The sequence below is a fragment of the Podarcis bocagei genome (genome assembly GCF_964188305.1).
Source record: "Podarcis bocagei genome assembly, chromosome: 5".
NCBI lineage: Eukaryota > Metazoa > Chordata > Lepidosauria > Squamata > Lacertidae > Podarcis > Podarcis bocagei.
The window spans coordinates 10,551,691-10,623,779 of record NC_138129.1 but is presented as its reverse complement, the minus strand read 5'-3'; the positions used below and the strand labels follow the sequence as shown (position 1 = coordinate 10,623,779).

Genomic DNA, 72,089 nt, shown 5'->3' with positions numbered 1-72,089 from the left:
TGGAGGTGACTCACGAAAGGTCTCTATTTCATTCAGATTGAAAGCACAGAACCTTGAGTGAGGTCACTTGGTTGGGGGGAAACTGAATCACATGTGGGGAAATTCAGCTCAGACAATAGTGAGTGGAGCATGAAGAGATGGGCAAAGCATTCCTAGTGGGTGTGGAAGGAGAATCATATATAATTTTAGAGTTGGAAGAGACCATGAGGGTCATCTAGTCCAGCCCCCTGCTTTGCAGGAATCTTTTGCCCAGCCTGGGGACGCGGGTGGCGCTGTGGGTTAAACCACAGAGCTTAGGACTTGCCGATCAGAAGGTTGGCGGTTCAAATCCCCACAACGGGGTGAGCTCCTGTTGCTCGGTCCCTGCTCCTGCCAACCTAGCAGTTTGAAGGCACGTCAAAGTGCAAGTAGATAAATAGATACCACTCCGGCGGGAAGGTAAACAGCATTTCCGTGCACTGCTCTGGTTCGCCAGAAGCGGCTTAGTCATGCTGGCCACATGACCCGGAAGCTGTACGCCAGCTCCCTCGGCCAATAAAGCGAGATGAGCGCCGCAACCCCAGAGTTGGCCACGACTGGACCTAATGGTCAGGAGTCCCCTTTTTGCCCAGCTTGAGGCTAGACCCCTGAGATTAAGAGTCTCATGCTTTACTGACTGAGCTATTCCACCTCTTCACTGGCCTGCACTAGGCAGGGAGAAGACTGGGCGGTGAGTGGGTTTTCAATCTTTTTATTTTTCAGTCATTTTATTTTTTTATACTAATGAGAGGGGGGAAATGCCAGCTCTGATGCTGGCATACCTTCTTTTCTTTCTGAGGACACGTCGGGGAAGTGAGTGGAGCTTTGAATCTAGTGCAGGGGTAGGCAACCTAAGGCCCGGGGGCTGGATGTGGCTCAATCGCCTTCTTAATCCGGCCCACAGACCGTCTGGGAATCAGCATGTTTTTTCATGAGTAGAATGTTTCCTTTTATTTAAAATGCATCTCTGGGTTATTGGTGGGGCATAGGAATTCGTTCATTTTCGCCCTTCAAATATAGTCCAGCCCACCACATGGTCTGAGGGACAGTGGACCGGCCCACGGCTGAAAAACATGGCTGAGCCCTGATCTAGTGTATCCAAGGCCTTTCCCCACAACAGATCCAATCCATGGAACACTGCCAGCAGTGCTGCACCCATGGCAGAGCATGTGCCTGTGGACCTCCCTCTGTGCTTGCAGAAGAGGAGATCCACACCATGCAATGGCCATGTATCTGCCCTCTCCAGGAGCTTGGGATTACTCACATAATCATGGTGCATGAGAAGCAATGGTCATGAGGCTAATGGATGCAGTTAAAAAAAAAACCACTCTTTGTAATCTGCTAGTAATAATAATAAGTTTTTATTTATACCCCACCCTTCCTGGTTCAAAAACCGGGCTCAGGGCAGCTAACAACAAATTTAAAACACTTAGTTATAAAAGCAGCATAAAATACAGTATAAAAACATGAATAACAATAAAATTCAAAGTTCAAAAATCAATTTAGGGGAAATCCATCTAATAAATATTGGACAATCCCCAGGGCTAGCTGGCTGAATTAGTCCTACTTGGGCCAGCGAGGAGGCCAGGGGAGAATTAGCTGTGGGGTCTCAGAGCAGGTAATCTTCATAAAAGGGGAGGGGGAAGGAAGAGAAGGGAAATAAAAGATCAGGCTGAATTCAAATTAAAAGCCAGATGGAATAGCTCTGTCTTAGAGGCCCGATGGAAGGAGGTTAAATCCTGAAGGGCCCTAGTCTTGTGGGACAGAGCATTCCACCAGGTTGGAGCCATCAATGAAAAGGCCCTGGTGGAGGATATCTGACTTCCTTAGGGCCCGGAACCTCTAAACTATGGTTAATCATGGACCTTAAGGTCCTCTGCTGCAGCAAAATGTGAGATTCCCAGAAACCATACTCTGGAGGAGTGGTTTTCAGCTAGTGTGCCATGGCACCCTGGGGTGCCGAGGGCAACACTGTCCTCTGGCCTTCTTTCCTTCCTTCCCTCCTCTGATTCCCTCTCACATCTCTGCCTCCCAAAGGCTTGCACAGCTGTTTGTTGCAGCAGCCCTGGCTATAAGCTCTGCAGGTGAAGGGTGCCTCTGGGAGGCAACTCTCCTTGGGGTGGGGGTGGGGAGCAGCTTAGAGACCCAGGGTGGCAGTAGCAGCTGCCCGGAGGACTCCCAAGGAGAGGGGAAAGGAGAGGAGGCTGAGGGAACACTCCACAAGGGAAGGTGTTTTGAAAAGGGGTAAGGGGCTGCTAGCTCAGCAGGCAAGGGGTGACATAACTGGGCTCCTAAGCCCCACAGGGGTGCAGCAGAAAGATTGTAGTTGGTTAAGGGAGCTATGGACTCAAAAAGTTTGAAAACCTCTGGGTGCTTACATGAAACTATTAATAAAACACAAAGCACTTATATCTGGTAACAGCAAGGTTATAGCAACCTTTACCATTAAAAGAAACCTTCAGGTTTTCAATCTATTTAGTTCTATATTTGAATTTTTAATTAATTGATTAATTAACTAATATTTCGCCTTTCCCCCATTATGGAAGTCAAGACGGCATTGCAGGGGGTTGGACTAGATGGCCCTTCAAACTCTACAATTCTATGATCCTATGATTCGTGCAGGTTCCCAGGAGGTCTCCTGCCCCGTGAAAGGTTACTACATCATGCACCATATTGCACCATAAGTCCTGAACTGCCATGAGCCGACTCTGTTCTTCTACCAGCTACAATTCTAGCTCTGCATGTAATCTTGGGCAAATCCAGCGGGTTCTAATGTCGGCAGCCTCCATATTCTCTCAGTAAATTGTCACGTGAAGTTTGGAAATCATTTTGGCAGTGGTAACAGCGTTACAAGGCCTGGCAATTGCCCCTGTTGCTCCTTATCCACCGACAGCCCAGGTACAAAAGGCGTGGCTCAAGATCCCCACACACCCAAAGTGTTGGAAAACCTCCTCTTTGCACAGGTTCCCCCTCCCCAATTCTAAGTAGTCAGCAGTGGAAGAATCTGCTTGGGCTCCTGGGGCGGCATGTGGGCAGAGGGAGCTGCCCATAGGGCTGGGGCAGGTCGTGGGGCCTCCGGAGTCTGCCTGCCTCCTCCCACTCAGACGCCCTACAGCTGGGGGGGGGGGAGGCAGCGGGCAGACCGTTTGGGCAGCGTGGAGCTTGTGTGTGCCCAAGCCACCGTGTGTCTCCCAGGAGAGACATGTGGCTCGGGTGCGCTGCAGGTCCCACAGTGAGTGCCACCCTGCATTTTGTCACCCCCTGTCAGTGGTGACACCCGGGGTGGCCTGCACCCACTACACCTTCCTTCCTCTGCCCCTGATTGTAGTAGCAAGTTGAGCGGCTTAAAAAGGGTCATCGTTGGAGCAAGCCTCCAGTGGAAACATGCCTAAGGCTTCAGAGGAATCGCTATCCATTCTCGTGATCTCAGCTAGGCATGCACAATGGGAGGTGGCAGTGTGCATCTGTCATCAGCTTGACCTTAACTACAATGTCATTGTGCATGGTGCAAGCCATATCTTCTCCACCCATTCCAAACACACACACAGAGAGAGAGGTTTATACCTCCTGACTAGTGTCCACCTTACTCTGTAAGGGTCGGAATGCGAACACTCCTGGAAAACGTTGCTTGCCCTGTCGAACATCTCTCTCAACTACCCTCATCCCACCAGAAGTGCTTTCATAATAGGGGTGGTAGTAACAAAGGATTGGCTGGACCGGAACTGAGTGCCATTGTGGAATAAAGGAACTGGAGGAAATGGTGGATTGGGCCTATCAGTTTTAAATCTGCCTTTGAATTTCGGGTGTGTGATGAGTTTTGTTTTTGTTGTATCTATGTTTCTGTTCATTTTGTGGTTTTACATATTTATTTTGTAGTTTTAAAAAAGTTTCTTCCTCATATACCTTAAGCTGCCCAGAGAAACTTTTCTTATAAATGGTGTCGGTAAAGGAACTCTGCATGACTCCCCTGACATATTTTACTAGCCTTGCTGGAAATCCTCTGACTTCCCTCCCGATTCATGCAATGTTTTGCCAATGCGGGGAATCCCCAAACTCATTTTGGATCTTGCTTTAGGCAACTTTGCAGCAGGCACCATAAACTGACTCATTCATTTTGCCCCAACCCAGGGCGTATCTGTGCATTAGACCACAACTTCTTGTTTCTTCTTCCGTGTATGTGAGATCAGTTGTTTTCAGGCCTCTGGCAGGATTCCTAATGCGCACAAGTATTAAAGTGAAGAAAAAACTGCTTTTTGTGTTTACCCACAAAACATTTTAAGCCGATACGGACATCTAATTTCATGTCTTTTCTCAGTCCCATAATCTGTCTCAGACCCTCCAAGTATCCCTGCTTTCCAGGGACAGTCCCAGATTTACAGAAGCTGTCCCGATTTTTAATTTGATCCCAAAATGTCCCACTTTTCCTTAGGATGGCCCTATTTTCATTGGAGAAATGTTGGAGGGTATGGAGTTATGCAACCCCCAAGCCAAGGGGATAAGTAACTTTACAACCTTTAGAAGACATCTGAAGGCAACGCTGTATAGGGAAGCTTTTTAATGTTTAATGTTTTATTATGTTTTTATATATGTTGGAAGCTGCCCATAGTGACTGGGGCAACCCAGCCAAATGGGCGGGGTATAAATAATAAAATTGTTGTTGTTGTTGAATAGGACGCCCCTATTTTCATCAGATAAATGTTTGAGAGTATGTGTGTGTTTCCAGACTTGGGTGTTCCCAAGGTATTTTCTGTTGATCCCGGAGTATGCAATTGAAACGCCACACAGGGGTTTGAAACTTAATTGGTTTATTAACAACGGACTCAGCTACATTAGTAAAGAAACAGCTGTTTGAATGCACTATAAACATGCAACACCAGATGGCACCAGAGAGCAGGAAATTTTAAAATGCGGTTATCCATAGGGATTTCTTTCTTTTGTCACAACAATCTAATTTTTGACTTATTTATAGCGGGGGGTTTTCCTGTGTCTAGGTCCACCCAAGGTTATATACAGTTCTCTAGCAGGGCTCCTACTACAAGCCTGCCCCTCTCCCTTCAGTATACATGACAAAAGCCCAAGCTATTTCCCACAAACATGCCACTTTGTGCCTGTGGCTTGAGAATGAATGGAACGAGCTCTCCGGCATTTTTGAAAGAGTTCAAGAGTCACATGAGGAGATGCTATGTTCTATGGACAACATGTAGGTGATAAACAAATTATTTATGTGAATCCCCTTATTTCACTTTTTACCTGAGGTTGGGGAACAGATTGCCATTACAGTCGTACCTTGGAAGTTGAACGGAATACATTCCAGAAGTCCGTTCGACTTCTAAAACGTTCGAAAACCAAAGTATGGCTTCTGATTGGCTGCAGGAAGCCCCTGCAGCCAATTGGAAGCTGCTGAAGCCCCGTCGGATGCTCAGGTTCTGAAAGAACATTCACAAACCGGAACAATCACTTCTGGGTTTGTGGCGTTCGGGAGCCAAAATGTCCGAGTTCCAGAGCGTTCAAGATCCAAAGTATAACTGTATTTTCATGTCTTGGTTGATCTGGCTGGCTACTTTTGGAATTGAAATGCAGGAACAGATAGACCTTGTTCTATCCAACTGAGCAAATTTCAAGAGCTATCACCATTCTTTTGGAACTCTGAAAGGGGGAAAGCTTGAGTCCAGAGTCCAATTTAAAGTGATGGAGCTGCCCCTTGCATGTCCCTCTCTGAGCTACTCCTAAGGGTCAGGGTCAAGGTCCATTCCAGAATGGCATGGAATCTGGAATGGGCATGGGCTGCATCTGGAGGACGAAACATGCAGGAGTTAAGGACTTCCTACCCTTTACATGCATAGAAGTACCTTCTTTTCACATAAGGGGATTTCTGAATTCCACCCAGCGTCAGTCACTAAGTTGGTCTGAAAGGCGGGATATAAAACAGAGTGGGTTATTATGAGATTCCTTCTAGGACCCAACCAGAACTGTATTGCCAGGCCATCGCATCTCTAATACTAGCCTGGATAGGTCAGGAAAAGGAAATATAATGGGACAGGGTGAGCAAGGCAGCTCTTGTGGGGTGACCTTTCCTCCACCCCTTTTTTTCTTTACAATGCAATCAAAGCTGAAAAGTATGCTTTTGAAGGATTTGCAGTTTCCGAAGAAACATATCCCTCTGCGACAGCTGCTGTGCAATGCTGCTGTTTCTCAAGGGTATGAGATCTGGTTTGACAAAATGTCCATCTCTCCCAGAGATGCAAAATGAGCCCCTTGGAATGCCAACAGATGTTTGTGCCTGGCAAGTGAAACATTATATACCCTTATCTTGGGAAGAAAATGTTGTGTCCATTTGGCAGTGTAATGTGTGTTGTTGTTTTTTAAAGGAATATTTTTTTTCCACTCCTTGGCACTGGGGACAAAATTTATGTCTAATGTTTTGAAAGGGCCTCCTGGGGAGGGGGGGAGGGAGGAAGGAAGGAAGGAAGAATGGTAGACACCCACCTTTGATCTCTCTTCCCAATGCTCCCCTTCCCCATAGACCTCAAGGGGCAGGTCCATGCCATACATTTAAAATGTTCCCAATACCCATTTCAAGCACATGAGCATTGGATGAACTTTAAATGTAAGGTGTGTATATGGTTGGTGCATTTGTGCTTGCAGTCAGTTTCATTTCATTTTCATTTATTAAATTTATTCCTCCTCTTCTTCTTCTTCTGTGATGACTTGTAGCCGAGTAAGATTGTCTTCCATAAATACAGTTTTAACAGTGACTGTGGAGCCCAATTCTAGATACACTTCCTTCCACAGTGGGGACATGGGTTTCCGGGTGGGAGTTGATCATGGTGAGGGTTTCCTTCCTCTTAGCACGTTTCTTCTTTTCATCCTGAGTTCAAGCGTCTTCAAAGCCCATGACACCTTTGGTAAAGGCTGTTCTCCAATTGGAGCACTCGCAGGCCAGTGTTTCCCCATTGTCGGTGTTTATGCTACATTTTTAAATATTTGCCTTGAGAAAGTCTTTAAACCTCTTTTGTTGACCACCAGCATTACGCTTCCCATTTTTAAGTTTGGAATAAAGTAGTTGCTTTGGAAGATGATAATCAGGCATCCGCACAACATGACCAGTCCAATGAAGTTGATGTTGAATAATCATTGCTTCAACACTGGTGATCTTATTATTATCCACTTGTCACCCAAAGGTCTACAAGCAATTTACAGCAAAAAAAGAGAGATACGTATTACCATGGGGGGGGGGGGGAATTGGTGTGTATGTGTTATACAATACACTGTGCTCTGGTCCATGGGGTCATGAAGAGTTGGACATGACTAAATGACTAAACAACAACAATATTTTATATAACCAGTGCTTTTTCCTGGGGGTACTCAAGAGTCCGCAGTACCGGCACCTTTCCCCCCTAAAAGAAAAGCACTGGTTAAAAGTGTAGCACTTACTGTAACAACTTTATGGTGAATACTGGCCCCTCTTTTTCTAGAAGAGCACTGCATAGAACATAACACCCTTTTAAAAAATACTCAAATAATAAACAAAGCAATTCTCAGACCCACTCATTAACAAATCCAAAACCTCACCTCCCCCCCTAGTCCAAAAATCATTCACATCAAAACATCAATTTCCCCGTTTAACCTCACCACCCAGAAGTCTGGGGTCAAGTCCATTTATTACAAACCAGTGGTGGGTTGGATAGTTTCTCATCTAACTTTTGTGGTCACTGGTTATGTTCCAGTCGTGCGCCTTTAACTCAGTGGCAGGCAACAATCTTTAACCCAAGGATGGAGGCTCTTAGAGTAGATTATAATCTATCTTGCAAAAGCCAGATGTTTCGGTGCACTTCCATGCACACAGATGTTTCTACAGCCAGCCATGCAAGAGGGTATTATCAGTTCAAGGACATGTACCAGCCAGGGAAAAGCACTTTGACAGGAGCAATGCCCCGGAACAATGCTCGATCCAATGATCTCCACAAGGAGCTCAAGGTGGCAATGTGTTTCTTTACCTCCTCGTTTTATTCTCACAACAACCTTGTGAGATAGGATAGGCTGAGAGGCAACAACTGACTCCAAGTGACCTTCATGCCTCAGTGGGGATTTGAACCCTGGACTCCCAGGTCCTAGTCCAGCACTCGAACCACTACACCACACTGGACCTCAATAACAAATAGGAAAAAAGAAAGAAGCTGAGGGACTAGAGAGGGCATACACAACCCTTGTATACTTAAAGGCACAGGCAACCCAACTCCTACAACGAAGAGTGAAAGTCTAATTTTCATTTGCCAAGTGAGTCAGCCCTGCAATTGGTCACGTCAGGTTGATAGACCAAAATGCATTGAGCACAATCTCTCACAAGCAATTGAAATGGAAAGAGTATATATAAAAAAAGTCATGAAGGTTCAAAGACATTTGGCAGAAAAGCTTTGCACGTCAATAATTGTTCTCTCCCCATTCAACCAATCAACCAACCAACAAGTCTGTTTTGTTTTTCACTGATATTGTTCCTGGGAAGAATTGGAGGAAAGTGTTTAGCTGGCAGTGGGAAGTGTATTTGGCTTTTGTATGCAAACGTTCTTTGTCAGACACTTTGGTAATATCTGTGACGTAAATATTTTGGCCGTCTTGCAATTTACAAGGCTCAGTGGACCTTTTTTTCCTCATTTCGTGGCCAGTCTCTTGCCGGTGGAGTTGCACAGATAGTTTTAAACCTAGGGTCAGCAAACTTTTTCAGCCAGGGGACCGGTCCACTGTCCCTCAGACCTTGTGGGGGGCCAGACTATATGGGGGAGGGGGAATGAACGAATTCCTATGCCCCACAAATAACCCAGAGATGCATTTTAAATAAAACCACACATTCTACTCATGTAAAAACACACAGATTCCCACACCGTCCGTGAGCCGGATTTAGAAGGTGATTGGGCCGGATCAGGCCCCCGGGTCTTAGTTTGCCTACCCATGGTTTAGGTGTTGCTTGAAAGGCAGACGTTGTGGTTTTTAAAGGAAGGAGATATCAGAGTATTTGCACGGCCTCCAGCTATGGCTTTTGAGCATTTCCTTTTTGTACTCTACATACTGTTTCTTGGTGTGCTCTCCATACTAGACATGAGCTCCAACTATATATTATGCTGGTGAATTATTGAAATTCTCTCTTTGAACAATTCTTAAGATTCTTTATCAAAGGGCTTGTTCATAGGTTGGCATTGGTCAGTGATCACTGCATTTGTGCTGGTTTCCCAGCCTGCTGGGCTCAAAAAATGCCTGGATTTTCATATGTACGCCGGACCTGCACAGAGACTTCTGAATTCTAGCACTCGGCAGTGACATCATCATCGAGCGCCAGAGCATGGAGGTCCTAGACCCGTAACATATGCAAAATACATCAGGACTCCATTTTCTCTGTTCTGCTTCTTGTATGCTAAATACCAGAGGCAGAAGGGAAGGCCAAAAAGGTCCAATTCACAGGGTGGAGAGCATAGATTTCTGAGATAGCTCTAGTGGTTTTTTGCATGTAGGCTAAAGGGAAGGAGGTTTCTGCTAAAATAGGTAATGACCCTAATATATACCAGAATGTGAAATAATATAGAAACAGGAAGACAAACACACCCTACTTACTCATTCTGCTTACTTTCATCCACCCCCATCGTTCAGCCCGGACACTGAGGTCCAGCTCCAAGGGCCTTCTGGCAGTTCCCTCACCACGAGAAGTGAGGTTACAGGGAGCCAGGCAGAGGGCCTTCCCGGTAGTGGCACCCACCCTGTGGAATGCCCTACCATCAGATGCCAAGGAGATAAGTAACTATACAACCTTTAGAATAGGGAATTTTTTACATGCTTAATGTTTTTATGTATGCTAGAAGCCTCCAAGAGTGCCTGGTGCAACCCAGTCAGATGCTTCTGCCGTTATCCTAATCCACTCCACAGTAGCATTACTTGAACATAACACAAACCATGGTTTCTGCGAACTATGGAACACAAACCATGGAGCTTCCAAATGTACTGAAATATACTTGAGTGTGGATTTCATGCTCTTTATTCAGCTCATAGTAGTGAGGAATGCCAGTTCCCCCCAAATGTCTGCTTTATATACATTATTTACACAATGGGCCCCACGTCATTGGCTAATTCCAGGATTCTCCTGTAGGCCAATCAGGTTGCGGATTCACTTCCACCTGGAGCTGGATTGGGTGGCTCCTGCGGACCAATCAGACTGCTGCATTTTGGATCCTATTGTTCTAGGACCAGACTGCTGCATTTTGGATCCTATTCAACTCAATGCATAACATGTACATACCAACTATGGTTGAAGGCTGGTTGTCTGTTTCCATTTCCCATTTCCTTGGTGCTGTAGATTCTAGACTCAATACCTTCCAGAGGCAGTGCACCTGCCTTAAATTTCAGACAATAAAACTTGGTACAGGCCACTGACAACCCCGATTTCCAATTCTGGTTAGCTTGTTGTTGTTGTTTAGTCGTTTAGTCATGTCCGACTCTTCGTGACCCCATGGACCAGAGCACACCAGGCACTCCTGTCTTCCACTGCCTCCCGCAGTTTGGTCAGACTCATGCTGGTAGCTTCGACAACACTGTCCAACCATCTTGTCCTCTGTTGTCCCCTTCTCCTTGTGCCCTCCATCATTCCCAACATCAGGATCTTTTCCAGGGAGTCTTCTCTTCTCACGAGGTGGCCAAAGTATTGGAGCCTCAGTTTCAGGATCTGTCCTTCCAGTGAGCACTCAGGGCTGATTTCCTTCAGAATGGAGAGGTTGGATCTTCTTGCAGTCCATGGGACTCTCAAGAGTCTCCTCCAACACCATAATTCAAAAGCATCAATTCTTCCGCGACCAGCCTTCTTATGGTCCAGCTCTTACTTCCTTACATCACTACTGGGAAAACCGTAACTTTAACTATACGGACCTTTGTTGGCAAGGTGATGTCTCTGCCAGTGTGGTGTAGTGGTTAAGAGCGGTAGTCACGTAATCTGGGAAACCGGGTTCGCGTCCCCGCTCCTCCACATGCAGCTGCTGGGTGACCTTGGGCCAGTCACACTTCTGTGAAGTCTCTCAGCCCCACTCACCTCACAGAGTGTTTGTTGTGGGGGAGGAAGGGAAAGGAGAATGTTAGCCGCTTTGAGACTCCTGAAGGGGAGTGAAAGGCGGGATATCAAATCCAAACTCTTCTTCTTCTTCTTCTTCTTTTAAAGCAATGACAAACCTAGACAGCATCTGGCTAGCTACATCTTTCAATTCACACATTGCCCCAAACCCTAGTTAAGTTTTCTTAGCCATGCATGCAACAGAAGTCCCCTTTCTCCTCATGCCCTTTCCCATCCCAGATGTGCTCTGGGTTTAGCGGGTGTGCAATGGGGGAGGAGAGGCGAGGAGCTCCATTGCGGAAGCAGCAGTCCTTGCACTAACAATGGGACGAGTGACTTAGCACTGCTTTGGATACAAGCCCATTGTTTGGAATTGCTACAGTATCTGAGCTGAGCCAGTGTGCAGCCCACTTCATCAGAAGTGTATCTATTTTCTATCTGATAACTGTTGGAAAGCATGCAAATGTTTCCACAAAAGCTGATGCTTTGTTTACACAAAGATGGTGAATCATTATCTCTTTAATTTGCTTTGTCCTGGGAGGAGAGCCAGAAACCACCATCCAGATAAAGGCTTTCCTTTGTTCATGTTTTCAAATACATAAGAAGCTTCCTTTGCAAATGGTGGGGTCCAAACAGCACTGGCTTGCCTGTTCATACTGGGCTCAGTTCAAGGTGTTGACTTCTACATATAATGTCCTAAATGGCTTAGGGAACCAAAACCTTAAAGGACAACCTCTGCTGGTCTGGACCTTGAGATTTGCAACAGAGGTCTTTTTCATGGTTCCACCAATGGGGGTAACCCATGGTTGCAGTGTCATAGGATGGGCGATTTCAGTGGTGGTGGCGCCCTGGTTATGGATCTTGCCCACCCTACTTTGGAGGTGCAGGTCTCTCTGGTTAGTAGTCTTTTGGTGTCAGCTTAAGATGTATATTTTCAACCTGGTGTTTTTCTGTCTATTCTGTCTGCATTTTCCTGTCTATTCCTAAATTGCTGGAGTGGCGGTATACATAGGAACCAACTCCTAGGGGCCGAAAGTCTTTGCCCCCCCCCCCAATAAAATATTTTATGGGGCCGGTCCCCCAATGTTTTATTCAAGCTGGCACCCCTGGTGGTATATATTTTGAAGTGAATGTTGTTTGTTTTAATCTCTAACCCAATTGTGCTGTTTGGTATGACTTTCTGTTTGAATTTGTTATTTTGCACACCACTCTGGGATCTCATAGCTGAGCTGGCTTAGCAACAAGCATTGTGTATATTTTAATGAACTGAATAGAGTGAGATATAATATTGTGAGTCATGGGAGCATGGAAAGTGTGTATGAACTTCACAGTGCTTAGCTTATTGTTGCTGTTTTTTGGTTCCTATTTTGTTAATATTGTTTTATAGATGATAAATGCTGTAATGATTTGTCAGTAACAACTTTTTCTGCAGCTGCTGCTTTAATAATAGTGCTTTACAGATGATTTTACTGAAGGTTTGTTTATTATTTTACACGATTTATGCTGTACTTGCAATGCTCTGTTATGTTGTTGTTGTTATTTATTGTTCGTAATCTGCTTTGGGATTCATTTGAACAAAAAGTAGCATAGAAATATAACAAATTTAAAAGAAAAATCAAATCAACCAGCCATGTGGTTCAGAAAAGCATGGAAATGACACAAGGCTTTGTGTTGGCCCTGGCCCACTTAAAAGGGGGTGGTATTAAAATCACACTTCAACTCTCGGCTGGGGAAAAAGATCCCTGAATAATTCCGACTTAGGTCACTATTTATCCCCCATATAGAACTGATGCACCCCAAAATTCCCACTATCCCACCATGTAACACTGAGCTTTCAGCCACTTTTTAAAAGTTGTGGGCTGGTATTTCCTTCAGAAGTTCTAGAGCAGAGGTTAAGACCTTACGTTGCTCCAGATGTTGCTAAGACTCCATCATCTCTGACCATTGGCCATGCTGACTGGGGCTGATGGGACTTCTGGAGGGGCACAGATTCTTTGTTCTAGAACAGGCTTCCTCAACCAGATGTTTTGAGACTACAATTCCCATCATCCCTGACCACTGGTCTGCTAGCTAGGGATCATGGGAGTTGTAGGCCAAAAACATATGGAGGGCCGAGGTTGAGGAAGCCTGTTCTAGAAGGACCAAAATGGACGCCCACTTTTAGTCTGGTTGTCTTGGGAACTGATCTGGCAACAGGAACTAATGCAACCCACCCATGTCATTTGTTGCAATCTGCTAGGTGTTTAGAATCTCCTACTCCTCCTTTGGCTTGCAGTCCCAAGCAGGAAGTGAAAACATGAGCTTGATAGTGTCCCTGGTGAGCTATTACGACACAATCAGTATGGGCTGTGTTCTGCCTTGCAGGCCTCGAGTTATGCAGAACTCGGTGCAACTCTTGTCAATGGACTGGTTGGCTCTGTCAGGCTCCAGAAGCCAGACTAATTTGTTTGGTCAGCTCACATCTCATAGCATGTTAGAATCAATGTTTTATAAACAGTTCCAGTTCGGTGAATGTGACGTGAAATGAGCTCTGCATCCTTTCCCATTGTATGCTGCCAAAATAAATCTATTGATTACGGATTGGAAACAAAATAAAGAGCAGGGCTGGGGGGGGGGGTTATCATCTGACTCCTCTCGCCCAGTACATTTTTAAAAGTGCATCATTCATGCTTGGAGACAACAAATGGTCTCCGATTCTTTTAGTGATGGTTGAGAACATTTGCTGGTGATTCAATTTGCAGTTTTTATCCTTTTTCTTTCTATTTGGGTGGCAACTAACTTAGGATTTGTTTTATTGTTCTGTGTTGCCTTGAAGCCATTTCCAGTGGAAGACATGATATAGATTCCATCATTGCTGGTTTTATGTTTCTCTAGTTTTTATTATTATTTTATTATTATTTAATGACGTTATATACCGCCCTATAGGGACGCGGGGGAGATGTGGGTTAAACCGCAGAGCCTAGGACTTGCCAATCAGAAGGTCGGCGGTTCGATTCCCCGCGACGGGGTGAGCTCCCATTGCTTGGTCCCTGCTCCTGCCAACCTAGCAGTTCGAAAGCACATCAAAGTGCAAATAGATAAATAGGGACCACTCCGGCGGGAAGGTAAACGGCATTTCCGTGTGCTGCTCTGGTCAAGCGGCCTAGTCATGTTGGCCACATGACCCGGAAGCTGTACGCCGGCTCCCTCAGCCAATAAAGCGAGATGAGCGCTGCAACCCCAGAGTCAGTCACGATTGGACCTAATGGTCAGGGGTCCCTTTACCTCTACTCATACTGCCCTATACCTGGAGGCATAGTTACCAGGTAGGAAGCATCTGGTTCGCCATTGTGAGAACAGGATGCTGGGCCTGATCCACTTGGCTCTTGTGTTATTATGATAATAATGCTTAGCCATAAGCATACTTAGAATCATAGAATCATAGAATCATAGAGTTGGAAGAGACCACAAGGGCCATCGAGTCCAACCCCCTGCCAAGCAGGAAACACCATCAAAGCACTCCTGACATATGGTTGTCAAGCCTCTGCTTAAAGACCTCCAAAGTAGGAGACTCCACCACACTCCTTGGCAGCAAATTCCACTGTCGAACAGCTCTTACTGTCAGGAAGTTCTTCCTAATGTTTAGGTGGAATCTTCTTTCTTGTAGTTTGGATCCATTGCTCCGTGTCCGCTTCTCTGGAGCAGCAGAAAACAACCTTTCTCCCTCCTCTATGTGACATCCTTTTATATATTTGAACATGGCTATCATATCACCCCTTAACCTCCTCTTCTCCAGGCTAAACATGCCCAGCTCCCTTAGCTGTTCCTCATAAGGCATCATTTCCAGGCCTTTGACCATTTTGGTTGCTCTCCTCTGGACACGTTCCAGTTTGTCAGTGTCCTTCTTGAACTGTGGTGCCCAGAACTGGACACAGTACTCCAGGTGAGGTCTGACCAGAGCAGAATACAGTGGCACTATTACTTCCCTTGATCTAGATGCTATACTCCTATTGATGCAGCCCAGAATTGCATTAGCTTTTTTAGCTGCCGCGTCACACTGTTGGCTCATGTCAAGTTTGTGGTCAACCAAGACTCCTAGATCCTTTTCACATGTACTGCTCTCAAGCCAGGTGTCACCCATCTTGTATTTGTGCCTCTCATTTTTTTTTGCCCAAGTGCAATACTTTACATTTCTCCCTGTTAAAGTTCATCTTGTTTGTTTTGGCCCAGTTCTCTAATCTGTCAAGGTTGTTTTGAAGTGTGATCCTGTCCTCTGGGGTGTTAGCCACCCCTCCCAGTTTGGTGTCATCTGCAAATTTGATCAGGATGCCCTTGAGTCCATCATCCAAGTTGTTGATAAAGATGTTGAATAAGACCGGGCCCAAGACAGAACCCTGTGGCACCCCACTAGTCACTCTTCTCCAGGATGAAGAGGAACCATTGATGAGCACCCTTTGGGTTCGGTCAGTCAGCCAGTTACAAATCCACTGAGTGGTAGCATAGTCAAGACCACATTTTACCAGCTTCTTTACAAGAATATCATGGGGCACCTTGTCGAATGCCTTGCTGAAATCAAGGTAGGCTACATCAACTGCGTTCCCTTCATTTACCAGGCTTGTAATTCTGTCAAAAAACGAGATCAGGTTAGTCTGACATGACTTATTTTTCAGAAATCCATGCTGACTATTGGTGATCACAGCATTCCTTTCTAGGTGCTCACAGACTGTTTGCTTAATGATCTGCTCCAGAATCTTCCCTGGTATTGATGTCAGACTGACTGGGCGATAATTATTTGGGTCCTCTCTCCCCCCCTTTTTTTACTTAACATTTGCAGAGTGATTTTTCTTCTTCTGATGCCTTGATAACTACAAACATTTTTTCAATGAGGCTATATATACAGCTCCCTGGCAGAGCTATTATTGCAAGCCTGTAACAGGTTTCCCTCTCCTGAAAGGTAGAGAGGTAGAAGGAATCTGGAGTCTGAGCTCCACTTCAGAGGAGAGTGCACTGCTAATTCAGTTTAAATTTTGCTTCCACCACAAACCCAGACAATGGCTTATATATCATCCTTCCCCATCACAAGTCCCTCTAGATGTTATGGATGCAGCTTCCATTATCCCTAGCTGGGGCTGATGGGAGTTACAGCTCAAAACATCTGGAGGTAAAGGCAAAGGTAAAGGACCCCTGGATGGTTAAGTCCAGACAAAGGCGACTATGGGGTTGCAGCGCTCATCTCGCTTTCACAGTGAGGGAGCCAGCTTTCCGGGTCATGTGGCCAGCATGACTAAACCACTTCTGGCACAACAGAACACTGTGACAGAAACCAGAGCACACGGAAACACTACTGCAGCAGTACCTATTTATCTAATTGCAGTGGTGTGCTTTTGAACTGCTAGGTTGGCAGGAGCTGGGACAGAGCAACGGGAAGGTCACCCCATCTCAGGGAATTGAACTGCTGACCTTCTGATTGGCAAGCCCAAGAGGCTCAGTGGTTTAGACCACAGCGCCACCTGCGTCCCACATCTGGACGCTGTCAGGTTTGTTGGGGAACGCTGATATGGAAGATGATCACACTATTCAGTTTGTGACCCATGCTACACTACAGGGCTGGAGAACGGTTGGATACAGCTCCTGCCATCTCTTACCAATGGCCAATGGGAGTTGGAGTCCAACAATATTCAGAAGCCCAGCAGTTCCTCAGCTGTCAAGAGTGAGCCAGCAGTAAATCACACCAATCAAGTTGGAGTCAGCTCTTTATTTGCAACAACAGGATCTGCACAGGGTGTGTCAGACCTACTGAGCACAACAACTCATATCCAGAAGTCTTGCCATCATGAAGCACTTGCTGAGGCTGAAGGTCCCCACCTCCCCACAAATAACACCAGTCTTGAAAGACCTACACTGGCTCCCAGTACGTTTCCAAGCACAATTCAAAGTGTTGGTGCTGACCTTTAAAGCCCTAAATGGCCTCAGCCCAGTATACCTGAAGGAGCGTCTCCACCTCCATCGTTCTGCCCGGACACTGAGGTCCAGCGCCGAGGGCCTTCTGGTGGTTCCCTCACTGTGAGAAGCCAAGTTACCGGGAACCAGGCAGAGGGCCTTCTCGGTAGTGGCGCCCGCCCTGTGGAACGCCCTCCCACCAGATGCCAAAGAGAAAAACAACTACCAGATTTTTAGAAAACATCTAAAGGCAGCCCTGTTTAGGGAAGCTTTTAATGTTTAATAGGTTATTGTATTTTAGTGTTTTGTTGGAAGCCGCCCAGAGTGGCTGGGGGGACCCAGCCAGATGGGCGGGGTATAAATAATAAATTATTATTATTACTATTACTATTATTATTATTATTATTATTATTATTATTATTATTATTATTAAACTGCCTATGTCCACTCCCCTCCAGGGTTCCCCCCCCCCAAGCAATCAGAGGCTGTGCCTGTGCAATGCTGATCTCTTCTCCACCCTTTCCATGCCTCCTCTGGTTCTGGGAGACAAGCGGGAAGGGAAGCTTGTCACAGCAGGAGGGGGAGATACCTGCGACTCTTTACCAGCCTGACTCATCTCTGCTTCTTGGCCTCTCTCCACCCAATTTCATGCCTCTGATTCTGGACTTTTCTGCCACAGACTCTCCCAGCTCACTTAGCCCTGATACCTCCTCAGCTTCCAGCATCTCATCCCCCCACTCCAACCAGTCGATAACACAATCTCTGATTTAGCGTTATGTGCAGTCCCAGTGCATGAGTCACTTTGGCCAACATTCAATGCACTTAGGCCAACATTCTCCAGCCTATAGTCCTACTGAAGCCAAGGAGCTGTTCTTTGATTTAAGAAATGCCAGAACTAATTGACAGCACTGAAACTGGCTCTGAGGTCATAACACTTTGCTCTTCCACTGGGTCCTGTTGAAGCTTGCCTATTTTCTTCCAAGACTGTCAGAATCTTGTCCATCATCTTCAGGAAAGACTTTTTGAAACAAGATCATGCCTTTCTGCACCAACTCTTCCCCTTGGCATTTTTATAGTGATTTACGAAGTTTCAGGGGAGGTGCACTGGAAGAGAGCCCCTGCACCCCCATCAAAGCCTTTCTAGTCCCAGTTCGATGACCTAGAAATATCCTCAAAAATGTTCCTTTGCCGCAATCCCTGTAGAATTACCCTAGGAAACCAGATACTGCAAATTAATTTGCACAATTAATGAGGCGTGTGTTGCTGCTGATAAAGAATCAATTACTAGCAAGCATCTGGGTGGTGAACCTCCTTCTCCAAAGTAACCCATAAGAGCGAACAAACCTTTCGGCTCTTTTCATTTCACTTCTCTAAACAAGATTTGGTTCTGCTTTTAGCTCTCCTGAGAGTCGTGGATATAAATTTATCTTCGTGGTTTTCATTACAAAGGCCGGATACTTATCTAAGATTGATGGCTATTAATAGAATAGTTACAAGGATGAAAGTTAAGTATTTCTGAGTCTAGCACTGTTCAGGTAACAACACCATTCAGTAAGGCTCAAAGTGTCATTAATTTCAGACTATTTAAACTCTACAGTTACTTTTTTGCCCAGCCACACTAATTGTTATGAAAATAAATGGTTTCCTGTAAGCCCAGCCTGGATACCAGCTACCACTTAGCTAGAGTTCATTCAACACCTTTGCAATATCTGCAGCACATATATTGCTCTGGAGTGTATTTTTATTATACTTATGCTAGCCATAAACATTACATGCCTCCTCTTTGCCATTAGGTGCATTATATATAAGCACTTTTGCCCACTAATGGTTTTGTGTCTTCATTGTATGTTGCCATTACTAAGTTTGCCATCTGATGAAAGCAAACATAATGGGTTAGTCATGTGAACTTTAACAACTTAATTAACTGATTAAATCTGCATATATTTGCATATGAATTAAACAGAAGTTCCGACAAAAGAAAGGCATCCATTTTTTTTATAAAAAAGATGACTCACGTTAGAAAGTAATGTTAATCTGTCTTAGCATTTTAACTGTTGTATGTCTTAAATTATCTGTTGTAATTTTTTCTTGATTTGTCCTAGTATTATTATTACAGTCGTACCTTGGTTGTTGAATGCCTTGGTACTCGTACGTTTCAGCTCTTGAACGACTGAAACCCGGAAGTGAGTGTTCTGGTTTTCAAACTTTTTTTGGAAGTTGAACATCTGATGTGGCTTCCAATTGGCTGCAGGAGCTTCCTGCAGCCAATCAGAAGCCGCGCTTTGGCTTCTGAACATTTTGGAAGTCGAACGGACTTCCGGAACAGATTTCGTTCGACTTCCAAGGTACGACTGTATTATGATGATGTATTTGTATAAAGACCTTGTATCACAAAGGCATCATATTTACAACCATGCTCATAAAAGGTAAGATAGACAGACAGACAGACAGGAGTCATACAAACAACTTAAAAACAGCATTCCCAATTATTTTTTGCTTTAAAAAAAGGAAAAAAGGGATTCACCACATAATCTACTGTGTGGTGGGCTCTGTAGTCACTATAATATGCATGGATGTGTTGCAAAAAGGTGCAGTCTTCTTTTGAAAGGTTTTAACTACTAATTAGTGCATTGAATGCATGCTTTCTTAAAAGTGAGATCCACATTGTTCCACGAAACTTACTTCCTGGTAACGAAACTTACTTCCTGGTAACTGTGCATAAGATTGCACCCTCTTACTCAAACCAGAAGTGGATCCTTTTTCTTCTGCTGCTTCTTTTCATATCCTCCATTGCGTCTCCAGTCCCAGCAAATTGCTAATAAACTTTAATTCTTCCAGCAAAAGTGCATTAGTTGCTCCAAAGCACTAATGGCTTCTAATGACTCTGCCAAATCAAATCACAGCCCTTGATTCAGCTAGAACAGGCTGTCTATTCTCACTGGTCTCGCTCAGGTTCTTCGTGAGCACGTCCAAAATTAGCAGGCTCAGCGCTGCCTTGAAGACGCGGCTCTCTGGGAACATCCAACAAAAAGAAATCAGCTTTCAAGGAAACGACTTGGGCTGCAGCCTTACTTGCCTAGGAATAAACCCTCAATAAACCCTCAAAAGACTCAAAGGGACTTTCTTTGAGAAAGACATATGGTAGGATTGCAGGAACAGTTTCCAAAGATTTTCTTTTCTTTTATTCCATTAAATCTATTTACGGCTGCAACAGTTAATTGATCAACTTTCTCAGCTGAAAAAAACCTTTTGCTTGTCCAAAAAGGTGTCCCAAGTTAATCAGGCTGAAAATCTTTATTTTATTTTTCTGTAACTTGTTTTTATTCTGATACAAAACTGAATTGCAGAGGGGAACCAAGAGTGAGTAATTTCTTTTGGCTCAAAGGGCCACATTGACCTAGTGGGCAGCCTTCTGGGGGCCACATGCTAATTTGCTGGTGGAGCAACAAATATTATTTATTTATTTATTTATATATATACTGTCCTTCTTTTATTGACATGAACTGAAGGCGGCTTACAGATAAAACAGGAACATCTAAAAATATTGTGCTTTTCTGAATTTTTCAATGGAGAACCCGAGCACACGGAAACACCGTTTACCTTCCCGCTGCAGTGGTACCTATTTATCTACTTGCACTGGCATGCTTTCGAACTAGGTTGGCAGATTTGGACTTAGAATTTTGGATTTGCAACTTGTGGAGTTTCCGCCTATCAATTTCAGTCATTTGGGGAGACCCAGAGCTCTGGGTTAGAGAACAGAATCCAGTGATCCTTTCCTGAAGTGGAGGTCACCAATGTATCCCAATAGGTTTTCACATACCCACAGAGGTCACCCTTGGTCGCCTACCCTGCCCCTCCCTGCTCTGAAACCAGGCTCAAAAACAGCACTTTGTTGTACCCCATGGAACAGTTTGTGGTGTGTGTTTGTGGTGCCGGCAACAACTTATCTAGTCTGCGAATGTATCCGAAAGGGCCAAAAAGGGTTGGTGACCCCTTCTCCTAAAGAAGAGAGGGGGTCACCCTTGCAGGGTGGGTTGGACTGGATGACCCTTTGGTCCCTTCCAACTTCACGATTCTATGACTCTAAGAAAAATAAAGATCAATTTAGGTGACACTTTGAACCACTTGGTTGCTTGACAGAAACTCAGGTGTGGCTTACCAAAATGAACAATGCAATAGCAGAACTGGGAACTGACTCATCTCCCCACTTTCTGTGGTCTGAGATGCACATTGCAGGGCTTTAGAGATTAAAGAAGTAGCCTTGTGGCCGAGACCTGCTGTCTCCCAATTTGTACAATATCCAAGCTAACAGGTGTTACTTGCCTTTTCTGTCCCTTGAGTTGATTTCATAATGGCTTCAGGTTGCAGACTCCACTAACCCAGAAATAGAACCTTGGGTTAAGAACTTTGCTTCAGGATGAGAACAGAAATTGTGCTCCAGCGGCACGGCAGCAGCAGGAGGCCCCATTAGCTAAAGTGGTGCTCCAGGTTGAGAACAGTTTCAGATTAAGTACGGACCTCTGGAACAAATTAAGTGCCCCGCAAGATGAATGCTTCGCAAGACGAAAAACACGCTAGACGAAAACGTCTTGCGTTTTTTGCAAGTTTGTTTCCTTTTTCTTAACACCGTCAATACAGTTGCGACTTGACTTTGAGGAGCAACTCATAGAACGCGGTGTGGTAGCCTTTTTTGAGGTTTTTGGCCATTTTTGAAGCTTTTCCAAAACTTTTCCGACACCATGCTTCGCAAGACGAAAAATTCGCTAGACGAAAAAACTCGCGGAACGAATTAATTTCGTCTTGCGAGGCACCACTGTACTTAACCCAAGGTACCACTGTATTTAAGATGCATCTCTGGGTTATTTGTGGGGCCTGCCTGGTGTTTTTACATGAGTAGAATGTATCCTTTTATTTAAAATGCATCTCTGGGTTATTTGTGGGGCATAGGAATTTATTCATCCCCCCAAAAAAATATAGTCCAGCCCCCCCCCCCGGTCTGAGGGACAGTGGACGTGCTCATGACTGAAAAAGGTTGCTGACCCCTGTTTCTAGTCCAACCCCTGGCAGTGCAGGAATCTCAACTAGAGCATCCATGACTTATGACCATCCAACCTCTGCTTTAGAACCTCCTTGGAAGGAGAGTCCACAACCTCCCAAAGGAGATTGTTCCACTGTCAAACAGCTGTCACTCTCAGAAGGTTATTCCTGATGCTTAGTGGGCATCTCCTTTCTTGTCACTTAAAGCTTGCTCCATCTTCTCTGTGAAAGCCCTTCAGAGAGCCCTATCATATTTCCTCTCAGTCTCCTCTTTTCCAAGCTAAACATGCCCAGCTCCCTCAACCCTTCCATGGAAGTGCCATGGATTGAATTACACTGCCAGCCAATGTAAACATTACTGAGCTGGAGAGACCGATGGTCTGACTGAATATAAAGCAGCTTCTTACGTTCTTATGAGAAGGGTCACCACCCACTGCTAGATATAGGCAACAAGCCATAAAGCTGTTAAGGAGCTAGAAAGTGTTGGTCAGGGAGATGGCCTGAGAGGGGAGGATGCAGTGCTTTGTTGCATAGCCAAAAGCTGCTGGCAAGAAAGTGAAATTATATGGAGGCAGCAGAGAACAGACTACTCATGGTGGTGCCAGGGAAAGAGCCTGTTAAGAATCTTAGTCCTGAAGGCCTTCGAAAGACTTGAGGCTCTAATAATAATAATAAGCAGAGACATCACCTTGCCAACAAAGGTCCGTATAGTTAAAGCTATGGTTTTCACAGTAGTGATGTATGGAAGTGAGAGCTGGACCATAAAAAAGGCTGATCGCCGAAGAATTGATGCTTTTGAATTATGGTGCTGGAGGAGACTCTTGAGAGTCCCATGGACTGCAAGAAGATCAAACCTCTCCATTCTGAAGGAAATCAGCCCTGAGTGCTCACTGGAAGGACAGATCCTGAAGCTGCGTCTCCAATACTTTGGCCACCTCATGAGAAGAGAAGACTCCCTGGAAAAGACCCTGATGTTGGGAAAGATGGAGGGCACAAGGAGAAGGGGATGATGGAGGACGAGATGGTTGGATAGTGCTCTCGAAGCTACTAGCATGAGTTTGACCAAACTGCGGGAGGCAGTGGAAGACAGGAGTGCCTGGCGTGCTCTGGTGCATGGGGTCACAAAGAGTCGGACAGGACTAAAGGACTAAATAACAACAAACATCTGGCTGGGTTTCCCCAGCCACTCTGGTCAGCTTCCAACAGAATATTAAAATACAATAGTCTATTAAACATTAAAAGCTTCCCTATACAGGGCTGCCTTCAGATGTCTTCTAAAAGTCTGGTAGTTGTTTTTCTCTTTTACATCTGGTTGGAGGGCGTTCCACAGGGAGGGCGCCACTACCGAGAAGGCCCTCTGCCTGGTTCCCTGTAACTTTGTTTCTCGCAATGAGGGAACCACCAGAAGGCCCTCGGAGCTGGACCTCAGTGTCCGGGCAGAACTATGGGGGTGGAGACACTCCTTCAGGTATACTGGACCGAGGCTGTCTAGGGCTTTAAAGGTCAGCACCAACACTTTGAATTGTGCTCGTAGACATTGTGCCCATGTCGTAGCATCCCCATATTTCCACAATTTCAGTGGTTGCCAAGCTGCAAATGTACAAATCTGAGTTGGGTTCTCTGATGCTTTTGCAGGTAATTCTGCATCTCACTTTTCTCCTCCTCCTCATATTCAAGGCCTCCCATTATATTCTGCCACATCATCCAATGACGGCAACTAATTTCACTTTGCGGGGCATAAGCCTCTCCCGGCTATGAGAAAACACAAGATAAGAGCGGTTCTCATTTGCTATAGTAATTCCTTATCAAAGTCACAAAGCCAGCGAGAGTGAAAGAGAAGATTACCTACCACTGAGAAATGCCTTAGGAAATAGGATTATTTTACATGCCATTTGGCAGCTAACTCATAACATTCATCGCACTGAGTAGTTGTAGCTGAATTTTCAGGGAGGGATTTTAATTGGCCCTGTGAGTTGTTATGCTGATTAAAACGATAATCTCTGATGAAAAGCTTTGTCGGAGCGCTTCTTAAACCGCTGCTTCCAAGGCCAGTGGGGTTAGGGGACAAGTTGTGGGGGTTTTTAAATTAATATTTATTGGGTTTTCAATGTTGCCAGTTTCTGCCCCCACATTGCACTCATCTTCAAGCTGCTATGTACCGTATTTTTCGCTCCATGACACACCAGACCATAAGACACACCTAGTTTTTGGAGGAGTAAAACAAGAAAAAAAAATGTTCTGAATCCCAGAAGCCAGAACAGCAAGCGGGATCACTGCACAGCGATCCCGCTTGCTGTTCTGGCTTCTGGAATAGCTGCGCGAAGCCTCTTCAGGGCAGGGGGCGCGTTCTTCCCGCTGCCCTGAAGAGGCTCTGCGTTGCTATCCCAGAAGCTAGAGCAGCAAGAGGGATTGCTGCACAGCGAAAGCAGTGAACCCTCTTGTTGTTCTGGCTTCTGGGATAGCTGCGCAGCCTGCATTCGTTCCATAAGACACAAACACATTTTATCTTACTTTTAAGGAAGGGAAAAGTGTGTCTTATAGAGCAAAAAATACGGTAAGTCTAAAGCAGGGATTGCTAATGTGGCACAGTGAGGCAGTTATAGTGGTTAGCTTTTCATCTTTGAAAAATGTCTAGAACCAAATGAAGAAATTGAAAAAGTGACGCTCTCTTTCTTTGCCCCACCATCCTCTTTCAGTATAATATTATTTTCAAGGCTCAGATTAATTGTGCCGGATCTGACTTTTACCCAGTTTCCTTGGGAAAGTGGTATGCATATGCACACACTTTTTGTCTCTCAGGATGGGCAAAAAAAGTGATGAGAGGCAATGGGGCTCACTCACTCAAAAATCCAAGTGTGCCAACAGGCCCAAAGAGTGTGGCTATCCCTCTTTTAATGGTAGATAGGTAGCCGTGTTGGTCTGCCATAGTCAAAATAAAAAAATTCCTTCCAGTAGCACCTTAAAGACCAACTAAGTTAGTTCTTGGTATGAGCTTTCGTGTGCATGCACACTTCTTCAGATACACTGAAACAGAAGTTGCCAGATCCTTCTATATAGTGAGAAGGTGGGGAGGGGTGTTACTCAGAAGGGTGGTGGGAATGGGAGATAGGCAGATAGCTGAGAGAGCCTCTTTTAATGGGTTGCCTGATGCACATAGCCCTTATAATCGTCTCACAATGTCTGAAGAAAGGAAGAGAGTAAAGTTTGGTGTGTGAGAATTAGTTACCAACTTAAAATAAAAATAAAATTCAGAGGCTACATCGGTGCCTTTAACATCAGTCTTATCTGGAGATGTTAACAATTGATTATGTGTTGTTTTCATGCCAAGAACATCCCCATTTGCTAATTTCTGCAGAATCAGGTTGCTGTTAAAAGGTACAGGAGCAGACCGGGTTGAGAGCTCCCTCTTCTGTCAATTACTACCGGTTGGGGGACCCTCTGGAGCTGATTTTGGGGTACACAGAAAAGGAGGAGGAGGGGGGGAGTATTATTTGAAATCCTGCTGTGCTAGCAGAACCCAACAGTTGCAGCAACAGAAACCTTATGTTTGGCCTCCTTTTGAAATTCTTCAAGGTGTTTTGAAAGACTAAATTCAATCTTGAGAGATGTTTCAAGAGCAACATCATCATCATCATCTTCATCATCATCATTGATACACTGCCCTATACCTGCAGGTCTCAGGGCAGTTTACTAACATGGAGGTGGACAAGGATGCTAGACAAAGACAGTCTAGTATTTTGAAATGGAAACTTAAATATCATACAGTTACAGAAGAAGTGTGCATGCACACGAAAGCTTATAGCCAGAACAAACTTAGTTGGTCTCTAAGGTGCTACTGGACAAATATTTATTTATTTATTTATTTATTTATTTATTTATTTATTTATTTCGATTGCGTCAGACCAACACGGCTACCTACCTGAATCTAGAATCAACAATTAAAAACTCCCATGAACAGATCTGCCTTCAGATGCCTTCTAAAAGTCAAATTGTTGCTTATCTGTTTGACATCTGGTGCGAGGGTGTCCCACAGGGTGGGTGCCACTACAGAGAAGGCCCTCTGTCTGGTTCCTCATGGCTTCTTTTCTCACAGTGATGGAACTGGCAGGAGGCCCTCGGAGCTGGAGCTCAGTAACTGGGCTGGATGATGGAGATGGAGACGCTTCTTCAGGTATACAGGGCTGAGGCCGTTTATCTGGTGGCACTAATTTCCATCTCCATTGCAAAGGAAATTGTGCATCCCAAACCATTTCCATGGACTGCATGGGTATTGCTGTCTGTGCTTATATGTGGACTGAAAGCAACTTCATCTAAAGGCATCTTAGGGGAAGAGTTGTGGCTCAGCGTTAGAATTCCTTCTTTGTAGGGAGAAGGTCCCAGGTTCAGACTCTCACATCTCCAGGAAGGTTTGGGAGAGACTTCTGTCTGAAAGTCTGGAGAGCTGTTGCCATTCGGTGTAGACAATCCTGAGCCAGATGGACCAATCAGATGGTCTGACTTGGTGCAGAAACAGAGGTAGCTGCCTTCTACCAAGTCATTCCATTGGACCATTTAGCACACTGTTGTCTACTCTGGCTAATGCAAGACAGCTTCCTATGTTCAAAATGAGTTAGAAAGTGTGGCATTTCTGCAAACTTTTAAGCAGTATTTTAATTTGTTGTTGTTGTTTAGTCGTGTCCGACTCTTTGTGACCCCATGGACGCCAGGCACTCCTGTCTTCCTCTGCCTCCCGCAGTTTGGTCAGACTCATGTTTGTAGCTTCGAGAACACTGTCCAACCATCTCGTCCTCTGTCGTCCCCTTCTCCTTGTGCCCTCAATCTTTCCCAACACCAGGGTCTTTTCCAGGGAGTCTTCTCATGAGGTGGCCAAAGTATTGGAGCCTCAGCTTCACGATCTGTCCTTCCAGTGAGCACTCAGGGCTGATTTCCTTCAGAATGGAGAGGTTTGATCATCTTGCAGTCCATGGGACTCTCAAGAGTCTCCTCCAGCACCATAATTCAAAAGCATCAATTCTTCGGCGATCAGCCTTCTTTATGGTCCAGCTCTCACTTCCATACATCACTACTGGTTAAACCATGGCTTTAACTATATGGACCTTTGTTGGCAAGGTCATGTCTCTGCTTTTGCTCTGCTTTGCTCTGCTTTTAATTAGTATTTAATTAGTATTTTAATAAAGTCATGCAAATTACTGCAAAATATAATTGCACCCCAGTCTTGCACTGACTGCAGCTTTAAGATGGGAGAAAGAGTAAACCTATTTATTGCCAAACAGAACACTCCACAAAAGCAACCTTTTCTATTCTGAAGACAGCTTAAAAGCCCAGGAAAATGATCCATTATATATCACTTTTTTCAGAAATAACATATCCATGGAATGCATGAATTCCATCTGGGCTTCTCTTCTAAAACGTTGTCCCCCCCCCCCCCCCGAGTTTCTTTCATCCTTATCCTTTTTGCGGGGGAAGTATTGCTTCTCCTGATAGTGTCCTTGTATTACAAGTGTCCCCATAGGATTCTCGACCTATTTCAAAGGAGAAATAGAGAAACATCCTTAATGAAATGATCCTAAATATGAACTAGTTGCATAACAGCCCTACTTTCATCAGCCGGTAATGTGTGACATCCTATCTGCTTCCTACCACAACCATGTGCTGTGCACAGTTGACTATAAGGAAATCCTAGTGGATCAGATCCTACTCATGTGTAGGAGCTCCACACAGTGAGAACATCCATGGTCTGCATAGAAACCATGTGCAGTGCCCAGCTGTTGCAGAAAGTGGCTAAAAAAGTGCTAAAAGTGCTTCTTCTTCTTTGACGATCACTTGTAGCTGAGTAAGATTGTCTTCCATGAACACGGTCTTAGTCCATGAGTGACTGTGGAGGCCAATTCTAGATCCACACGTCCTTCCACAGTGGGGGCATAGGTTTCTGGGCAGGAGTTGTTCATAGTGAGGGATGCCAAGTGTGCATTCCTCTTAGCATTTTTCTTCTTTTCGTCCTGAGTTCAAGCGTCTTCAAAGACCATGACACCTTTGGTGAAGGCTGTTCTCCAACTGGAGTGCTCACAGGCCAGTATTTCCCAGTTGTCAGTGTTTATACTACATTTTTAAAGATTTGCCTTGAGAGAGTCTTTAAACCTCTTTCATTGACCACCAGTGCTATGCTTTCCATTTTTAAGTTTGGAATAGAGTAGTTGCTTTGGAAGACGATAATCAGGCATCTGCACAACATGACCAGTCCAACGATGTTGATGTTGAAGAATCATTGCTTTGACACTGGTGATCTTTGCTTCTTCCAGTACACTGGCATTAGTTCGCCTGTCTTCCCAAGTGATGTTTAAATTATTTTGGAGACACCGTTGATGGAATCTTTTGAGGAGTTGGAGATGGGGTTTTAAGTGGTCCATGTTTCACAAGCATACAGTAAAGTTGGTAGTACAATAGTTTTGTAAAGAAGCATTTTGGTTTCCCTGTGAATTTCCCGGTCCTCAAACACCCTGCACTTCAATGGGGAGAAAGCTGCACTCGCAGAGCTCAAGCGATGCTGGATTTCGGCATCAATGTCGGCCCTTGTGGAAAGATAACTGCCCAGGTAGGAAAAGTGATTGACACTTTCCAGTGTTGCACCATTGAGTTGGATTGGTTAGATTTGTTGTTGCAGGAAGTGGGTGCAATGTCTGGGGCTAAAAGTGCAACCACACCATGGCCTTACCTGTGAGAAGCACATAGAATCACATAATTGTAGATTTGGAAGAGACCCCACGAGTCACATGGTCCAACCCTCTGCAATGCACGAATCTCAACAAAATCACAATAGCTGACCAGATGTCCATGGGAAGCCAACGATCAGGACCTCAGCACAACCCCAATGGTTTCCTGCAACTGGCATTCAGAGGCATATAGCCAGGAGGCAGGGCATAGCCAACATAGCTAGTAGGCATTGTCAGCCTTATCCTCTATGAATTTGTGTAACTCTTTTTTTTACAGTGATCCAAGTTGGTGGTCACTCACTAGGTGACCTTGGGACAGTCACATACTGTGTAAAGATTCTCAGTTGCTTTTAGGTTTTCCTCCCCATTGTGTCTACATTTAAATTCTATAATATTTCTATTTCTACATGCATTTGTATTGGTTACGCTTATTACTTTTACTGTATATTGTATGTGTTTCTTTCAATATATCGTAATTTACTAATTCTTATTATTATTTTAAAAAAAGATAAAATGCATGGTTGGGAGTGTTGCTTCATGGAGGAAAACCAGGATAAAATAAATAAAATAAAAAGTGCACCTCTTCATTCCATCTGATTATCTCTTTCCAGAATGAAGCTGTTTCAGGGTCTCAGCACTGCCTTTATACCTGTCGGTGCACTTATTGCCAATTCTCCCCTTCTGAAAGCCGAGACCTCCACCCACTGTTAGAAGAACACAAGTCAGCCTGGGGAAGGGAAGGGAGAAAAAAAAGAAAAAAGCACAACACACCTCTTGGCTCCTCTTTCATGGCAATGCCTCACAACTTGGCAGGAGAAAATGGCTTCAACTTTACCCAGAAACTCATTTTCTCCAGCCCGTCCAACCCAGTGGAGAACAGCCTTACTTTTGATACGACAAGTCCCAAGGAATCTTGCAACACTTCTGAGAGCAATGGCACTTTATACTCCAGCGCAAACAGCCCTTCAGACTCCTGCATTAAACCCCTCTGTGACGAGGGACCCGAAAACAAGAGCCAGTTCAGCAAAGGCATTAAATACGTCTCCTCAGAAGGGGAAGTGCTGGTTTGCGGATGGGGAGCCTTCACGCCAAGTTGTTTACAGTTCTTCAACACGCCCAAGGGGGTCTTGTTCTTCCTCTGCGTGGCTTCTTTCCTTCAGGGGATGACCGTGAACGGCTTCATTAATACAGTCATCACCTCCATAGAGCGGCGGTTTGATCTCCGGAGCTACGAGAGCGGGCTGATTGCCAGCTCTTATGACATCGCTGCCTGTGTCTGCTTGACGTTTGTCAGTTACTTTGGGGGGAATGGGCACAAACCACGGTGGCTGGGGTGGGGGGTGTTGATCATGGGCATTGGGTCGGTCATCTTTGCGCTGCCCCAGTTCACCACCAGCCAATACGAAGTACATTTCTCGGAGGAGATTGGCATGTGCTCCTCCAATCAGAGCGTGGGGTGCACAGAAAGCGTCTCCAGCCTCTCCAGTTACCGATTTGTCTTCATGCTCGGACAGTTCCTTCACGGGATCGGAGCAACGCCATTATACACTCTTGGAGTGACCTATTTGGATGAAAATGTCAAGTCCAACTATTCCCCCGTGTATATCGGTAAGTGTCAGGCTTCAGGGAATCAGCTTCCTCCCTCCGTGCCAGTAGATAGGCAGAACAAAGGGAAAGGAGTCTTCTTACCAGTTAGAAACTTTAATAATCACAGCCAGAGAACAAAGAACCCATCTCCAAGAAAGTGCAGTGCTCCCAATTAAGAATCCCACCCTTTTACGTCCCTATGAATACATGTCACTGCTGCGTCTTGTAATCTGAGCTTGTCCCCTCTGTGATTTGTGTCCTTTCTTTTCTGCCACTTTCTCAGCTCTTCTTGACCTTGGGGAGAGCGGATGAATGCTTTCCAGAGACAGGGGATCTGTTAACCCTCTCTCTCCCAGTGTTTCATCTCCTAGCTGTTCCCCATCCAGTATTTCCCAGCTACTGCCTTCTGAAACTGTGCCCCTCTGCAAACCACTGTTCCAAATCTATACTGTCCTCCTGCTCCTGGGAAGATTCAGGAACAGGGGGAGGGGGAGGCTCCCACCATTCCTCCTCAGTACAGCCCTCCTCTGTCATGGAGGGCATGTTGGTGTTGCTTTCTCCTTCCCATACACCTGCCCCATTGGATAGATTTGGAGGGTAGGATAAGATATTGGTTATTATTTATCCTTATATTGCCTCCTTGTACAAGAGCACCAGCTGTCTAGCAGACTACATCCTTAGCTCCACAAGGCAAGCCTGATCCTTACAGCATTGTCACACAATGCTCTTTCCCGCCCCATCTCAATGAATTATAGTACACACAAAAGGAAGCATTAGTCACAGGTGTAGCAATTAGCCAGCTTGAGTGCTGAAGAGCTGTGCAATGCAAAGGAGTTAATGAGTTCTCCCTCTGCGACTGCCTGCGTATCATTCATCAGCCACAAAATGGAATCAAGAAACATCCCTCCTCTTGTCATCTACAGAAGGGGTAAGCCCTAAGATTTATTCAGGCACAGTGAATTAATTGAAGTCCTATTATTATTATTTCTACTACTAATACTACCATTAATTTTATAATTGCCTTCTAAGCCACCATCTCAGTGCAATTTGCACAGAGGATTATTAAGTCTTAAATTCAGTTCTCCACATTTCAATTTCTGTTTGCAATTTTATTTTATTTTTAAAAAAGCAAGTCTTCATGAGAATTCATCAGCATTTGAGTGCAAAATTCTCCAAACGTGCGTCTTTGTATGCAATTTTCACATTTCCCTCTGAAACAATACATTTTTATGTGATTTTTCACACTTTAACACAGGATATGCATTTTTGGATACATTGCTTGGTTGGAGAACTGCCAAAGTTGGAGCAGTCTGAATTTCAAAGGATGGCTGTGTTTCATTTCTCGTACTGTTTCAGAGAGTGAGAATTACACAGATTTGCCTTTAAATGCAATCTGAATCAAATTTCTCCTCCATCTCCGGACCCACCTATGGCAAAAATTAATAAGTGAACAGCACTTAAGCTTTCCCTTTGCAGTACTAATGTGGGCGAACGAACATCTGTTCCCCAGTGATAGCAAGAGAATGTTGGGAACTTGGAGAAACTGATGGTACATCTGCAATGAATTCCCTCCCCCCTCCCAAAAAAAAATCTGAACTTCGGCAAAACTTTAGAATTCAGAACTGACTTTTTGAACTTTGAACTTTTTCAAGTGTCTCTCTTGACATCTTTCTTTTTCAGCTATTTTCTACACTGCTGCCATATTGGGTCCTGCAGCTGGCTATCTGGTTGGAGGGATCTTTCTGAACATTTACACTGAAATCGGAAGACAGTAAGTTTAGCATTCTTTATCTTGGACACAGCAAATTCTTGTTAAACCTTTTACCTAGGTTTTTGGTTTTTTTAAAAGTAAAGACACAGGCGATCTGCTCTTATCCTGCTGAACTCAAAAACAGGCTTCAAACATGAAATGTAGCTCAACTCCAGCATTTCCAGAAAATCACTTCACACGTTATACGTAAGTCCAAGTATCATGAAGGTCCTGTCATGCATCTTAGCTCAGCTGATAGATCATGAGATTCTTAATCTCAGAGTCATGGGTTTGAGCCCACATTTGGCAAAAGTTTCCTGCACTGCAAGGGGTTGGGACTAGATAACCCTCGTGATCATTTCGAACCTTCCAATTCTATGATCAGCTTCAATTGGCTGCATCTTTCTAGCCCCAGTAGATGATAGCCCCATAGCGGCGATGGCTGTGCTCTTCCTCAACTGCTGATTTTATTTATTTTAATAATTAAATATTAGCTTCTCGCTGCAAGTGCATAAGAACGGTGAAGGCCTCTATCATCAGTCTCACAAAGCTCCAACGACATTCATTCAGAATTTTAGCCCATTCACTTCTGATGACTTGGACCATATTGAAGCATGCATAGCTTTAAACAAACAAACAAACAAACAAACAAACAAACAAACAAACAAACAAATAAATAAATAAATTCTTATTTATATCCCGCCCTCCCCAGCCGAAGCCTGGCTCAGAGCGGCTAACAACAGTAAAAGTAACACAGTTTACATAAAATCATAATCAATTAATTGAAGTACATTCTAAAATCAATTCATACTAAAATCAATTCGGAATCAAATTAATGGCAACCATTGGGCTAGAGTTCTATGAGGATTGCCAAAGGATAATCAGACTGTGCCTTGGCCAAAGGCCTGGCGGAACAGCTCCGTCTTGCAGGCCCTGCGGAAAGGTGTCAAGTCCCGCAGGGCCCTGGTCTCTTGTGACAGAGCATTCCACCAGATCGGGGCCACAGCCGAAAAAAACCCTGGCTCTGGTTGAGGCCAGCCTAACCTCCCTGTGGCCCGGGAACTCCAACATGTTTTTGTTTGAAGAGTGTAAGGTCCTCTGTGGGACATACCAGGAGAGGCGGTCCCGTAGGTATGAAGGTCCTAGGCTGTATAGGGCTTTTAAAAGAGGATGAAGTTATCAATGGCTACCAGTCCTGCTGGCTATGTTCTGTCTCCACTGTTGGGGACAACATGCCTCTGAATCCTAGTTGCTGAGAATCACAAGTAGGGAGAAGGTGTTGTTGCTTCCCAGAGGCTTCTGGCTGGCCAATGTGACAACAGAGTGCTGGATTAGATGGGTCTTTGGCCTGATCCAGCAAGGTTCTCCTGATGCTCTTATTATATTCCATGTAGAAAGTCTCAGGTTCAGTCTTTGGACCAGGCAGGGCTGGAGACAGCACCCTAGAACCAGTAACTAGAAGTTGGGGATAAAAAGGAATCCAGAGCATTGGGTAAGCCAGGTGGCAGAACAGGAGAACATCACGGCTGGAGAGACATCAGGATAATCAGGTAAACCAGGATCAAAAACATCACAGTTCAGGTACACTCCAGGTACTATGGCATCCTAACCATTACAGTACAACTGTGGTACTAGATGCTGAAGATGAGGCCATATTTGCATGGCAGAACAGATGACTTGAATGTGGAAGGTCACATGTGATTTCCCGCTGGTAGGGCTGGGAGGGAAAAACTTCTGCCCACGCCCTGGACAGCCACCAACCATAACATTAGACGATAATGGTCTAGATAATGGTCTAATCGGCTCTGGATCCATTCCAGTCCAGCTTCCGCACTGGTCATGGGACCGAGACGCCTCTGGTCGCCCTAACAGATGATCTCCGGAGGTAGCTGGATCAAGGCGGGTCGGGGCTGCTGATTCTTCTAGATCTGTCAGCAGCCTTCGTCATGGTCGATCACGAACTCCTGGACCACCGCCTTGCCAACGTGGGGATCCAGGGCACAGTCCTTCAATGGCTGCGCTCGTTTCTCTCTGGTTGGGGACAGAGGGTGGCGCTTGGGGGGGAATTGTCATCGTGCCACTCCTTGGTGTGTGGAGTGCCTCAGGGTGTGATACTCTCCCCGATGCTTTTCAACATCTTTATGTGCCCCCTCACCCAGCTTGTCTGGAGTTTTGGGCTGTGTTGCCATCAGTATGCTGATGACACCCAACTCTATCTGTTGATGGATGGCCATCCTGACTCAGCCCCAGACACACTGATCACACGTTTGGAAGCTGTGGCTGGATGGTTACGTGAGAGTCGGTTGAAGTTAAATCCTTCGAAGACAGAGGTCCTTTGGCTGGGAAGGGACTATATGGGATTGAGGGGGCAACTCCCATCTCTTGCAGGGGTGCAATTAGTGCCAGCACCATCCGTTAAGAGTTTGGGTGTAATCTTTGACACCTCCCTTTCCATGGAGGAGCAGATTGCAGCTACAACAAAGGCGACATTTTTTTATCTCCGCCAAGCTAAGCAGTTGGCTCCTTACCTCTCTCGCCCTGACCTAGCCACTGTGATCCACGCGACGGTCACCTCCAGACCGGATTATTGTAACTTGCTCTACGTGGGGCTGCCCTTGAGACTGACCCAGAAACTCCAGTGGGTGCAGAATGCCGTGGCAAGACTCCTTACGGGATCCTCGCTGCGAGATCACATTCACCCGGTTCTATACCAGCTGCACTGGCTCCCGGTGGGATACAGGATCAGGTTTAAGGTGCTGGTTTTAACCTTTAAAGCCCTATACGGCCTAGGACCCTAGGACCTATGGGACTGACTCTCCTGGTATGTCCCACAGAGGAACTTATGGTCTTCAAACAAAAACATCCTGAAGGTCCCAGGCCACAGAGAGGTTAGGCTGGCCTCAACTAGAGCCAGGGTGTGGCTCCAATCTGGTGGAACGCTCTGTCACAAGAGACTAGGGCCCTGCGGGACTTGACATCTTTCCACAGGGCCTGCAAGACAGAGCTGTTCCACCAGGCCTTTGGTCAGGGCACAGCCTGACTCCCTCCTTTGGCAATCTTCACAGAACTTTAGCCTAATGGTTGCCAGCAATTTGAGTTGAATTAATTTTAATGAAATGATTTTAGAATGTTGTATTATTTGATTGTTGTTAGCCGCCCTGAGCCCGGCTTCACCTGGGGAGGGCGGGATATAAATAAAATTTATTATTATTATTATTATTATTATTATTATTATTATTATTATTATTATTATTATGTGACCAAACGGTTCCTTTTGGAAGGTTTATCTGTTCATGGTTGTTTCTACCTGGAAGTCCCATGCAAAAGAATTATGTTCAACATAAGGGTGATTTAAGGGTTCTCTCTGGGGTCAAGGGAACCTTTGGGAAGGCAGAAGGATAATGCCTTGCTATTTTTCAGGAGCGCTTTTATCTCTGGCCAAAGCACTGCTCACGGAGTGATTACTGCAGCAATAAGCAATTAAGTGGTCCTATGAATTAAGGGCATATTCCAAATGCACAGATAATTTTGGTTAAAAGAAAGGGAGGCCGTTTGACCTGTACTGATAATTTTGCTAAAGCTATTGGCAGATATTAAAAACTCTGCTCACTCGCTCTGTTTTGGTATTTTGATCTTGCGTAGAAACTTTCATCTTACATTATTTTAAGCAGCTGAGCCTGCAATCTATTAATCTTGAATCCCAGAGTGGGCCTTTGAGCCTTGACGTGAGCCCAGCCTGCTAAATTCCAACTCAAGTGGAATTCAGGTTCATTTTTAATCATTGCAAGATGCTTCCCTCACCTCCAAAAGTCTGCACCAGTCTGGGAAGTAGGGGCACTATGACATCGTCATAAGCTTTTTGTCTAGATCATCCCTGGCTTGTTCTTGGCTGACGTCAGTTTGTCAGAATACGGGAAGAGAATTTTCATAAACGAGTAACCTTCCTCCTCTGCCCTTTACCTGCAGAATTGATCTTACACCGGACAATACTCTGTGGGTTGGAGCTTGGTGGATTGGATTCCTGGGTGCCGGGGCTGGATCCCTTTTGATCTCGATCCCCATCTTGGGGTACCCTCATCGCCTGCCAGGTAGGTCAAGAGTGTCCCAACTAAACTCATTTTGCAGCACAGCAGTCCTTGCCCTTCTCAAGAGAGTGGAGGGCTGCCAAGTGGCAGGGATACTAATACTGTACCCCTCCTGTCCTGATAAGGAGCAGGAGAGGCCATAGCATAGCATTGGTGCACCTGCTTTGCATGCAGAAAACCCCAGGTTCAGTTCCATGGCATCTCCAGGTAGGGCTGGGAAAGTCCCCAGCCTGAAACTTTAGAGAGCCAGTGTAGGCAATACTGAACTTCATGGACAAAAAAAGTGGCCCAGAATAAGGCAGTTTCCCATGATGTTCTTAAGAATGTGGTCAGATTCTCTTTCAGCATGTGGCTGGGCAATACAGATAGGCAGCATAACGAATGGTAAGGCTTGGGAAATAGTTCATTCTGCTTAGGTAAAGGTAAAGGTACCCCTGCCCGAACGGGCCAGTCTTGACAGACTCTGGGGTTTGTGCGCCCATCTCACATCTATTGGCCGGGGGCCAGCGCTGTCCGGAGACACTTCCGGGTCACGTGGCCAGCGTGACAAAGCTGCATCTGGCGAGCCAGCGCAGCACACGGAACGCCGTTTACCTTCCCGCTGGTAAGCGGTACCTATTTATCTACTTGCCCCCGGGGGTGCTTTCGAACTGCTAGGTTGGCAGGCGCTGGGACCGAGCAGCGGGAGCGCACCCCGCCGCGGGGATTCGAACCGCCGACCTTTCGATCGGCAAGCCCTAGGCGCTGAGGCTTTAGCCCACAGCGCCACCCGCGTCCCTTCATTCTGCTTACCAATCTGTTAATCAAAATACAAAATAACCAGTGGTCTTGTTTGTACGTTATGCTCCACCAAACCATGGCCTAGCACGGATGTACCAGCTAGCTGGCAGCGGACCGACTGAATCCTGGAGCCCTGGGAGACAAATAGGGAAAGGAAACAGAATTTGCAGAACAGCGTGCCTTTGTTAATCTGCCATTGTTATGCCCTGTGTGTTATCATTTGAACCTCGGTCATGCTGTGCATATTTGCCTGTGGAGGGGGAGAAATGAAAGCAATGCAAATTCTCTCCCCCGCATCTTCCTCCTCCGGCGTCTCTTTTGCTCAGTTGCCTTCCTTCCCCTCTCAGGCCTTGTCCCAAATCACTTTGAAACAAGCTGACGAGCTTTTTGCAACTTGCTTGATGACACACACATGGTGTCCTAAGATTCCCTCACCCTCCCTTTTCATTGTGCGATACTTTTGGATAGCCAAGCTCAGAGCAGACAAGGCACTGAAATTCTCCGCTCAGCCTCTGGATCAGGCCTGCTGCTGCCTTTTATGTCATTTCCCCCCTGCTCACCTCCTTCTGATGTGTCAACTGACCTTCTCTTGGTCTGTTGGAGTTGCGGATAATGTTTCATGCACTGAACTCTACACGGGAGGGTTGGTATCTTGCTGCTGAGCACATGATTTGCATGTAAAAGGGTCCCAGGGTTCAATTCCTGACATTCGCAAGCAGAGCTAGGAAATACCTTTGTCTAGAGAGCCTTTGCCACTGCTGGTTGGTGTAAGGTGGAAACTCTGTGGCCTTCCATGAGTTGGTGGCACGCCTGTGCAGGCAGCAAAACCAGGACATTGATTGGGCCTCTGTTGGGCCACCATAGATAGCTGATGACTTGTGGCCCAATCCTATCCTGTGAGCAGTGGTGGACCTACATTTTTGTGGCCCCGAAGCTTGAAGTGTCATGGGGGCCTCTTTACGACCAACAATGAGGTCTGGGTAACCACTGTTACCTGCTTCAGTGGGGTTGTTCCATAACAGATCAGCACACCTTTACAACATCTGTGCTACTGACTCTCAAACTTTGAGATTGCAGACCCTCCAACAGTCCCTATTTTCCAGGGACAGTCCCAGATTCACAGAAGGCATCCCGGTTTCTGATCTGTTCCCATAATGTCCCGCTTTGCCTTAGGATGTCCTTCCTTTCATCAGAAAAATGTTGGAGGGTATGGTAGGACATCTCTATTTTCATCAGAGAAATCTTGGAGGGTATGGAGTTATGTGACCCTCAAGCCAAGGAGATAAGTAACTATACAACTTTTAGAAGACATCTGAAGGCAGCCCTATATAGGGAAGGGTTTTAAAAATGTTTAATGTTTTTGAATATGTTGGAAGCTACCCAGAGCTGCTGGGGCAACCCAATCAGATGGGTGGGGTATAAATAATAAAATTATTATTATTATGGAATAGGAAGTCCTTATTTTCATCAGAGAAATCTTGGAGGGTATGGGATTGTGGAAATATATGCAACAAAAAAATAAATGAATTCGGGTCGTGCCACTCAAATTGGGTCTGCTAGACCCCAGAATTTTAAGCAATGTGAACTAAAATTGCTTCTGCAGCCCTGAAGCTTAAACTTCATTATTTCCATAGGAGACCCTTCCCTGACTGTGAGGTAGGCAACACTGGGAGATAGTGACTAGCCCATGGCCTCTCAGTGATATTCATGGGCAAGTGTGGATTTGAACGCTATTCTCCCCTGTCCCAGATGCATATTCTAGCCAAGGACACTACACAGGCTCAAAAGGCACGGAGATCAGAGGTCAGAACTGGCAAGCAGGTTGATATTTGGAAAGGGGACACAGGGCACTCTGTACAACCCCCAGCCATTTGAACACTGCATGGAGGATGTTTCTGAATTGGGACGAGCCCCCAGGCTGGCCAAATCCCCCGGCTGCAAGGTGCACACTGAATTTTGTATGTTTTCAGGTTCTCAGCGCTACATAGTCATGAGAGTTTCAGAGGCCCATCAGCTGAAAGACGGCAGCCACAAAACAGCCTCAGATCCTGACTTTGGGAAGACGGTTAAAGACCTGCCACGGTGAGAACTTCTTGTACCTGTCATTCAGATAACTGTGTATTTTATTGGGGGAGGGAGTGTTTTCTTAACAATTTATTTCTTAACTGTCTTTAAACTCTGCAACAGCCTTGCTCCTTCCTCCTGGATCTTCAACCACAAACAAGTAAATGTTCTCCCACATTGTGGTGCGGGAGTTGTGGGGAATAAATTTGATTCACTTCACAAGAGGGCAGCAGGCTCCCTCTCTGTGCTTTTGGCCAACACGTGAAGTGATTTGACGTCCATACTAGTCTAAGGGCACAGATCCTGGCCCAATTGAGACTCCCCCCTTGCATGGAACAGCTGTGATGCCAGACAGTGCAGTCAAGCTTATAAAGTAACAAGATGGTCTCTTCTACAGATCTCAGCATCCAAGAGGGTCTGTAGGCAGGAGATGGTCTTTTAGATGTTTGGATCCTGAGTCCTTCAGAGGACTGTCCTCTGTGAAGTAGGGTTCATGACCACCTTAGTTGACTAGATTTCTCCCCCATCCCCATGTGATCAGGGTAGAATCATTACTACATGATGTTGTTTACACCCACATTTCCAATGCACTGCTAAATGTTCTTATGCACCTCATGTGTTTTATTATTCATTTATTTTGAATGATGCCTAAACTGTTTAATCGAAGCTCAGTCAGTAGAGCAGGAGACTCTCCATCTCAGAGCTAAAACTCGCAGTAACTATATTAAAATGTGCACAAAATAATTCTCATTCAAACGCAGATAAGTAAAAATATAGGCAACAGCAGTCTATGCCTTGGTAGGCCTGCTGAAATAAATAATAATAGAGGATAATAAAGGATGCCGGTGGACTTAAGCAGCCATAAGTCTCCTCTGGCGTGTGGCCCACCTGGGTTGGTTGCCAGGCAATTTGTATGTATTATGCAGAAAGAGTATCCTGAAGAAATTTCAGCCTAGTTATTGAGTGAAATTCTTGACTTGGTGCCACTTTCCAAGATTATGGCTCAGTTCTTCTATAAGGAAATTAAATTCAGAAATAGCATTTAAATGCTGGTCGGCGTATGACCCAAACAACAGAGATGCAAAATAGAAGCCGAGAACTCAAGAGTTTGCTTTACTTTTCACTCCAGGTGCTTATCTTCAAGTGCTTATCCACCCATGATTTACAGGCCTTCTAGCTTCAGGGAGCCTTCCCTCAGAATAAAAACGACACAGCACAAAAGGAAAGGGGGCAGGGAAGGAAAAGGAAAACAGCAAACTCAGGGTGGAATTCAACATAGCACTAAGGTATTGTGCTGCCAGCACAAACGTTTCTGCTTGGCTGATGGGGTGATCTCCCCTCCCGCCCCCCTCCCTGTGCTATGTTCTGGGGTTTTTCCAGAGTTGATTTGGGGGAGCCATGGGGGTGCATGGAGGAAGGGGAGGGTGTGGAAGGCCCCATTGCACTACTGAGACAGGTAAACGGCGTTTCCGTGTGTTGCTCTGGTTTGCCAGATGCGGCTTACTTATGCTGGCCACATGACCCAGAAGCTGTACGCCGGCTCCCTCAGCCAATAAAGCAAGATGAGCTCCGCAACCCCAGAGTCAGTCATGACTGGACCTAATGGTCAGGGGTCCCTTTACCTTTACCTTTATAGCAAAGCCTGCAGAAATAGTTTCTGCTCCCTGGTTTCCAACAGACAACTGTTTGACCACCGTGAGAGCAGTTTGCTAGACTAGCTGGGCCCGATCCACCAGGCTCTTCTTATTTTCTTACGCACTCCTCTGATCGACATATTTCTGGTGTTGCTAATTTCTTTTTCCTAAATTCATATAGAATGGAAACATTGCAAAGCACTGTCCCCCGCAAAGCACAACAAATTGAATGAAATCTGGTGCAAGCAAGTCTTGTTCTCAAAGTAACATTTAAGAACAAGATTAGCTTTCTGTGGATTTTGCTGGTTAAGAGACATGTAATTCTCACTAACTGTTGTGTTCCTGAACCACATGCCTCTCTGAGAAAACACCCGGGGAGAGAGGATAGTTCAACAGTTGTTGTTACAGAACATCATCAAAAAGGATCAGAGAAGGTCAGCCTCTTCTCAGCTGTTTCTCAGTCGATAACCGAAAACTTGACACTATCTTTCATTTTCCTGCATCTGGTGTTTACTGAAGATGATGAAGATGAAACAGAAGGGAGTCAGTGTTGCATTTTTATAAATTAACTAGTGGCTGCCACCTCTGCTTTGTTGTTCTCCAACCCTAACTACCCCTGGCTTCATGCAAATGCAGAATTCTGATGAGATGCTACAAATTTTCCAATGGGAGCTGCGTGGTGACAGCCTTACATGTGTATTTATATAGGAAGAAAGCAATAGTTATGACCTAGCCTGCTGGGGCTGATGGGGGGCTGTAGTCCAAAATATCTAGAGGCTCCCAGGTTGGTGAAAGCCAATTCACCATAACTAGTTCTACAAATTGTTCCCATGAAAATTAGAACGACTTTAAAGTTCTGGATTGCATGGGTTGTGTCCCAAGACAGTTAAAGTTTGTAATCAAATAATTGTTCCATGCTTCAAAACAATGCCATTTTTGCAGACCATGGGTTGGTAGGGCTGCCATATGCCCAGTTTTTCCCAGACACGTCCAGAAATTTGGCCAGAAAATCTTGTCCCGGTGAATTTTTGGCAAATCAGCAAAATGTCTGGGGAAACCCAGATGTAAGAAGGAGGAGGAGGAGGAGGAGGAGGAGGGTTTGGATTTGATTTCCCACTTTATCACTACCCTAAGGAGTCTCAAAGCAGCTAACATTCTCCTTTCCCTTCCTCCCCCACAACAAACACTCTGTGAGGTGAGTGAGGCTGAGAGACTTCAGAGAAGTGTGACTAGCCCAAGGTCTCCCAGCAGCTGCATGTGGAGGAGCGGGGAATCGAACCCGGTTCACCAGATTACGAGGCCACCGCTCTTAACCACTACACTCACACTGGCAAGAGGATGATGATGATGATGATTATATCATTTAAAAATTTTAAAAAGGCCAAAAAGGGAGTGGGGAAACAGCTCAACAGCTTTGTCCAGATTTTGGGAATATGGCAACCCTATGTGTTGGTCCTACTATGAAGGAATGCAAAGCATTGCTCTACATTAGGCATGGCCAGTGTGGTGCCCCTGGGCACACGGTGGCCACCCCTGTCTCTTCTCCACCTCACTGAAATTATGTTTGAATCAAGCATCCTATTGTAGCCAAAGGAATGCAGTGGTACCTCAGGTTACAGACACTTCAGGTTACTGACTCCGCTAACCCAGAAATAGTACCTCGGGTTAAGAACTTTGCTTCACGATGAGAACAGAAATTGTGCGGTGGCAGCATGGCGGCAGCAGGAGGCCCCATTAGCTAAAGTGGTACCTCAGGTTAAGAACAGTTTCAGGTTAAGAATGGACCTCCAAAACGAATTAAGTTCTTAACCTGAGGTACCACTGTAGCTTGCAGTTTGTTCTGAGTTGTGGTGTAGTGTAGCACCAATGACAGTTACTGTGGCTTTCAAGTGTGTTCCCAAAGACTGGTAGACCTGGCTCTACCTACAGCCATGGACCAGCTTGCCAGCAACATCTTCCTCCATCCTTTTCTAAGCACTTCTCAGAAGGCAGAGCTAGACACACCTGTATTCCAAGGAGTCGACACTCATCACATCAGTGCAGTGGTTCAGTATGAGTTATAGTGATGGCTCAAAAGCCAGGAGACCTCATCCCATGGATCAGGTTGCCGATACTACTGTTGGGATTTCATTCCTCCGTTGCTGGATGTGTGATTGTTTTCACCACATGTCTGTGTTGACATTCCATACTGTTGGAGTTATGAGAACGGAAGTTCAGTTACACTGTTCCGTTATGTTGTACTATTGCTTTTAGTCTGTTTTCTCTCTCGGAGAAGAAGAAGGAAAGAGGAGCCATTTTCCTTTGTTCTGTAACACTTGTATATACAGTGGTACCTCGGGTTAAGAACGTAATTCGTTCTGGAGGTCCATTCTTAACCTGAAACTGTTCTTAACCTGAAGCACCACTTTAGCTAATGGGGCCTCCCACTGTTGCCGCGCCGCCAGAGCACGATTTCTGTTCACATCCTGAAGCAAAGTTCTTAACCGGAGGTACTATTTCTGGGTTAGCGGAGTCTGTAACCTGAAGCATCTGTAACCTGAAACATCTGTAACCCGAGGTACCACTGTACAGTGGTACCTTGAGTTACAAATGCTTCAGGTTACAAACTCCACTAACCTGGAAGAGTTACCTCAAATTGAGAACTTTGCCCCAGGATGAGAACAGAAATTGTGTGCCGGCAGTGCAGCGTCAGCAGGAGGCCCCATTAGTGAAAGCACGCCACTAGTTAATAACAGTTTCAAGTTAAGAACAGACCTCCGGAACGAATCAAGTTTGTAACTAGAGGTACCACTGTAATAAAGTAACTTAGATTCCACACCCCAAATGCCTAGCTTCTGCTTGGACTCTGCTATCAGATTGGGTACATATATCTTCGGATATATGTCACAGAAGCGCATCAGGAAAGAGTGATGAATCATTCCAAGGGTCACTTGTGGGGGAGAACGCAGCAACAACTACAAGTCTTCCCTGGACTGCAACTGTGCTGTCAGTTTCATTGCAAAGGGGCAAAGGACTTCATAAAGTTGTATAACATAGAGATTCAACTTGGTGCAGAAGAAATCCTGTTGAATTTGGTTGCTCTTCATATCCGAGAGAGGGATAGATAATTGGGACCATCTTAGTTCCCCAAGGCCTTTTCTGTACCCAGGAGAAAGACTCACAGCTGGAATCACTTTCTGGAGAAAAATACAGAAATAATTGCCACATGTCATATATGCTAAAATATCTTTCGACACCCGTCCTGCAGAGGGCTTATTCACATGTCCAGTTCCTGGGTACTATTTAATTATTTGGTGCTTATTTCCACATGTATTAATGTCAGTGTTCTGTGTTTTTCCATCTAGTTTTCTTTAAATTGGGGGTGGGGAACCTTTTTTGGAGGGGAATAAAGGGCCAATTTTCCTGGATTAAAAGCTGTTGGGGCCACATTCCAGTTGTCAGAATGGGTGGGGGCAGTTGCAAACACAACCATATACCTTTATGCCAACCACAAGTTCATGCAGAAAACAATTTCCATGGAAACAGAGACATCTATTTAATTCTCAGTAAATCCACTTAAGTTTCAGCTTCCATTTTCTCCACGTACATTCTCACATCAAGTTGTTAAAAAAGAAACACGGACTTTTTATCTGCCCTGACCATGCAAAAGTTCAAAATAATCAAGTGACACCTTCATAAGGATGTAAATAAGATAAATGAATAGCCGAATTTCAAAACTTCAAAATGCAAGTGCATCTCCAAAATGGCATGCATGCAGCTACAAGACGCATGGATGGCTTTTGGCATATTGCAAGGAACACAAGTCGACCTCTCTGCTGAGACACTTCCCCCTCTGCTTTGGTCTTCTTGCACCAGAACTTCTTGCAGAGGATCCCCTCAGAGTGTTTCTTATTGAACAGCTGGAGGGTAAGAAGGAACCATCTGGTGTAGCACCAGGATTTCCACATATCTGTGTCAGTGGCTCTGGGACTCCCTAGCAGAATGTTAAATGTTGCACAGAGGGCCAAAATGAACCAGCGGGTGTAAGTTAACAGGGATAGAAGGGACGCGGGTGGCGCTGTGATCTAAACCACTGAGCCTCTTGGGCTTGCTGATCAGAAGGCCAGTGGTTCGAATGCCCGCAGTGGGGTGAGCTTCTGTTGCTCTGTCCCAGCTCCTGCTAACCTAGCAATTCAAAAGCACACCAGTGCAAGTAGATAAATAGGTACCACTGCAGCAGGGAGGTAAATGGCATCTATGTGCGTTCTGTTTTCCGTCACGGTGTTCCATTGCACCAGAAGCAATTTAGTCATGCTGGCCACATGACTCGGAAAGCTGTTTGCAGACAAACGCCAGCTCCCTCGGCCTGAAAGCAAGATGAGCACCACAACCCCATAGTCGCCTTTGACTGAACATAACAGTCCAGGGATCCTTTACCTTTACCTAGAGGTGCAGCATGGTGCAAGTTTTGGAGTGCTGGACTATGACTGAGGAGGACCAAGTTTCTGATTCCTCCTCGGCCATGGAAACTCTTTCAGCCTAGCCTACATCACAAGAATACTGTGAAGATGAGAGGGGGACTATGGGCTTCTTGAAAGAAAAATGGGACAAAAATGTTATACATATATGTAAAGTATGCAAGAAATTGGGGGAAACCACATAGAATTACCAATCAAAGCATTTACAATTAACATGGCACTTGAATGGGAGTTCAGATGATTGAGATTGAGCTTGTTTCAACATGCTGGTTTCCCTCTGCTCTTGGATCAATGCAGGTCAGTGCTGCTCCTCCTGAAGAACCCAACCTTCATCTTCCTTTGCTTAGCTGGAGCAACAGAAGCCACACTCATTGCTGGGATGTCCACCTTCGGCCCCAAGTTTCTGGAATCCCAGTTTAGCTTAAGTGCCTCGGAAGCAGCAACCTTGTTCGGTAAGGAAATATTGGTTAGGGGCCACTGCAGGTTGCTTACACCTTCTTAAGCGACTGGGCGTGTACGGCCCGGTTCACACAACATGCTAAGCCAAACGTTGGTACAGTGAGACCCGCATGAATGGAAGTGTCCCTGAACAGAGGCTGGCAGCCACTTTGCTGCCAACCAGTACTTTTTGCTGCTGCACTGTGTTGCATACCCCACAAGTGTCCAGAAAAAACTGGTATACCCCGTTTTCCCCCGCGATAGCCCGGCAGCCATTTTGGTCACCGTGAACTCGCACAATTTTGCACTAAGAACTCACCCCGAAGAAAGCGCATCTTCTGGGTGCTGTTATCTTGCCCTAGGTCACGTGAGTACAGATGGGAAGATGTGTGTCCCGGTTTTGCGACTCAACATGGCATTGGCCTAAGGCAAGGTTTGGCTTAGTGTGCTGTCTGAACTGGTAGGGGTGCCAACTTGAATAAAATATTGTGGGGGGGGGGAGAGATCGGTTCTATTACGCAAATTGTATGCCAACCTGCATCCTCTTCTGTCCCCCCTTTTTGGCATAGGGGTGTTGATGGATTTTATCTTTCTTTTCTGTAAAGTGGAAGCGGACACTCCACCCAGAAGCCCCTACAACACTGCCAGCTCAGGAAGGGTTGTCTGGGTGAGCAGAATTACTCCAGAAACGAGGAGTACAGTATAAGCATGGAAGCTTCTCACCTCCAGCTCTGGGTCTGGGATAACAGAAGGGCAATCCAAAGGGTATTGTCTCTAGCCTGGTGCCAGGCTGCACAACCAGCTCCCCTAGTGGTTACAGTCACCAGGTAGCCAACTCCTAAATGGCACCCCACACAGTAAATGGCTGTGTAATTGTATTCAGAGCTGCTTAAATGGTAGTTCCTAGCTGGTGTCCCATCCAGATACTGGGCAGGGTGAGGCTTTTTCGTTTGCATTCCTAATGATGTATGTTCCAGCTGGCATCAAGTTGGTTTTATGCAATCCTGCTTTCAGTAAAGTCTGAGGTTGGAGACGCTGCTTCATTTCCCAATTGGCTCATGTCCTGTTTGCTCCCTGCTGATCTGGGTCCCATCTGCCAAACACTCATTTCACGTGCTGTAGCAAAGAGTGCCCTTCTAGCTTGCAAAAAATGCGATAATATTGAAGAAGCAGAGCAACTAATAAAGCAGAATGGTTTTGCAGTGGCCAAGTGCAAATGCACCACTAATGCACAATTATTGCATCAAATGCAAGTTGCAGTCTGCCCATCCACAAACAAATACCCCACCAGCCTGGAGGGACCCAATTGCATCGCAAGCTTTCTGAGGCTATTTGTTTCGTTGAACAGATACTTGTTATTCCTTCCAGTGTTGCTGCAGCCTGTGTTTGAGATCAGAGGGAGATCTGTCCTATCACAAAGGGATTCTTAGTCTGTGTTGCCAAGAGCTTCCTCTGTGTTTTCAGACAGGTGTGATTGCAAAAGATAAAGGGAAGCACCTTAACCACATATGTGATCTTGCCGATTTCTTCTCCTTTTGGAAGGCTACCTCGTGGTTCCAGCCGGAGGAGGAGGCACATTCCTCGGAGGATTCATCGTGAACAAATTTAAGCTGCGCTGTTCGGGGATTATCAAGTTCTGTTTGTTTTGCACCATGTCCAGCTTGCTGGCCATTTTTATCTTTTTCATCGACTGCCCCAACATGCCCATGGCTGGAGTGACACAGTTGTATGACAGAAGGTAGGAGACATGATAAGCCATGTCACTCTGCTGATGCTATTGATGCTGAGGATGCAGCAAAGGGGGGAACTCAGGATTATTAATGTATGAAATTGAGACCAGGGTTCACATCCCCACTAAGCCATGAAGCTCCCTGGGTGACCTCAGGCCAGTAACCTCGGACTTGCAGCCTAGTTAAAATGGAAGGGTAGAGAGAGAAACTATGGGAAACTTCCCCTGGGAAGAGGGATTGATTGTTAAACCCCTCTGAAAATTGTAGCTCTGTGAGGGGCCTCCTAACAACTCTCAGCACCCTTAACAAACTGCATCTCCCATAATCCTTTGGGGGAAGCCATGGCTGTCTAAAGTGGTGTAAGGTAAAGGTAAAGGGACCCCTGACCGTTTGGTCCAGTCGTGGCCGACTCGGGGGTTGCGGTGCTCATCTTGTTTCATTGGCCGAGGGAGCCGGTGTACAGCTTCCGGGTCATGTGGCCAGCATGACTAAGCCGCTTCTGGGGAACCAGAGCAGCACACGGAAACGCCATTTACCTTCCCACCGGAGTGGTACCTATTTATCTACTTGCACTTGAAAGTACTTTTGAACTGCTAGGTTGGCAGGAGTAGGGACTGAACAATGGGAGCTCACCTTATCACGGGGATTCGAACCGCCAGCCTTCTGATTGGCAAGTCCTAGGCTTTGTGGTTTAACCCACAGTGCCACCCATCTCCCTTAAAGTGGTGTCATAATGCATTAAATGTATCTTATGAATGTGGCCCATCTGTGGACACTTCAAGAGGCTAAATGTTGTGTGTGTTGGCAACCTCTCTGCTTTGTCCAGCATCTTACCCGAAGGCCGCCTCAACCTGTCCGCCCCTTGCAATGTGGAGTGTGATTGTCTGCGAGAGATGTACAGCCCTGTGTGTGGAAATGATGGAATCATGTATTACTCCCCCTGCCATGCTGGATGCAAGAAGGTATCAACCGGCCACGACAGCGGGAAAAAGGTATGATCTACGGAAATGATCTGCTCTGTCTTGTTGTCAGGGTCTGGGCAGAGGAGGAATGGTAGCACACAACCAAGGAAATGGGGGCAGTTGGCAGGCCCCCAGCTGGCTCCAGCCCACCGGCCAGTGTGCCGGGCAATCTCCAGTCCTTGGTGCAGCATCTGCGACTCACAGCTTCAAAAGCTGGAGCACACAACTCAGCAGAGACAACACACAAACAGAAGTGCCAGGAGAGTATGTGTGAGCAGATTTACAAGCAGTTTATTCAGCATAGGTAAAGGACTATTAGGTCCAGTTGTGGCCGACTCTGGGGTTGCGGTGCATCTCGCTTTATTGGCTGAGGGAGCCGGCGTACAGCTTCCGGGTCATGTGGCCAGCATGACTATGCCACTTCTGGTGAACCAGAGCAGCGCATGGAAATGCCATTTACCTTCCCTTTTTATCTACTTGCACTTTGACGTGCTTTTGAACTGCTAGGTTGGCAGGAGCTGGGGCGGAGCAGCGGGAGCTCACCCCGTCGTGGGGATTCGAACCGCCGACCTTCTGATCGGCAAGTCCTAGGCTCTGTGGTTTGACCCACAGCGCCACCCATACATCAAGACAAAAGGAAAACATGTCTGATCCCTTTCGTGTCCAAAGCAAGGCAGCATAAGCAAAAGCTATACAAAAACAGAAGTTCCCAGCAAGCTGTGCTGGAGTGTAAACAGACATGTGACATTCAACAATTCCACACGTCTGTTCTTGAGCTTGTTTGGAGGTTCTAGCAGGGGAGCGCAGCTATCGTATACCCTTGACCGAAGAACGGTACACTCCTTCTATCTGGGATGGTCGTCCTCTTCCACCGAGCACGCAGCTTCGGGAGGGACGCACATGGAGCGGTGAGGGAGGAAGGGGACACCCGCCTAGCCATCCAGATCAGCCGAATCAACCCTGGCGATCAATGGGGTGACAGATGTCGCAGCCAGATCGCCCTCACATCCTCCACACGTCTGTTCTTAAGGTGGAACAGAATATTCTAACAGCCTCCCCAGCCTGACCCTTCCAGAGAAGAAGGAGATAATTCAGAATTATAACAGGGGTTTGAGGGAAGTCACAGCTCAAAGGCAGATGAGGGGAAAAGCTGGGAAATAATGGGAGAGAAGGAGGAGGAAGAAGAAGCACCAGGGGAGAGACAGCTGATGGACTCAGTGTCTTTATAAAGCATTCCAGACCCCCCTCCCAGAACACAGCGGGCCTTGAAAGTAGGAGAGCAAAGAACTCAAAGGCAAAAGGCCCTCTCCAGCACCTGTAGTGATGACTCATGAGGAAGTGGGATAGATGGAGGGGGTGGGGTTTCACTTGGAGCAACACCATTACTCCAAGAGGCTGCATTTCTAAGCCTCTCTCTGTGAATATTGAATAAAAAGCATTGGTAAGAACTTTCCTTGTCTTATCCATTCCTGGCAATCTACCGATGGTGGTTGGATCCTCTGACGCCTGACACCTGTAGATACCATGAAGCCTGCTTCATCACAGTTTAATCAAGCTGTGGACAGAGCTAAAATTAACTGGGAGGGAGGGGGTTCTAAAACAATTTCCCCTTCAAATGTGTGTGTGTGTATGCATGTAATTTTTATTCATTTGTATTAACACAAAGTGTAGAATCCATCTTGGTATGTATGAGGTGTGTGCCTCATTGGTTGCTGTATCTCAGCATTGTCTATAATAGCTTCCGACATCCTGGTAACCACCAGATGTTTTTGGACTAGTCTGATGAGAGTTGTAGTCCAAAACATCTGGAGCTCACCAGGTTGTCGGAAGCTGCTCAGTGCTGTTTGGAAGTGACTCTCTGGGGTTTCAGACAGAGGTCTTCTCAAGTCCCACCTAGAGGTGTCCAAGATTGAACCTAGGACCTTTTGCGTGCAAAACACAGGTTCTATCACCAAGTTGTGGTGCCACCTCAATATGCAAATGAAAAGCATCCTTGTTTGCTTCCCAGCATGTGGGAAAGTAGCATGTTTTGGCAGAGTATGTGGATTTCTTCTGAATGGGACCTTCTCTTGTTGTGTGCTTGACAAGGTTTACCACGAGTGCAGCTGTATACTTGATGCTCCCGCTGCATCTGGCTTGGCGACTGCAGGAAAGTGTACCTCCTCATGTGAGAGAAGGACCCTCCTCCTGCTTTTCATGTTTGTGGTCATCCTCTTCACATTCCTGAGCAGCATTCCTGCTCTGACGGCCACTTTACGGTAAGCAGCAAGGACCTGATCTCATTCTTCAGAGCTTGTCCCAGGAGAACCTCAACTCCCACCATCCCTGACCACTGACCTATCATTGAAATTCTACTCCATATTGATCCAGAGCAGATTCCAATGTACAGTTAGCAGAGCAAAAACTTAAACACGTTGTAGGATTCCCAAAAAATAGACCAGAGGCAATTAATATTTCATCCAACAGAGCTTTACTGCTACTGAAGGCAAATGAACATAATGGTCAAAAATCCAATACATTCAGGATTGCCACTGTCCATAAGAAATCCAGTTGCAGCAGACTTAACTTAAACTTACAATAACTTATAATAAGTCTAAGCATACAGAAGACCACACCAGAGAGAAAAGAGATAGGAAAAGAAAGTGAGTGAAACCAAGGCTCCTTCCAGCCTATTTTTATAGCCAGCATGACCTTGACTGAAAAAAGATAACAGAACCAGTTTAAGCCAGCTGTACTCAGCTTCTCTGAAAGAATAACCTAAACATCATGAACCTTCTGCTTGCATCTTTCACACAGAGAAGCTTCCAGAACCCTCTTGAATTAAGTAGAATAGGAAAGATCTCTACACATCAGATCAATACTTTATGTAACAGGGCTATCTTTAGCATATGTGCCGCCAGGGTGCAAAGATCTGCCCAGCACCCCCAAATTTAGTTTAGCTGCCCCCAAATTAACTTTTTTGAGCTTTTTGGGGAGAGGGGGGAAGCCAAAGGTGGTGTTTGTTTGTTTTTGAGGGAATCACTCACCTGTAACAACGACGTAGCTGGAAAAAACTGCATTTGTTTCCTGACTCATCAGGAATATTTGACGCTATGGAATAACAGAGCGACGGGGGGGGGGGGAGGGACGACTTTTGCTCCATTGCTTTTCACTGCCGCCAATCGAGAGGGAGCCGGTATACAGAAGGTATACATTTGTCGTCCCCCATAATTTGGTGCCCAGGTGCCCCGCACCCCTTGCACCCCCAGGTAAAGATGGCTCTGTTCTGTAATAAGAAATGCAAACTGACATGACCATGCTGCCTGCAACTACTGGGGTTAAGGCTTCAACAACAATTGGAGGGCCACACCCCTGACTTAACAGTCTGGTTTAATATTGGCTATATCTATATGCAACCAAGTCAGAGACACTTAGCAGCCAGATGGGCATGCTTGAGTTCTGTATAATGAGAATCACATAGCTTCCAGGATTTTGGAACATGTGTTGGACCGAATATCTGTGTCTCTTTTTTCTGGTAGGCAGAAACAACTACTATGACTTTGAGCCATCAGGATCTTTTTACAAAATTATATATCAGAGGCATTTTAATATTTAACATGAACCAGATCACTGTGCCCTTAACTATTGAGACCCACAATTTGGTGGTATTATGGGAAACAGAGCTGCTGCGCTGCTCATGGGTTGTTCCTGCTCGCCGTCATTTATAAATGTCTTATCTTATGCTTCTTAGGTGTGTCTCAGACAGGCAGAGATCGTTTGCTCTGGGGATCCAATGGATTGTAGTCCGCACACTTGGTACAGTATACAGCTAAGATCTAATAATCTACTCCTTGCATATGATGTTTATTGACATAACTCTTGCTCAAGATAAAATCATGTAGGCTATGAAGACATTCTTTATGTCTGTAGAAGCAAACAACAACAACCCACAAATGCCGGACCAATTGACATATTGACCTTTAATATACAACTGTCTCCTTCTTAAAAACAACCACCACCACAAAAACAAGTTAGCTGAGAAGGTAGGATGGTGTGTATTTGAACAGAAATGATCAGCATCTGCAGACCTGCACACCTTTAGTCCAAGCATTTCTTTGATGACACTCTCCTCTTTTTACTTTTGTTGTGGCAGTGATATTCCTATGACCCAGTGCTTAGCATTGGGCCACCTCCCCATTCTGAAAAGACTACAGCATAGAGATCTCCATAAATTGGACTAGCTGGGCCTAGAGTCTGGCTCATTCTGTGTCCATTGTGTCCTGCTCAGAGTGCAACCATTGAAAAGATTGGACCCACATTAGTCATGTCCATTAATTTCAATGGTTCTGCTCCGAGTATGGCTAGCATTGGATCCGACCCTGTATTTCTAGGGAGCACTGTTGCATTCTGAGGAATTAAAGTGCGGAGCAGAGATCCTTGTGCTGTGCCAACAGACTGGGAACTTTGATTCACCCAAGAAACACACATTCATGCTGTTATTCAAGGGAGTGTGCTTGTGTATATATAAAACACTGGTCTTGCAGCTGGCCTTTTAAAAGATATCATAAAATGACCTAAGCAGGTATTGTTTTCCCAAGTCTTCTTCAGTGATTATTTCCATCTAATCACTGAAGCAGGATTTTTCAGACCAAATTTAATGCCAACTAACACAACAGAAGGCTTCCCGCGGAGGTCCACAATACCAGCGTTTCCAGATATGCTAGAATCGGTTTGGGTGGAGCATGGCTAGTGTGAGATTTATCCAACAGCAGGCGTCTCTCTCATTTCTGTCTTTGCATAGGTGGTATTCCAGGACCAATTGCTTTTGGGTCGATGATTGACAGGTCGTGTCTCCTTTGGCAGAACCAGTGCGGTGAACAAGGATCGTGCTATGTCTACCAGAACTTTGCTATGAGTCGATATACCCTGGTCGCAGGTGTTATATACAAGGTAGTCCTAAATTATTTTCGTCTCCACCATTTAGTGAACCTCAACAGAGAACTTTTCCAGCCCTCTGTTCCATCCTGCATCTGTCAGCATGGGGCACCACAAGGACTGGTCACTTGGCTTTGCAAGTTCATTCCCGGCATCTCCGGGTAGGGCTGGGGGAGTCTCCAGTCTGAAAACCTGGTGAGCTGCTGGCAGTCAGTGTAAACAATATCGAGCTATGTGGACCAGTGGTCTGACTCGGTATAAGTCAGATTCTGCTGTTCAAGGGGGAACCTCTGCTGCGTGCCAAAACTAGGGCTGAGTCCTCACACACGTGTGGCTGGATTGTACTAATTCAGGTTTCGCTTGCTGTTCATACGACCAAATGGTTCTTCATTTAGAAGCTTAGCTCTGCATGCAAAACTAAATGGGATCGCACTCACTTGCAGTCTGAAGTGGTACAGCCCAGGTGTGTCAGGGACTGACTAGACAGGGAGGAATTGGTGGGGGGCTACAGCCGGGGAATGCTCCCAGGGAAGCATCCAAGTGGGAAGCCAGGAGAATGGTGGTGGGGTTCAGGAGACAGGCCAGAGGAGGAAGAGGGTGCAGACGGGTTGGAGGCTGAGCAAGCAACAGGTTTAAGTGAGCTCTAAGTGCCCCCTCTGGCACGTGTGCCAAAGGTGCGCCACCACTGCCATAGGTGTTCCCCTGGTTTTGCTTCCAGTCTGTGTAGTCAGAGGTTTCCTTCCTCTAGAAGTGGTGATCATTATGAAGACTGGCATAAACTTCAATGTTCTAGCACTGGGAAGGAGGGAGCCAGGAGCGCTAGGTGTTTATGGACCCCAACTTGGCACCAGCACCACACAGCATGTCCAGAGCTATAGGGGAGGGCCATAGCTCGGGGATAAAGCTCCTGCTTTGCATGGAGAAGGTCCCATCTCTGGTATCTCCAGGTAGGACTGGCAATGTCCTCTGCCTGAAACCCTGGAGAGCCAACACCAATCTCTGTAGATAATGATGAGAAAGATGGACCAGTGGTCTAACTCAGTGCTTGGCAACTTCTGATACTCCTGGGATCAGGGGTGATGGGGGTTTTTTTCCAAAACAGAAAGACACAAGGCTGGGAAACACCTTGGATGGCCCATCAAAAGGGACAACAGTGGTCTTTATTTTTGCCGTCTGCTGAGAAGATCAGGACTTATGGAAAGAGTACATAAGTTGAAAGCCTTGGTGTCTTTTTCAGGTGATTGGATCCTTCTTCTTCCTGCTTGCTTGTGCGCTCTACAAACCACCTCCCCCTGAATCTGTTCCGGGAAGCTCTGATGCCTCTGAAAATGGCAACTGCGACGTCCAAGAGAACAAATACCCACATCGATCTCAAGACGACATATAGCACGGAGGATACGACAAGTGACTTTCACACCATTTCCAAGATACTGTGTGTAAAGAATATGTACTCGTCTTTTCCTGTTAAATGATTGGTATTATTTTTCTTCATTTCCCCCTCCTCCGGGGAAGAATAATTTAACGGTATATAATTTAGTATTTTCTGAACAGCAAAAGCACACTGCAAAACCTGTACACTGGCCTTGCCACCTTGAAGCCTATCACCAGGGTTTGGGACCCTTTTTCCCAGTGTGGAAGATGGAGGTGCAAGGATTTTTGTAAAGGCCACAGTCAGTTTCAGATGTCTCTCACACGTGGCTGCTGCCATTTTGGAATGGAGCGCTGCCATTTTGAAATTTATTTATTTTTCTAAACCAAGATGACAGCACCTGTGAGGCACTGGAATGTGTTCTGCTTGGCTCAAGTGGGCAACATTCACTTTACAAAGTGTCCCAGCCTTGCATATAGAGACCAACTTTAAGCGTAACCTCAGCATGCCACAATGTTTTGTGGCGTCAACCAACCTCACAGTGTTAATTTATGTCTAGAAGGGCTAAACATAGCTTCAGACCATTCCTGTATAAAGCACTTAAAGAGGCAAGCATAGTTCACCCCACGGGCCGTGTGTGGACGCTGGTACAAGCTCTTCTCTGGTGTAAATGTAATTTGGCTGGTTTGTCGCTGCTCCTCAGACAGGAAGTTCTGTGGTAACGTTCTTGGTCCTCTTCCTTTTTGGGGGGTTTTCTGCTCATCACTCGGGGGGTGCAACATTGCGGTGACTCACAGATATGTATCGGTTGTATTTGACAGGCAGAACTTCCATATCGCCACACCTCGAAACACACCTCTAATGGAAGCCATTCATATATTTAACCTTGAGTCATTAAGCGAGGAACATGCATTTGTGGTGGATCAGCCCCCCCCTTTTTCTTTTACTGTGAACAGTCCTCTTAACAACACAGCTCCTGTCTAGGCTTCTCTCTTGCAGCTGTTTTGTCTGTCATGTGTATTTTGCTCTTGGTGCTCCAAGTGGTTTCCCAGGCACTGTAACCCTCCCCAGGAAGTTCCCCATGAAAAGGAAGCTCTCTGGACTTGCTCTGTCTTAAAAGGAAGGCTGTCTACTGATTCCAAAAATGCACCATACATTTAAAGCACATGACTTTCCCCAAAGAATCCTGGGAGCAATAGGTTTGTTTTTTTTAAGGGTGCTGGGAGTTATAGTTCTGAGAGTGGCAAACTACAGTTCCCAGGATTCTTGGAGGAAACAATGTGCTTTAAATGTGTACACAGTGGTTGGAGTTGGCACCCCATTCCCACCAGAAACTATTTTACTGTTTCTGTACCCCTGTGAGTTCACTCCCCGATGTGAGTGTGTGGCTCCAGAACCAATTCTTTTTCAGGCCTGGACTGCGTGTACAGCTGTTGCTGGTGTGAGAAGCAAGACAGAGACAAATTCTTTCCTCATATTCGTTTACGCCCTTCCCCTCCTCTGGGATTTAAGCTGTCTGGAAAGCAAGCCTTATGAGGAACAGTTGAGGGAATTGGGTATGTTTATCCTGGAAAAGAGGAGAGGAGACTGAGAGGAGATGTGATAGCCATCTTCAAATATCTCAAGGGTGGTCACATGGAGGATGGAGCAAGCTTGTTTTCCGTGCTCTGGAGGGTAGGACCTGAACCAATTGCAAGCAAGGAGATTTCAACTAAAGATCAGGAAGAGTTTTATGACAGTAAGAGCTGCTCAACCGTGGAACAGATTCGCACAAGAGGTAGTAGAATCTCCTTCTTTGGAGGTTTTTAAGCAGAGGTTGGGTGGGTGTCTTATATCAGTGATGTCCAACAGGCCGATCGCAATCTACCGGTCGATCATGGAGCATCCCTGGTCAATCCTGGTCGATTGTGTGATCCTGACCCCTCCCCAAAAAAAGAAGCTCAACAACTCTGGGTAGATCACTGCCAGTTTTTTATAGTGGAACTAGATCGCAGTCTCTTGGAAGTTGGACATCCCTGTCTTATATGATTTAGTTGAGACTGCTGCATTGTAATGCAGCTACTGAGACCCCTTTAAATTCCTGCGGCCCTTCCCCCTCCCCTTTAACCATGCCCCCAACTTTCCATCAACACCAGGCCACTGGGTCTTGGAGGCACCATTTTAATTTCCCATAATGCCTTGAGACATCGTGAAACATTAAAATGGTATCTCCAAGATACAACTTAGTGCTGGTCAAAGGACTACAGTTGACCACTGTCACTGCTAAGTAAGCCCACCGAGACCCCACTGCATAGCTGTCAACATTTCCCTTTTTTTAAGGGAAATTCCCTTATTCCGAATAGGATTCCTCACAAGAAAAAGCCCCACTGACAGAGGACAGGGCCAGTCAAAAGACATTTTTCAGAGAGCCCCTTCCAACTAGGAGCTGACTTCAGCTCTTCAGCATGTGTGAAGTAAGCACCCATGAGATCTCATGAGTGTATGAGAGAGATCAGTTCATGGTGAGGAGTTCCATTTTCTGATGAGTGTAAAGGAACTTCTTCTTTCTCCCTTCCTCACAATATTTAGTAAGGGAGCATGACGAGACTTGTATTTCGCGGTGCCAAAGGCCACGGTCAATTTCAAAACGAGGGGAAATTGTGCCAAGCACAGTTTCAATGGGGATTCAAAACGGGGGGAGAAAATGAAGGCATGCTCCATTCTTCTAGCTCACCCCCCAAACTGCCAAAAGAGTGGGGTATTCTCTTGCTGGTGATTGCTTGAGTTTGCTTTAATTGGGATCAATTAATTTACACAATCTGCCAAATCTTGGAGTACAACTTGTCGAGACTTGCATTTCTTCTGACTGCTGGGGTGGTGGTGGCATATTGAAATACTCCTCAATTAAGGAAATAATAATAATATGGCATGGCATGGCAAGGAGAAGGCTAGACTGAGCCCTTTCCCTTTGACCTGCTACTTTTGCATATGCGGGGAAGCAAACGAAGATGCTTTGGGATTTCATCTTGAGGGGGGGCGGTCAGCGGTTGCTGGTAGGATGTGAGGGAAGACCCAGAGTCTATCCTGGACACCATTTCCAGGTAAAAGAATAAGGTGTCAGGTGATGGGAAAAGCCCTCCAGCTTGAGACCCTGGAGAACAGCTGCCAGCCAGAGTAGACAATATCACACAACTCTGTTGATTGTATCAATCGACTAAAATCCCCCAGCTCAGATCTCCTGATGATGTACAAAACCATATTTTTCCGGGTTTTTAAAACAGCAGAAAATCCTTCTTCGCACAACACACAGAGAAGGTACGGAATTCGTTGCGTGGCAAGTTCCCGCCTCCCCCTCGGAAATAAAGACACAGGACACCAGCATTTTAGGTTAATGGGTGAAAATTGGCCACAACTTTATTGGTTACAAGAATTGAGCGGTATTGGCTTAGGCATTGGTCCTATCGACTATCCGGCTTCAGCCTGATTGCTTGAAGACCGGGAAGGGTTAACCGCCAGTAGGGGGACTCCTGCTAATGTACATCAACTAGGAGCATCCCCAGGGTCACCGCTTGGGGGTGTGCCTTAGACCCACACCTCCATAGGCTTCGGACAGGGCCATGCCCCCCTGAATCCTTTAACGGACTACCCTTTGATATGGGGGAAGGTGATGGCGCTACCTCCCCCCCCCATCTACATAACAATACCCTTACCAATGCCTAACCGCCAATGCCGAGGAAGTTGTGATGATTTGCTACGAGGTAGGCGAAAAACCAAATGGCTGGAGCCAATTTGCCAAGTGGAAAAAATTCCTACCGGGCCCCTTGACGGCGACCAACCGAAGTCCATAGCAATGTCAGAGAGCCAAACCTAAAGGGTGGGAAGGGTGGGAAACCGGAGCAGCTGGAGCGATGAAAGAGGAAAAGCCTCGGCCGCGCCGGCCCTAAATAGAGCGGGCCACGCCTCCCGGGCGAGCCGATTGGCTGGCAAGGGAGATGACGCGGCCGAGGATTCCCCCAGTCTCGCGGGGGCTGTGAGCCAGCCCCCGCACACGTGGGGAGGGCGTGAAGCCCGCAACCCCACCTCCTCTCCAGCTCAGAAGTGGCTTTCTTGCGGGAGGCAGTGATGATCACCACCTGGATGGCTTTAAAAGAGTAGACAAATTCATGGAAGAATAGGTAGTCCATATTTACTGATACTGATGCTCTCTCCACTGTCAGAGGCGCTATGCCTCTGAATAGCAGTCAGAAACCACAGGAGGTGAGAGCGATGTTGTGTTGAGGACAGGTCCCCTGTAAGCATTTGGCTGGCCACTGTGAGAACAGGACGATGGACAGGATGAGACCCTAGCCTGAAACTGCAGGGCTCATATGTTTAGAATTTATACAGACAGACTCTCTGGATCCAAAAATATCTTCCCTATAGCAGGCTAATAATCTGACTTGCAACGTTTCTGCCTCCCGATATGCGATGAATGAAATTCTCCTCCCATGACTTTTTCCTCCCCGATCGCTCTTGCAGCTGTCTTTGTCTTCCCTCCCCAAGTGTTAAGCCCTTTGTTTATATTGTACATACAGCCCTGATAGCTTCATGTTACTTACTTTGCAATGGAAGAAGGGTGAGAGAAGGGGAAAGATTATCTGCCCGGCCCTGTCAGAGGATCCCACACAATGCTGCCGTCTCAAAACTCAAATGCTTAAACTTGAGAGTTGTTGTTTTTTCACCCGCTTTCCACCAAAGTCTTTTCAGACTTGGCACTTCTGAGTCTGATCCCAATCCCTTTTCCCAGGGCTCGAAGAGAAGAACTACCATATTACGTAGCCACAACCTGCTTTTGTCCTACTGTTTTAAGATGGACACCTTTCTTTCAATGTACTGTAACGAAGGTTTGACTTACTGGTTGTGATTGTGCTTTGTCACCTATGCTGATGTTTCCACTGGGAAACATGGTTTTTTTTAAAAGAAAAAAATGGATCTATGCAATGTCTGGCTTGCTGTACTCTGTAAAGAAACTGATTTTAGATACATGTAAAAAACAAAATCGGAATGGTCATGGTTTGTTCCCCGCCTCCCATTCACTAGGTATTCATGCTAAATGCCTGTCACAAACACAGGGGTGCCAGCTGGGAATAGGTGTGGATGAAAACTGCCATTTTCAGTTTCTACTCTTAAGTTTTGCTTGCAACATTTTTGCATTAGTTTGCCATTAAAAAAAAAAGTTCTCACAAAAATCCACCAGCATTTTAATGTGCCTTTCTGCTAATATGAGGGCTATGCACCAAATAAGGCTGAGGCCCAGATCCCGAACTGAATTGCACTGATATGTCCCTATCTGGGCATTGGCTGGGGCAGGATTAACCAATAGCCACACAAAATGAGGTACATATTTATGAGATTCTAAAAACATGCACAGAACCAATTGATGACACTTGATGCATCCGTTCCACTTCAGAAGCAAGACCAAGTGTTGAGAACTCCAGAATCTGGAGAGAAATTCAGATGAGGAGGATTTTTGATCCATTCCTAAATGGGCATGCTAAATCAGCCGCAGAGAAAATGGGTTTCTACCTACTTTCTTTTTGAAAGAATAACCTTTCTGCACTGATTCCATATGGCCACTAGGTGGTAGCAAAGACAACACTTTCATCAAATTGTCCTATTTGGGTAACTGGGAGTTCATTCTTACTGGGAATAGAATTGTGGAAACATAAAGCAGAATGGATTAGAAAACTATTAAACAGCCCCCTGCCTCCATCCAAAACCATGGCCCACTGTCCATTGGATTTCCACATTAATCCACATGTGCAATCTCCAAGAGTCATTGCAGGGATGGGCTTTGTGTATCACATCAAGAGGATATTTCAAGATAACTCAAACAAGTGAGCCATGCCACATCTGTAAGGAAAATGTTTGGACAAAATATTCAGTTGGTATTTGAACATTTCCCAAGACCTGCTGGAGATTATGTGTATTCGCCAGGAAATGTGGAAAAGTCCCTCTTCAATTAAGGATTGTGTGCACATTCTCCATGCAGTCTGGGAAATATGCAGACTGACCGGTTGTTGTGCACTTTACTGCTCAATTTACATAATACATTAACACAGCTCCTTGCTTTTTGGACTCTATCTTGGCTGTGTTGACTGTCATCATGAGTCCCTCCTGCAAAATGCAAAATGTTTGCATTCCCTCCAACATTTCTCAGATGAAAATAGGGATGTCCTATTCAATAATAATAATAATAATAACAATAACAACAATAATAAGAATAGACTTCCCATCTCCAATATTTCTCCAGTGAATCTAGGGAAACCCTACCATTCCCTCCAACATTTATTCAATGAAAATAGGGATGTCCTAAAGAAAAGCTGGACATTCCGGTAAGAAATCAGAAACTGGGACGGCTTCTGTAAATCCAGGACTGTCCCTGGAAAATAGGGACACTTGTGGGGAGTCTGTGCCTGCATCATCAGAGACAGCGCCAGAGGTCAATGCATCTTCACGACCACTCCGGCCTGTCTCTCTTGCATACATGGGGGCAAAGTTGTTAGGTACACATAGCCTTTCAGGAACTCACAGGAATCCATGGCAAACTTCATTTTTACTGAATGAAGAAGTGTGCATGCACACAAAAGCTTATACCAGAACAAACTTACTTGGTCTATAAGGTGCTACTAGACCATTTATTATTATTATTATTATTATTATTATTATTATTATTATTATTATTATTATTATTTCGACTGTGTCAGACAAACACCTACCTGAATCTAGATTCATTTTTACTGAGAGCAAAACAAGAAGTAAACTTTGTAGCAGCATAACGCTTAAAGAGAGGGATCTGTTGGCCTCTGACTGTGGTATCCTCTGTATAAAATAAAATGGTGGCCCCACAGCTGATTATGAGGCTGCCATTTTGTTTTGTTTTTAACCCAGAAGCCCCCTCAAAATGTTCCTACTTCGTTACATAGCATGGTTCTATGACAGGGGTTACCAAAGCAGCACCTATTTATTTCTTGGCTCTTTTAGATGTGGCAGTAGTTTTGGGTTCTTTGGGGCTCCCAAAGCCACCATTTTGTATTATTCCATGCATGCACATATGCGGCAGCCATTTTGTGACTGGCACCCAGGCCACTTCCCCAGAATTCCGATGGGCCCATTGCCCCTGAAAGGTTTGTGACCCTTGTTCTATGGGGCTTGTGGGTAAAAAAAAAAAGCAATGTAGCCACCAGGAGGAGAGCTCCAAAACGATGCTCCAGGTTGCATTTCATCCTCAGCTCTGACTCTGCCATTCCCTGAGCTGTCAAATTCACCGCCTGGTTCAGGTGCTGATGTCTTATATCGCCTTATCGTAAGTGGCACATCAACGCACAGGGTTAGGCTTTAAGGATTCTAGATGGACTTTAAGGCAGTGGTGGGGAGCCTACAGAGACCACATAACACCAGTCTTGAAAGACCTACATTGGCTCCCAGTAGGTTTCCGAGCACAATTCAAAGTGTTGGTGTTGACCTTTAAAGCCCTAAACGGCCTCGGTCCAGTATACCTGAAGGAGCGTCTCCACCTCCATCATTCTGCCCAGACACTGAGGTCCAGCGCCAAGGGCCTTCTGGCGGTTCCCTCACTGCGAGAAGCAAAGCTACAGGGAACCAGGCAGAGGGCCTTCTCGGTAGTGGCACCCACCCTGTGGAACGCCCTCCCATCAGATGTCAAAGAGATAAACAACTACCCAACATTTAGAAGACATCTGAAGGCCACCTTGTTCAGGGAAGTTTTTAATGTGTGACATTTTAATGTATTTTTAATCTTTGTTGGAAGCTGCCCAGAGTGGCTGGGGTACAAATAAATTATTATTATTATTATTATTATTATTATTATTATTATTATTATTATTGGTGGATCTGGTGCAGAAAGCCTCTCTACCTAGCCTGCCAGTTCTTACTCATCACACCCACTGGGATTCAGCCCATTGGGGGTGGCTTACCAGCCTGCTTGAAAGGAACGCTTCCCTCCTCAACTCTTCCTCAATTAATTTAAATGGAAAACCTTCTTCCCTTGTTCTCTGACTCTGTGGATATGTTAATATTCAAAATCAGCACCTGAAGCTCAGCATTTCTGCAGCAGATCTCCAAATGAGTGATGGGTGAATTGCTGTCAGCTCTGATTGGAACCAGCTCGCTACTTATCTGCATTCTTGGAGAAGTTCCAGGCTGGGTGACAAGAAGCAGGTGGGAACAGTCCCTTTCCTGAGACTTCTCTTCCAGCTTCGCACATCGTAAGAGCGCAAGTCAAGCCCCGCTAGATCAGACGAAAGCCCCATCTGGTCCAGCATTTCTTCCAAGTGGTGTCTGCAAATACTAAAAAAAACTCCAAAAACAAACAGGTAGGAGTTTTAGCAAACAGAGCCCTTGAAAAGGCAGGCTGAATTCAAACTCCACACCCCCAGTGTCTCTCCTTCTCTGCCTTGTGATGTCTGCTGAGTCACATCCAGATAAAGACTGATTCATGTGGGATGTGATACATAAGTAGCAGCCAAGTACAACATTCCTTGTTTTCCTAGAGTAGACATGCAGGGGAATGTTTGGTCCAGCACGTCGATAACTTCCTGTTTCCTCCTGGGCTGGAACATCCTTCCTCTGCATGTGACTAGAGGTGGGCATGACCTTTCCTGTCCAGGTAACAAAAAGGACAAAGCACACAGCACCCTCTCTCTCTGATTTCCTCCATCATTGGGGCAGCTTTTAGCTTCCAGCCAACAGAGGACACTGGGACTATCTCCATATGGATAGATCCACATGTATATACTTTGTAACTAAGTCTGCCTTCAGGGATCCAACTGTGAACTGATGATGTGAGTAAACTTCTTTTACAGTGGTACCTCGAGTTACAAACGCCTCAGGTTACAAACGCTTCAGGTTGCAAACTCTGCTAACCTGGAAGAGTTACCTTGAGTTGAGAACTTTGCACCAAGATGAGAATGGAAATTGTGTGCTGGTGGCGCAGTGGCAGCAAGAGGCCCCATTAGTGAAAGCACACCTCTAGTTAAGAACTGTTTCAGGTTAAGAACGAACCTCTGGAACAAATTAAGTTCATAACTAGAGGTACCACTGTATATACTTTACACAAGATTGTGGCGTGTTTATTCTTTTAAGAGGAATATAACGGAACTTAAAGGTAAAGGTAAAGGTACCCCTGCCCGTACGGGCCAGTCTTGCCAGACTCTAGGGTTGTGTGCCCATCTCACTCAAGAGGCCGGGGGCCAGCGCTGTCCGAAGACACTTCCGGGTCACGTGGCCAGCATGACATCGCTGCTCTGGCGAACCAGAGCCGCACACGGAAACGCCGTTTACCTTCCCGCTTGTAAGCGGTCCCTATTTATCTACTTGCACCCGGGGGTGCTTTCGAACTGCTAGGTTGGCAGGCACTGGGACCGAACGACGGGAGCGCACCTCGCCGCAGGGATTCGAACCGCCGACCTTTCGATCGGCAAGCCCTAGGTGCTGAGGCTTTTACCCACAGCGCTGTTGGAATTCTGCTTGGGTCAGAGGAATGTGCCACAGCGTAGGCACCGGCAGATATTCCTGTCGACCTCCCCGCGTCTCCACTCTGCTGATAAGCAGGCGAGGTCCCGGCGATTCATCTCAGATGTGTGAGAGGAACACACCGTTCACCCTCTCTCCCCTTTGGTGTCCCCCAGGAGGGGAAAGAAGCAGACAGAAAACTATTTACATCCTTTATTTCTGTCTCTCATATCAGTACAGAGAAACATGTCTGCACTCGACAACAGCAAGAAGAAAACTCCGCCCATGTACTTCCAGTACAGGTCATATGACACACACACTGAGCTAACATCCGGTGCTCAGTACAGAATGAACTGCCCCTTTGTTTCCATGGCAACAGTCACAAACATCCTGTCTGGCTTTCCAGCCACAAGCAGCTGACTGAGCTGCTGGAGCCTTTGCTTGCTGCAGCATTGGTGCTTTATGGTAACATACTCCCCCTAAAGTATCAATGCGTGCTGCGAGCAAAGCGTCATCCAGAGAAGAAAACAAACAGTTGTTATACTTATAACATTCCCCTGTTGTTTCAGCTCCACCCTTGGAACTACCCGCCACTGGTTTAACCAATGTACCTCTCTGGTTGTGTGACTTCGCATTTCCTTGGTTAACAACTCTCTGTTGTGCCTTTGCCTCTGACTCAGACACAGCTTCAATCTGTCCTTGATCGTTTACAACAGCAACATATGCAAGGTTAGCAAACTCTTCTGAATACCTCTTGGGTTGTACACCCTTCGTTGCTCTCTCAGACCTTCGTAAGAGCTGCTGCTCTTCTCTGCTTTCTGGTTCAGCCTCTGAACTCTCTGGAGAACCAGTACTAAGCTTAATCAGTGGTTTATCCTCCTTTTCTGAGGGTCTAGTCATTATTTGAGATTTCCTCTCAATGACTGTGACAACTGAGCTGTCTGAGCTATCAGTGTCATCATCATCAGTACCACTGTAATCTGTGACATCAGAAAAATCATCATCATGAGAATCATCTGTGGAAAAAGTGTGAACAATCACTCTTTCCTGTTCAGGAGCACTCTCTAGAAATTTTGTGAGAATCACCTGACCAGATTCAGACAAAATTACTCTGTAGAGACCTTTTTTATAACCTACAAAGATGCCTCTGGCATTCTTTACACCACTTGGAGCTTCTGTTCTCACATGAGATCCGAAAACCTTAAAATAGGCAACAGAAGGTTTTCTATTGAACAGCTTCTCAAAAGGAGAACTTCCCAACTCTGTTGAGACTTTTCTCAACCACACATGAAGATAGAACGCTAGAGATTCGGCCCAATAATCATGTGGCAAATGTGAACTTAGCAATTGCGCATGCATCCCCTTTTGCAATTCTTTGTTCACCCTAACACAGACACATTTCTTCCATGCTTCTTCGGAACTAGCAAGTTTGTGTCTCATTCCTTTCTCATCCAGGAACCTCTGGAAATCCTGTAAAAGAAAAACTGGCTTGTTTTCTGTGAAAAGACAATCAATGTTAGCATCATGCATACTTTTAACCTTGTCACAAAACTCCTGAAACTTTTCTAAAGTTTCCTGCGGTTTCTTCAACAAGTAAACCCAAGAATAATTAGTGTAACAATCAACACACACAAGGTAATATTTTGCACCGCCCCTAGATGGTTCTAGAGGACCAATCACATCAGCATACACCCGCTGAAAAGCTCTGTGGACCTTCTTAGACACCTTCTTGGTGCTCATACTGGTCACACCTGCAAGAGAGATTTCATTAGAATCAGAAGAATTATATTTCATGTAATCACTTTGATCAAAAGTCAACAAATACAGTCCATCTTTCTCTTTGGCAGTAAGAAACAGTTCTCCATCTTTGTAGATCTTGCATCTTTTAGCATCATAGTACAGTTTTAGTCCCTTCTTTGCAATCTGCGAAGCACTCAGCAGACTAAATTTCAGTTCTGGAACCAGGTAAACATCGCTTATAGTCAAGTTCAGACTCTCAAGATACACAGTTCCAATTCCGGTCGCTTCCAGTTCTTGACCGTTGGCTTGTTTCACAGTGAAGCTTTGCTTCTTCAACGTCGAAAACAGTCCTCTGTGTGGGCAGAGATGCTTCGTGGCGCCGGTATCGATTATGAATGCGTTCCCAACATCTGGCGTGGTTCCTTTCGCCATCATCGCCTTTGCAGGTTTCACCTGGCACTTGGTACGGCTTTTGCTTAACGCCTCAGGCTTCGTAGAGCTGTTCTTGGCTCCTTTTGACTGTCGCGGCTTCCTACAGTTCCGCTGTAGATGCCCAGTCTGTCCACAATTATGGCATCGGACGGCACTCAATGCTGTAGCATGCTCTGCAGTAGCATCAGCAGTGGGAAGATTTGAACTCTGTTCTTGCCTCCCTCTGTCTTTCACTTCCAGTGCAGCAAGTCTGTCGTGTTCGTTCAGGACCACAGCACACACTCTTTCCGCGGTTAGCTGAGCCGCCGGTAGGGAACCAAGCTGACTGGCAACAACCTTATAGGTGCGACTAAGGCTGTTTATCATCATGAAGCAAAACACTTCCTCCTGTAGACGGAAATTGCGTTCCACCATCTGTTGACGCAGAAACTTCATCTCTGTCAGGTGCGCTTGAACATCTCCATCAGGCGCTAATCTCAGATTGGTCAACTTCTCAAAATACAGCAACGCTGAAGAACCAGCATCTCTCTGATGCGTTGTACGCAGCGCGTTCCAAACCTCTTGCGCAAATTCCAAATGCTGTATATGCACAAGCTGCGAGTCTGACACACACAGAATTATAGCAGTCCTAGCCTTCACATTCTGTGACTCCCAAGCACGCGTTGGTGCTGCTGGGATGGGATTCTCAATCACCCCAAACAGTCTCTGATTCTGCAGCAGGGCCTTCATCTTAATAGACCAAGATGAATAATTGTCATTGGTCAGGAGGGGTGGAGAAGGCAAGCCTCCCCCCTTCTTGGCATCCATTTTGAGTCCTTGCATTGACTCTGAAACACAAGCCTCTAAAATCCAATAGCTGGCTTGTTTACACTCTTGCCACCTGGCAACTCTGACACTGGCTGCGTTGGAAAGTCCCTTCCACCAGTTCGTGAGGACCTAGTCATAACAAAACTTTGTTTACGCCTCTCTGAGGCATAGTCTGACTGTCCAGCCCTCTCGAGTAGCTTTCCATTTCTCCTCTCTGAGGCACAGCCTTCTGAAGGACGTTGCTTAGTAACAGCGCATTCCTTTCCTCGGACAGGAAACCACAAAAATGCCTGGTATGCAGGCCTCTTCTAAGTTGGAGCTGCTTTTGCCACACACGCTCTCCGTGAAGCAGAGAATGAATCAATCTGCATTCACACTTTTTAAGCCCTTAAAAGTCTCATACCTTGAGCATCGGCTTGGCTGTCAGCTTCTTCTTGTCAGCTTCTGGCTGCAGAGAATCAGCCTCTCAAATCAGGCTTCCATGGAGCAGAGGAGGACAATTCACCAGCCTCTCATGCAGATGTCCGATGGATCGAAGAAAACAGCAACCATCCGAAGGCTGCCACTGTTGGAATTCTGCTTGGGTCAGAGGAATGTGCCACAGCGTAGGCACCGGCAGATATTCCTGTCGACCTCCCCGCGTCTCCACTCTGCTGATAAGCAGGCGAGGTCCCGGCGATTCATCTCAGATGTGTGAGAGGAACACACCGTTCACCCTCTCTCCCCTTTGGTGTCCCCCAGGAGGGGAAAGAAGCAGACAGAAAACTATTTACATCCTTTATTTCTGTCTCTCATATCAGTACAGAGAAACATGTCTGCACTCGACAACAGCAAGAAGAAAACTCCGCCCATGTACTTCCAGTACAGGTCATATGACACACACACTGAGCTAACATCCGGTGCTCAGTACAGAATGAACTGCCCCTTTGTTTCCATGGCAACAGTCACAAACATCCTGTCTGGCTTTCCAGCCACAAGCAGCTGACTGAGCTGCTGGAGCCTTTGCTTGCTGCAGCATTGGTGCTTTATGGTAACAAGCGCCACCTGCGTCCCATAACGGAACTTACCAGGAACCTAATATTGAGAGGCTTAAACAAGCCTGCAGCCAGCTATCTGCTGTGTGTTTAAAAGGGGAATGCAAAACTCTGCTAAGGTATAGAACTTGCTAGCATAAGTTAGGAAGGATATTAATATTTTTTTTTATAAAAAATTTTTATTGCGTTTCTTTCCATAGGTGAACAAATTTGTTTAAACAGCAATATACAAGAAACATTTTCTATATATATAAAGAAAAACAGAAAAGAAAGAAGAGAAATCATTGTAAAAATTTTTCAACATCTTTTTGGACCTCCTCACATCCTCTCAGCATTGCATTCATCATTCTAACCAGTTCAGCAATTTATTATCTTATTTCCCAACTTATTATACCTTTGTATCTATTATGTTACCAATTTCAAAAATTTGTAATTTCATTTTAACACTCTTAATAAACATAATATTTTGTTTCTAATTTGTCTCATTTTTTTCCATCAATACTTACTTTATCATTTACTTAAAATAAATTGCAGAAGCATAACGTTTCTTAATCGTGCGCAATCTTAACATTCAAACAACTTATAATGTTTTTGCAAATAGTCCTTAAATTTTTTCCAGTCCTCCTCCATTGTTTCTTCGCTCAGATCTCGAATTCTGCCAGTCATTTCTGCCAACTCCATATAGTCCATCAGCTGCGTCTGCCAGTCCTCCAGTGTGGGTAAATCTGGTGTCTTCCAGAACTTTGCGATAAGAATCCTAGCTGCTGTGGTTGCATACATAAACAAGGTTCTGTCCTTCTTTGGCACCTTCCGGTCCACCATGCCCAGGAGAAAGGCCTCTGGTTTCTTAGAAAAGGTATATCTGAATACCTTTTTCAGCTCATTATGTATCATTTCCCAAAAGGCCTTTACTTTCGGGCAGGTCCACCAGAGGTGAAAGAATGTCCCTTCTGCCTCCTTGCATTTCCAACACTTATTATCAGAGAGATGATATATTTTAGCCAACTTGACTGGGGTCATGTACCACCGGTATACCATTTTCATAATGTTCTCTTTCAAGGCACTACATGCCGTGAATTTCATACCGGTGTTCCATAACCTTTCCCAGTCCTCAGACATAATGTTGTGTCCTACATCCTGTGCCCATTTTATCATAGCAGATTTAACTGTCTCATCCTGTGTGTTCCATTTAAGCAGCAAGTCATACATCCTCGAAAGTACCTTAGTCTTTGGTTCTAGTAACTCCGTCTCCAGTTATTTCTCCAACTGGAAACCCACTTTTTTGTCCATTTTGAATACCTCTTGAATTTGAGCATAATGTAACCAATCTCGCACCTTACCTTTTAATTTGTCCTGGCTTTGGAGCTTCCAATTATCTCCAACTCTTTCAATCAGTTCCCAATATTTTGGCCAGTAGGCCTCCATATTGGGCTTTTTTTTAGAGATCTTGGCTTCCACAGGTGATAGCCACCTCGGGGTCTTGCTTTCTAATAAATCCTTGTACTTCATCCAGACGGCAAAAATTGATTTTCTGACAATATGGTTTTTGAACAATTTATGAACCTTCGCCTTGTCATACCACAAGTATGCATGCCAACCATACACATTATCAAACCCTTCCAGATCTAGGACATCGGTGTTTTCCAACAGGAACCAATCCTTCAACCAGCAGAAGGCTGCAGCTTCATAGTACAACCTTAGGTCCGGCAGGGCAAACCCCCCTCTTTCTTTTGAGTCGGTTAGTATTTTAAATTTTATTCGGGGCTTTTTGCCCTGCCAGACAAACTTAGAAATATCCTTCTGCCATTTTCCAAAACATTCCATTCTGTCCACGACCTGAAGGGTCTGAAATAAGAATAGCATTTTAGGCAAAACACACATCTTTATAGCTGCGATTCGGCCTGACAAGGTAAGTTTCAATCTTGACCAAATATCCAAGTCTTTTTTAATTTCCAACCAACATTTTTCATAGTTATCTTTGAAAAGGTTTAAATTTTTAGTGGACAAGTATACCCCCAGGTATTTCACTTTTTTAACCACACTTAGCTCTGTCTCTTTCTGATACCCCTCTATCTCTGTAGGTGTCAGATTTTTGACCAAAACCTTAGTTTTTTGTTTGTTTAACTTAAATCCCGCCACCCGACCAAACTCCAAAATAAGTTCCAGAACTCTTTTTGTGCTAGATACTGGCTCCTGTACTGTCAAGACTAGGTCATCTGCAAAGGCTTTCAGTTTGTATTGTTTCGCTCCGACCTCTATACCTTGCACCAGCTGGTCCTCCCTAATCATATTCAGCAATACCTCCAGAACAGAAATAAATAGCAGAGGGGATAAAGGGCACCCCTGTCGTGTCCCTTTTTCAATTAGAAGTTCATCCGACACCACATTGTTCACTATCAACTTGGCTTTTTGCTCTGAATAAATTGCTTCTATTCCATTTTCAAACCCCCGTCCCACTCCCATCCCCTTTAAGTTTTTCTTCATAAACATCCAAGAAATGTTGTCAAATGCTTTCTCCGCATCAATAAAGATTAAAGCAGCCCTTGTGTTTCTAATTCGCAACAGCTCCAATATATCAATAATATTCCTGGTATTATCAGACATGTGTCTACCAGGGAGAAAGCCTGCTTGGTCCTTGTGAATTACTTCATTTAATACGTTTTTAAGTCTACTTGCTAAAATGTCTGCAAATATTTTGTAATCCACATTCAGGAGTGAGATGGGACGGTAGTTCTTAAGCTGAGTCTTTTCCTTCTCTAACTTGGGAATCAATGTGATGAATGCTTCTTTCCACGTTTCCGGTGCCTTTCTCCCCTCCATAATCTGGTTGCAAACCTCCAACAACGGTTGTGTCAAACAATCCCTCAGAGTCTTATAATATTTGGAGGTGAGACCATCTGGGCCTGGAGATTTGCCAAGTTGCATATTTTGGATGGCACCTTCAATTTCCTGTTGAGTTATTTTACTGTTGAGCATTGATCTTTTATCTTGACTTATTTTGGATAGTCCATTTGTCCTCAAGAATTGGTCTATTTCCGATTCTTTCTGAGGCCCCTGTGCATAAAGTTCTTTGAAATATCTGTGGAAGCACTTTCTTATTTCTTCTGGTTTCTGAACTATTTTTCCTTGAATCTCCAAGTTTGTAACCGTGTTTAGCTTTTGTCTTTTTTTCAATTGCCAAGCTAGCAACTTTCCACATTTATTTGCTGATTCAAACGATCTCTGCTTCATTTGTTTGATTTTCCACTCAATCTCTTGATTAATCAATTTCGAATATTGTGCTTGATGGAATTTGATCTCTCTTAGCACCTCTTTTGACTTCGGATTAGTTCTCAGCTTTTTCTCTCCTTCACTTATTTTCTCTAGAATTTTTTCCTTTTTTCCATTCCAAAATTTTCTCTTTATTGCATTCTGTTGTATCAGAAACCCTCTCATTACAGCTTTGCTTGCATCCCAGATTATTCTTTTCTCCACCGTAGTATTCAAATTTATTTCAAAGTAGTCCTTTAGCGTTTTTTGGGCCTTCTTAACGATCTCTTGATCTCTTAGCAAGGTGTCATTCATTCTCCATCTGAAGGATCCAGTTGGGAAAAGTCTCAATTCCATTTTTAAGGCATTATGGTCGGAGCAGGTTTTTGGGCAGATTTCCACTTTCCTCGTTTTCGGGGCCAGCCCTCTAGATATCCAAATTTGGTCGATTCGTGTCCATGACAAATGGGCCTCAGAAAAGAAGGTTCCTTCTTTACCCAAGGGGTTCCTTGTCCTCCATATGTCAATCAAGTCCATATTGTCTGTCATTTCAAAAAAGGTTTTAGGGAGTCTGCCGTCTGTTGTTAAGTTTTGATTTTGGGATTTGTCCATATTTGTAGACACCACCCCATTCATATCTCCCATCACGATAATATTAGAATAGTCCAAATAGTCCATCATTGTCTCATGCAGCTTCTTATAAAATTCTGATTTTCCATCATTTGGCGCATAAACTCCTAATATCAAAATCTTTTCCCCTTGTGTTTGGATTTCAATTGCGAGAATTCTTCCATGATC

At 45.4% G+C, this 72,089-nt stretch overlaps 1 protein-coding gene across 1 annotated transcript; it reads left to right on the top strand.

Annotated features, from left to right (window-relative positions):
* The first annotated feature begins 11,970 nt into the window (after positions 1–11,970).
* On the top strand, positions 11,971–59,554 carry SLCO4A1 (solute carrier organic anion transporter family member 4A1). The gene is made up of 13 exons (XM_081196140.1): positions 11,971–11,997; positions 29,379–30,375; positions 32,035–32,125; positions 36,071–36,192; positions 38,940–39,051; positions 45,422–45,576; positions 47,105–47,300; positions 48,119–48,284; positions 50,343–50,512; positions 51,985–52,049; positions 53,035–53,183; positions 54,406–58,532; positions 58,692–59,554. The coding sequence occupies exons 2-12, from the start codon at positions 29,556–29,558 to the stop codon at positions 54,553–54,555; spliced, it is 2,196 nt and encodes a 731-aa protein (XP_081052266.1). The 5' UTR covers positions 11,971–11,997; positions 29,379–29,555; the 3' UTR covers positions 54,556–58,532; positions 58,692–59,554.
* The last annotated feature ends 12,535 nt before the right edge of the window (positions 59,555–72,089 follow it).

Coding starts and splice junctions, on each gene's coding strand:
- SLCO4A1 (XM_081196140.1), top strand. CDS start 29,556: ATGGCAATGCCTCACAACTTGGCAGGAGAAAATGGCTTCAACTTTACC. Junction 45,577..47,104: donor GGAAGCAGCAACCTTGTTCG/GTAAGGAAATAT, acceptor TCCTTTTGGAAG/GCTACCTCGTGGTTCCAGCC. Junction 48,285..50,342: donor GCCACGACAGCGGGAAAAAG/GTATGATCTACG, acceptor GTGCTTGACAAG/GTTTACCACGAGTGCAGCTG.